The 72,089-nt window shown below is 43.8% G+C and overlaps 3 protein-coding genes across 4 annotated transcripts; 1 reads left to right on the top strand and 2 right to left on the bottom strand.

Moving 5' to 3' along the window:
• Positions 1 to 8,148: 8,148 nt before the first annotated feature.
• LOC311113031 (membrane progestin receptor alpha-B-like) lies at positions 8,149 to 9,213 on the bottom strand (the record flags this gene model as incomplete). Its single annotated transcript, XM_084156155.1, has 1 exon — positions 8,149 to 9,213. One exon carries the CDS (start codon positions 9,211 to 9,213, stop codon positions 8,149 to 8,151), a length of 1,065 nt encoding a protein of 354 aa, XP_084012281.1.
• Positions 9,214 to 20,815: 11,602 nt separating this feature from the next.
• LOC311120313 (stathmin-like) lies at positions 20,816 to 24,019 on the bottom strand. Of its 2 annotated transcripts, none has more exons than XM_084157836.1 (5): positions 23,949 to 24,019; positions 22,278 to 22,321; positions 21,786 to 21,952; positions 21,435 to 21,626; positions 20,816 to 21,225 (listed from the first exon to the last, which is right to left on the bottom strand). In XM_084157836.1, exons 2-5 carry the CDS (start codon positions 22,291 to 22,293, stop codon positions 21,166 to 21,168), a joined length of 435 nt encoding a protein of 144 aa, XP_084013962.1. In that variant the 5' UTR covers positions 22,294 to 22,321; positions 23,949 to 24,019; the 3' UTR covers positions 20,816 to 21,165. The 2 variants fall into 2 exon arrangements, with proteins under 2 accessions (XP_084013962.1, XP_084013961.1); XM_084157835.1 differs by lacking the exon at positions 23,949 to 24,019 and adding an exon at positions 23,240 to 23,535.
• A 29,410-nt stretch (positions 24,020 to 53,429) lies between these two features.
• Positions 53,430 to 66,518, top strand: LOC311109843 (serine incorporator 2-like). Its single transcript, XM_084152849.1, has 10 exons — positions 53,430 to 53,501; positions 54,603 to 54,764; positions 61,089 to 61,276; positions 61,828 to 61,907; positions 62,313 to 62,450; positions 62,843 to 63,012; positions 63,225 to 63,315; positions 63,797 to 63,947; positions 64,375 to 64,584; positions 64,892 to 66,518. The coding sequence occupies exons 1-10, from the start codon at positions 53,463 to 53,465 to the stop codon at positions 65,028 to 65,030; spliced, it is 1,368 nt and encodes a 455-aa protein (XP_084008975.1). The 5' UTR covers positions 53,430 to 53,462; the 3' UTR covers positions 65,031 to 66,518.
• Positions 66,519 to 72,089: the final 5,571 nt, after the last annotated feature.

The raw sequence follows: 72,089 nt of genomic DNA, 5'->3' as shown, positions 1-72,089 counted from the left end.
AGGAGAGAGCAGCATTTTCTTGTGTTTATCTACAAAGCACTCATGCAGAAACTTTCTATGTATCCATCATCATTAATTCAATTTAGACTTACAAATGATCAAACCCGGTCTCAGGCTTGGATATCACTGGAGGCCCCTTCAGTTTCCACAGAGTTTAGTAAAGCTGCTTTTTGGTTTTTTTGCGCCCTTTATGTGGAACAATTTACAGAGCTCTCTGAAATTAGATGTTCTGGTCCCCTTGGTCAGTTCAGAGTAATGTGTCTGTTTTTCTTTAAATGTTTTGTAATTTTGTATATTGTATTTGTTTGCAGGGCTATTAATCAACAAACACAATAGCTGACATAGACTGTGAGTACATTTTTTATTAGGCCTACAGTTGCATAGGGCAGGACTACACGATGCAAACCTGCATAAAACAAGCTCAGCCCTGTGAGTTTGGTTGTCCAATCTTTTTTTTTTGTCATTTAGCAGACGCTCTTATCCAGAGCGACTTACAGTTAGTGAGTGCATACATTATTATTATTTTTTTTCATACCCCCCGTGGGAATCAAACCCACAACCCTGGCGTTGCAAATGCCATGCTCTACCAACTGAGCTACATCCCCTGCCGGCCATTCCCTCCCCTACCCTAGACCAATTGCGCGCCGCCCCATGGGTCTCCCGATCGCGGCCGGCTACGACAGAGCCTGGATTCGAACCAGGATCTCTAATGGCACAGCTAGCACTGCGATGCAGTGCCTTAGACCACTGCGCCACTCGGGAGGCAATCATGTTGCTTTCTCTGTGTCTGTGTATAGGAAACCTCCCTAGTCTTTCTTTTAATATGAACAAGCATAAGGTTGCTGCAGTTTGACATGGTTTTCATCCTCCCCAAGACCAGGAGTTTTTCCAGGAGTTTTTTAAAACCATGTGACCTGATAAGAAAAACTCTAGTCCCATCATAGCCCATATTAAACCTTTTTACAACAGATAATCACGTTATACTGTATAAGGTCAGGAGTTTTATCTGGTTAGGTTATCAGATCAGAAAAGCTACGGGCCCCAGAAATTATTTTTTTGTCACGCCGCACTGGTACCTGTGGTGCCACCTCTGGGGTTAGCAGTGTGGTTAAGGTTAAAATCAGATTGTATGACTTTGTGGCTGTGCCAGCTAGTGACCACTCTGCAGAGCTGCCTCCAGTACAAGATTCCTGATGAAAAACGGTAACCTGCAACACTGGGTAGAACTGGATACAGTGGTTAGAATTGGGTTCAGTGCAGGATAGTGAGACTCAGAGTTGGTTCGTGTTAGGAATAGAGCTTACACTGGTAGTTTGGATACTAGGGGTCACAATCATTGTATTGTAGTGAGACCATAACAATTCAAATTCAGGTAACTGTCAAATAAAGGTACACCAACATAGTGTCTTAATAGGGCGTTGGGCCAGCACGAGCCACCAGAACAGCGTCAATGCTCCTAGCCATAAATTCTACAAGTATCTGGAACTATATTGGAGGCATGCGACACCATTCTTCCATGAGAAATTCCATTATTGGGTGTTTTGTTGATGGTGGTGGAAAACGCTGTCTCAGGCGCCGCTCCAGAATCTCCCATAAGGGTTCAATTGGGTTGAGATCTGGTGACTGAGACGCACACACACTTTTTCAAAGTCACTGAGATCTCTTCTTCTAGCCATGGTAGGCAAAATAATGGGCAACTGGGCATTTTTATACATGATCCTAAGTATGATGGGATGTTAATTGCTTAATTAACTCAACCATGGCTGTGTGGAAGCACCTGCTTTCAATATACTTTGTATCCCTCATTTACTTAAGTGTTTCCTTTATTTTGGCAGTTACCTGTAAGTCAGTCATGATTTAACCTTTCCGTCACCTGTTAGATATAGCCTAAGCTTTGTAGGTGACATTATCAGTGACTTTGGCTGAGCCCAAACCCATCAGTGCTCTCAGGTCTGTTCAATGCCACCTCAAACCTCCAACCTGATCAGCACATATAAAATTACATTAATTTTAGGAGGCATCTCACAACAGAACACTAGGGCAACATTATCATGTTAATCTAAAATGAACAGTTTAACCTCTTCATCACGAGGTTCCCCATATCCGGGGTACTCCTCCCGCAATCTCAAACAATGACGTAGTATGGTTTTTAAACATGTGTGAATACATGAATGTTATACACTACTGAAACGAGAAGCGTCTCAAGTGTGAATCTAGCTAAACTGTTGTTGCCCAAATGAAATAATATTCAGACTCCAAGCAAATATATAAGCAATTAGCAAAACCAGTACTGTATTTTGAAACCGTGCATGCCCGTATATTCGTAGACAGATAACTTATTTTTCTCAACCTACATACACCATTCGAAAGCTGCTACCTCACAGATTCCAACAGTTTTAGCAGTGTTCCTCTATGACCAACACTCACTAAACTATTAATCAAAGTCACTAACAAACTTCCATTTTTTTATCACAACAACAAACTGCGTCTTACCTTTGTTGTTTTTGTTACCAAAAGTAGTGTCTGATCGAATAAAACCACTTGAAAAGATACTCTAGTGTCTTTCCCTCATTCCGAGTCGATTTCAATGAGTTTCCATCATTTTACACGGCCAAGAATGTGTTTGAAGATGAAGTCAGTAGTTTGTTTCAATCACAGCAATGTGCTAATTTAATTCTAGGCCTGCCACTCCAAGAGTCGAAGAGGAAGAAGAAGATAGGTGGCATAATAGAGAAGAGAATGATGAACGACCAGACCCAATCTGGTTTATGCCCACCAGAGTCCCAGGCCCCACAATCGACACCGCTGCGTCATGGTCTCCCCTTTCCTTTATCCGACGCATTGATTGGATAATACAGTGTTCACCACAAGACGATGAAATGGTAGAAGACTTTTCTTTTTCATTTTGTTGATATTGCTGTTGTAAATAGTTTCCTACTTCACAAAGAACTCCATAAGAACAACCCCACTAAGCCGTACACACAGAAGAAGTTCAGGGAAAAGCTACCACAGAAATGGTGAGCTTTGCTAAACAGTCTGAACCACAACCTCCACCACGACCACCATCAACATCCTGCATGCCAGAATACTATGGTGATGATGGCAGCAAAGACAGGAAGAACTGTAGGAGATGGCTGGATTTTGGCATCCCCAAAGTGAAAACACCTTTGTACTGCAGGAAGTGCCAAGTCCCTTTGTGCATTACATCAAAGCGTAACTGTTTCAAGGATTGGCACGACAGCAAGATTTAGGGTGAAAAGGGTATACATTTTGTGTGACAACCCACCCAAGGACACCATATCATTGTTTATAGTTTTGGGATGTGTGGACTTTTTGTTTTTAAATTTGGTGTTTATAGTTTCTAATAGATCTGCTCAGTTTGGAGTCAAACCTTCCCATTGTATGGTTTATTTTGATGGGAACACGTATAGAGGTCTGGGAGAACATTGGAAACAACATCAAAACAGTTGTATTTTGATGGAATGTACACATATAGTGATATGTTAGTGAAATTAAATGACTTTTGCTGTCTGGTACATGATAAAAGTCAAATGGCACTGATGGTGGCCAAATCTACCCACATTTTTTACATTTACGTCATTTTGCCGACGCTCTTATCCAGAGCGACTTACAGTTAGTGAGTGCATACATTCTTTTTCATACTAGCCACCCGTGGGAATCCAACCCACAACCCTGGCGTTGCAAACACCATGCTCTACCAACTGAGCTACATCCCTGCTGGCCATTCCCTCCCCTACCCTGGACGAATTGTGCATCACCCCAAACATACTTCAACTAAAACCCCTACAACTTTGGTTTACTTTACTTTATTGGCATCAAACTTCACATAAGAACTCATCAGATATTGGGCTATGGTCCCATAGTGTTTAGGGGCTGCAGCTGCATAAGTCCAATAAATCATTCCCTATAAAACCTGAAGTTACTTTCAGGCGGAATCAAAACCTCCCTATTTATGCTGTGTTCTAGCTTCATGTACTCTGACACAGTAATACCCACATTCATTATTTCACTTCAAGATACATCTCACGTGTTACCTTTCTTTTGCTACCACGATTATGTTTATAGCCCTTGTCGTTTTGGAGATATACTCTATTCAATTTGGGCATGCATTTTCGAGGCAGGCGCTTTAGCCAGGTGCCTAGTGATGAAGAGGTTAAATGGCATTTCATTCAAAATGAGTATTGGAATTATTGTCTCCAGGTCCTGATTTGAATACCTGTTTAATAAATGCATTGTTTACTTTAGCTCTGAATAAATCGTTGCCACTGTCTCATGGACATCATCAAAATAGGTTTTAAAATAAATCCTGCTGTATTGTGAGTAATTCTTCCACCTTTCACTGCTGTGACAGACTTAAAATGTCACCCTAAGGGACTTGAGAGGACGTTAAAGGACTAGAATGTTCTTGAGGAGGGTCTCAAATATAAGAAAGCAGTGCAAAGACAGGCACATTCACATCTGAATCACACACAAACATCTATACACGCAAAGAGACATGCTTCAAGGCACGTACATACCCAACCATACATATACAAATATACAAACAGTAAGTCACCATACTCCAGACAGCCCTTTTGTGAGTAAAGTCAAGTCCATGAAAAGACTGAACAATAAACACAAAGGCATTGACATCATGGGGTGTGAAAAGGGAAAAGCTGAAGTTCCAGCCCTTTGAATACAAAAGGAACATTATCACAACGTCAAAGAGACATCATAGTAATCTTGGGCACATAATTCCATCCATCTCTTACGCCAACTATCCTAAGAGTGCCAGCTTTGTTCTTTGACATGACCAATCTGCATGTTAGTAAAATGGCCAATTGATGCATCTTAGAGGGGAAAAGTTCTGTTTGGTTTGCAAATTGTGTGCTCTATGCCTCTAGCCCAGTCTAACTGCCAGTCTATTATATCTGACAGCCTGTATAGGCATCTCAATCACTTAGCAAACATAGCTTTGGAGAAAATGGCAGATAAAACACAGAGAATGAGCAGGGGAGACATAATTTGGCAGTGTTGACTGCAGCTCGCTGGAATATCATGGGATAACCAAGGAAAAATAAATACAAGAATACTGGTCTTTGTTAGGCACTAACATTTGACTTGGGAGTCAAATCGCTTTGAAACTCACATTGTATTTTTAAGAAATAAAAGCTGGTGAGAAATTATTATAATTATTTATTTGATTATTGACTTAAGGGCAACGTGGGTATACTTCCCATTCTTTCCTGCATACCTCTATTGAGATGGTTTGTGTCATGCTTGGTGTTGGTCAGTCAGTACAGTATGTAGTCAAACAGTCATTCAGACTATTCAGTAGATAGCCAGGCAATGACTTGTGATTTCACAGTGGAGAGTGGAACATTAAGAGGGGAAAAAAAACTTCATTTTACCCTCTCTGTGAAGTGCAAAGACCTTATTTGGAGTGTTACAGGTACTGCCTGTGCTGTGAAAGACAGAGAGTACCAGGATTTTTCTGTCTTCCTGGAAGGTCAACATCGCAAGACAAAGTCTATGTTGCCAGTTTAAAATGTCATTTGGCAAGCCACAAAAAAAACAAAAAAAAACAGCAGGTCATTGTTTTTACATACTGGTATCTTTTTACAAAATGAACAATCTGATTGCTTTAATCTCTTGTCTTTGTAGCTTTCCAGTGTAAATCAGATTAAAGTCTTCCTCCCTTATCCTCCTACAGTTGAAGTTGGAGGTTTACATACACTTAGGTTGGAGTCATTAAAACTTGTTTTTCAACCACTCCACACATTTCTTGTTAACAAACTATCGTTTTGGCATTACATTTTAGTCATTTAGCAGACGCTCTTATCCAGAGCGACTTACAGTTAGTGAGTGCATACATGATATATATTTTTTTTTCATACAATTTTTCATACCCCGGTGGGAATCGAACCCACAACCCTGGCGTTGCAAACGCCATGCTCTACCAACTGAGCTACATCCCTGCCGGCCATTCCCTACCCTAGACGACGCTGGGCCAATTGTGCGCCGCCCCATGGGTCTCCCGGTCACGGCCGGCTACGACAGAGCCTGGATTCGAACCAGGATCTCTAGTGGCACAGCTAGCACTGCGATGCAGTGCCTTAGACAACTGCGCCACTCGGGAGATATATGGCATGTCGGTTAGGACATCTACTTTGTGCATGACACAAGTCATTTTTCCAACAATTGTTTACAGACAGATTATTTCACTTATAATTCACTGTATCACAATTCCAGTGGGTCAGAAGTTTACATACACTAAGTTGACTGTGCCTTTAAACAGCTTGGAAAATTCCAGAAAATGATGTCATGGGTTTAGAAGCTTCTGATAGGCTAATTGACATCATTTGAGTCAAGTGGAGGTGTACCTGTGGATGTATTTCAAGGCCTACCTTCAAACTCAGTGCCTCTTTGCTTGATATCATGGGAAGATCAAAATAAATCAGCCAAGACCTCAGAAAAAGAATTGTAGACCTCCACAAGTCTGGTTCATCCTTGGGAGCAATTTCCAAATGCCTGAAGGTACCACGTTCATCTGTACAAACAATAGTACGCAAGTATAAACCCCATGGGACCACGTAGCCGTCATATCTGTGATGACTGTGATAGAAGGAGTCAGGCACAGGAGGGTAATCACCGAATACAGAGTTTAATCCGTCTTTACACCAAAATGCGCTAGATAGCGACAAACGAAACAGGCACAGGGGAAACTATCTTCCCTGGCAATACACTGTAATGGTAGCTCCAACATTAATAGGCACAGGGGAAAATATCTACCCCCGCAACAAATAGGTACGAGTAGCTCCACCGAGCTACACTACTCTCACATAATAACAATCACCCACAAGGACAAGGGGGCAGAGGGAACACTTATACATGGACTAACGAGGGGATAAGAACCAGGTGTGTGTAATGACAAGACAAATGGAATGATGAATATCGGAGCGGCAGTGGTTAGTAAGCCAGTGACGACGAGTGCCGAAGCCTGCCCGAACAAGGTGGGGAGGCAGCCACGGCGGAAGTCGTGACAATACCGCTCAGGAAGGAGACGCGTTCTGTCTTCTAGAGATGAATGTACTTTGGTGCGAAAAGGGCAAATCAATCCCAGAACAACAGCAAAGGACCTTGTGAAGATGCTGGAGGAAACAGGTACAAAAGTATCTATATCCACAGTAAAACGAGTCCTATATCGACATAACCTGAAAGGCCACTCAGCAAGGAAGAAGCCACTGCTCCAAAACCGCCATAAAAAAAGCCAGACTACGGTTTGCAACTGCACATGGGGACAAAGATCGTACTTTTTGGAGAAATGTCCTCTGGTCTGATGAAACAAAAATAGAACTGTTTGGCCTAAATGACCATCGTTATGTTTGGAGGGAAAAGGGGGTCGCTTGCAAGCTGAAGAACACCATCCCAACCGTGAAGCACGGGGGTGGCAGTATCATGGTGTGGAGGTGCTGCTGCAGGAAGGATTGGTGCACTTCACAAAATAGATGGCATCATGAGGAAGTAAAATTATGTGGATATAATGAAGCAACATCTCAAGACATCAGTCAGGAAGTTAAAGCTTGGTCGCAAATGTGTCTTCCAAATGGACAATGACCCCAAGCATACTTCCAAACTTGAGGCAAAATGGCTTAAGGACAACAAAGTCAAGGTATTGGAGTGGCCATCACAAAGCCCTGACCTCAATCCTATAGAACATTTGTGGGCAGAACTGAAAAAGCGTGTGCGAGCAAGGAGGCCTACAAACCTGACTCAGTTACACCAACTCTGTCAGGAGGAATGGGCCACAATTCACCCAACTTATTGTGGGAAGCTTGTGGAAGGCTACCCAAAACATTTGACCCAAGTTAAACAATTTAAAGGCAATGCTACTAGATACTAATTGAGTGTATGTAAACTTCTGACCCACTGGGAATGTGATGAAAGAAATAAAAGCTGAAATAAATCATTCTCTCTACTATTATTCTGACATATCACATTCTTAAAATAAAGTGGTTATCCTAGCTGACCTAAGACAGGGAATTTTTACTATGATTAAATGTCAGGAATTGTGAACAACTGAGTTGAAATGTATTTGGCTAAGGTGTATGTAGACTTCAACTGTATATCCGTCTGTCCTGATGTCTCCTAATCCTCTTTCTCGCGCATTTGCGCCTGCACACGTTTCCGCACGTAGAAGGCAGTGAGCGCGCTGCAGCATGCCGTGAAGACAAAGAGCGCCACTGCGTCATGGGCCAGGTTGCCGTGGAGACGCTCGTAGAGGGGCCTCCGCTCAATGTAGTCTATGCGTGTCGCCTCGATCTGCACCAGGGTGCACAGCACCAGGAACACGTGGAAGATCTGGTGACCCTGGCCAATGAAGTCACATCGCCCAGGCAGCCAGCGCTCTGGGTGGGGGCAGGCAAAGAAGTAGGCGCTCACCAGGAAAAAGAGTACCTGGTAGCGGTGGTAAGCCACGGCCTGGTTGGAGCAGCCCCTCTCCTGCTGGTGGCAGCTGTAGATGCGGTGCAGCACGGGGCTGATGTCCAGGCAGTAGGCTAGGCCTGAGGGCACCACCTGGAACAGCTTGTGGGCAAACTTGGGCAGCCTTGGACTAGCATACTTGCCGTAGCAGCAGCCGAAGCACGAGAACCAGGCCAGGAACGCTGCGGCGGGCAGGAAGATCCCTCGCACTCGGGCATGCCAGCCCTCCTCGATGGCGTAGTAGAAGTGGGCCAGGGCGCTGCCATATTGGTAGATGGCCACGCCCACATAGTCCAGGAAGTAGAAGGTGTAGTGGGAGAGCTCGGACTTGGCGTTGAGCAGGTGGGCCAGGGCACTGCACGACAGGTAAGTGAAGGCTGAGAGGAGGACTATAAACAGGGGCTGGGCGTGGGGGTCACGGAGGAAATCCACTGTCTCGGACAGCTCCTGGCACTTGACCAGGATGATGAAGGCGGCCAGCAGGTGGGTCCACACATTGAGTGCCTCGTTGTGCCTTTGGAAGAGGGTGAGGAAGTAGTAGCGCCAGCTGTGGTCCGGCTGCCTGTAGCCTCCGATGATGTGAGGCTCACGGAACACCCAGGGCACATCGTCGGCCTTCACGGTGCAGGGCAGAGTAGGGAAGGCCGACTCGAGCAGCTGAGGGATCTGACGCAACTGTTGAGCATTGATGAACAGGCGACCAATCTGCTCCATCACTACGGTCGCCATGGCAAACTAGAGACTGGAGATGAGGGCAGAGAATGAGTTCACAGTCAGTCAATAATATCTATCTGGCCATGAGCTGTCATTACTGATTGCCAGCAAGAAGATTTAGACCCTAATCCATATGCATTAGGTCTATTTGTGTTGCATGATATTACAATGCTTTGATTTTTTGGCTTTGGCTTAGTAATGGGGGTGGGTGGAGGGGGGTAGTTTAGCTTGTTAAATGATTTCATTTAACATCTCTTTATAATGCCTACATTTGAAATAAAGCAGTGTACTTTTTTCAAATATATGCAACTTAAAAGTTTTATATCGCAGAATATTTTGGACATCAAAGCAATGTTAAGGATATTCTATTTGAGTCAGAAAATGATACTCATTTGATAGGTAAGATATAGCCTACAAACCTTGCAGAGAGCCTATCCAACTGACAATCTCTTAGAATTTATTTAAAAAAAATATTGGAACCAAGACCTAAAAAGAACTGATATCGGCACAAGATGGAGGAAATGTTGGAACATATAACTAACAAAATTACAGCAAACAAAAATGTATGCTTAATCAAGTATAAACTAATGTATAGAATGTATTATACAAGAGACAAAATACACAAATTCTACAGCACAATGTCAGAGTCGTGTCTTAAGTGTAAAACAAACAATGACTCAATAATTCATGCCTTCTGGGAGTGCTATAAAGTGCAAAAGTTATGGGCGGGGTTAGAAAGTTGGCTATCAGAAGTTTTACAACGTAAGTTAACTTTTTATCCATCTGCATATTTGAAGACATGGCATATGAGGGTGCAGTGAGATACCCAATGGGTTGGATCATTATTTTCTCGTCAATAATTTTGAGGGGGAAATCATACTTAAACTGGAAATCAAATTATCCTCCATCAGTGGATGAATCAAATGCATTATTATTTAAATATTGAAAAAATGTGGCCTACAGATATAAATAAAATAGAACAATTTGAACCCTTATGGCATAAAGTATTACAAGCCCTTGAAATATCAAAATGATGAAAAATAAGAAAGAATGTTATGAGAACAAACAAGATGGGTATGGACACTGTGGGAACATGTAAGTTTGAGCAAATATGTAATTAATGTTTGTTGAAATGTATGTATGTCTGAGTAATTTTATTATTTTTATTTTTTATTTTATTTTATGTCGAAGGTCGGGCATTAAGTCCCAGTGTCACGTTCGTTGTGTAAAGGATCGGACCAAGGTGCAGCGTGGTATGCGTACATACTCGTTTATTTTAATAAACGCCGACAAAATAACAAAATCCAACAGAACGTGACGTTCACGAGGCTAAACATCAAACAAGCCAACCAGAAACAAGATCCCACAACTAAGGTAGGCAACATGGCTGCCTAAGTATGATCCCCAATCAGAGACAACGACCGACAGCTGCCTCTGATTGGGAACCACACCCGGCCAACATAGAAATACACTGCTCAAAAAAATAAAGGGAACACTTAAACAACACAATGTAACTCCAAGTCAATCATACTTCTGTGAAATCAAACTGTCCACTTAGGAAGCAACACTGATTGACAATACATTTCACATGCTGTTGTGCAAATGGAATACACAACAGGTGGAAATTATAGGCAATTAGCAAGACACCCCCAAGAAAGGACTGGTTTTGCAGGTGGTGACCACAGACCACTTCTCAGTTCCTATGCTTCCTGGCTGATGTTTTGGTCACTTTTGAATGCTGGCGGTGCTTTCACTCTAGTGGTAGCATGAGACGGAGTCTACAACCCACACAAGTGGCTCAGGTAGTGCAGCTCATCCAGGATGGCACATCAATGCGAGCTGTGGCAAGAAGGTTTGCTGTGTCTGTCAGCGTAGTGTCCAGAGCATGGAGGCGCTACCAGGAGACAGGCCAGTACATCAGGAGACGTGGAGGAAGCCGTAGGAGGGCAACAACCCAGCAGCAGGACCGCTACCTCCGCCTTTGTGCAAGGAGGAGCACTGCCAGAGCCCTGCAAAATGACCTCCAGCAGGCCACAAATGTGCATGTGTCTGCTCAAATGGTCAGAAACAGACTCCATGAGGGTGGTATGAGGGCCCGACGTCCACAGGTGGGGGTTGTGCTTGCAGCCCAACACCGTGCAGGACGTTTGGCATTTGCCAGAGAACACCAAGATTGGCAAATTCGCCACTGGCGCCCTGTGCTCTTCACAGATGAAAGCAGGTTCACACTGAGCACATGTGACAGACGTGACAGAGTCTGGAGACGCCGTGGAGAACGTTCTGCTGCCTGCAACATCCTCCAGCATGACCGGTTTGGCGGTGGATCAGTCATGGTGTGGGGTGGCATTTCTTTGGGGGGCCGCACAGCCCTCCATGTGCTCGCCAGAGGTAGCCTGACTGCCATTAGGTACCGAGATGAGATCCTCAGACCCCTTGTGAGACCATATGCTGGTGCGGTTGGCCCTGGGTTCCTCCTAATGCAAGACAATGCTAGACCTCATGTGGCTGGAGTGTGTCAGCAGTTCCTGCAAGAGGAAGGCATTGATGCTATGGACTGGCCCACCCGTTCCCCAGACCTGAATCCAATTGAGCACATCTGGGACATCATGTCTCGCTCCATCCACCAACGCCACGTTGCACCACAGACTGTCCAGGAGTTGCCGGATGCTTTAGTCCAGGTCTGGGAGGAGATCCCTCAGGAGACCATCCGCCACCTCATCAGGAGCATGCCCAGGCATTGTAGGGAGGTCATACAGGCACGTGGAGGCCACACACACTACTGAGCCTCATTTTGACTTGTTTTAAGGACATTACATCAAAGTTGGATCAGCCTGTAGAGTGGTTTTCCACTTTAATTTTGAGGGTGACTCCAAATCCAGACCTCCATGGGTTGATACATTTGATTTCCATTGATAATTTTTGTGTGATTTTGTTGTCAGCACATTCAACTATGTAAAGAAAAAAGTATTTAATAAGATTATTTCATTCATTCAGATCTAGGATGTGTTATTTTAGTGTTCCCTTTATTTTTTTGAGCAGTGTATATAAACTAGATTTCACACCCTGACCAACTCAACTAGAGATCTCAATGTCAGGGCGTGACACCCAGCCAATGTAGTGTTTAGTTTAGTGGATCTATGTCTGTGAAATGTTAAGTTGTCTATTGTCTTTTGTCTATGTCTATTGTCTAAAATCCAAAATCTTACAAAAAATATAAGAAATAAAGCGGTGTACTGTAGGCTACTTATGTATATTTTCTGTGTCAGCAGTGCAAAGATGTAAACGCTGTAACCTAGGCCTACACACGGGGTGCATCTCAATAGTGTAGGTAAATTAAACAGCTTCCTCAAACTCTCTCTAGCTACTTCATTTGCATTTATCTAAAAACGCAGGGCAAGCGAAAGAATGCCTCCACTACTGAGAATTTTCTTCCACTTGTCCACTCCTTCCATGACCATGTTAGCGTGGATGAAGGTAAGGAGACAAGAAGAAGAGGTCACGTAATTGATTGAGATTCACCTACGGTGCTAAGCAAAAATGGTATCATGGAGCGTTGATGAATGGGAAGAGAATTGCAAACATATTCCCCATCCAGCCGGTCTCCACCCTCAGATTTTTACATTGGTTGCATGCTTAGCTGTCTTTAAAATATTCATAGGTGAAGAATAGCTCGAGTATAAACGAATCCAGAAGCTTTGAGATTGTGGAACGGTATTCTATTGTAAATTATTTAGTCAAGGCATCCAACAGTGAGGCCTATTTTAGCCTACTAGCTAACAATTAATAATTGCATGGAAACGGCTGATCAATATGTTATCCTAATTATCGACATAGCCTAATATGAACACAAATTGGGTATTTCTGTAAAAATATATTTAAATTAAGCCGAGACATGATCAGGGAGGGGTAAACCGCATGCAGAATAGGCTTCAACTTCTCATTCCGACAGCTGCTCTATTACATTTTATACAAGATGTACTTAAACAGAGCCTTCTATTCAAATGCACATGATCAAAATGGTCTATCGGCATTCACATTGACATTTTATGCGACCATATTCTGGCGTGGCCAGCAGTGCTGAAAACCATGCATAACCATCAGAAATAAACCTACCTGAAGAAGGCAAACGTAGTATCAGTGCAAAACCTAGAATAGTGAATCCTTTGGATTATTCATTAATACATCAAATAGAAGTAACATTGTTTGATCAATAAAATTACTAAAGGATGATTATTCTTGTGCGGGTGGAGCGCCTGTCGGTTTTTTAATATATATATATTTAACAAGACGCTATCTGTAGTCAAAGATCCACGAGCCTTTGACAAACAGATATTCTAACCAATCAGCGGTCAGATATGGTGTACCGGTCCTGTTAATAGAGCCTTTGACAAACAGATATTCTAACCAATCAGCGGTTAGATATGGTGTACCGTTCCTGTTACTAGATTCTCACCAATAGCGTAGGTCTTATTTGACTGCACACTGTCAGGGAATGAAATGCATGTGTGTGCTATGAAAATGAAGAAACACCCACTCCCCATAAATTATCAGCTAAATTATGTACTTGTTTTACTGATTTGAAAGTCTATTGGAGAGGTGTGCGTGTGTGTGTGTGTGTGTGTGTGTGTGTGTGTGTGTGTGTGTGTGTGTGGACGTGTTTACCTATTCTTGTGGGGACCAGAAGTCCCCACAAGAATAGTAAACGCAAAAAATAAATACCAACTGGGGACATTTTGTTGGTCCCCACAAGGTCAAATGCTATTTCTAGGGGGTTTAGGGTTAAGGTTAGAATTAGTGTTAGGGTTAGAATTAGGTTTAGGGTTAGGGTTAGGAGATAGGGTTAGTTTTAGGGTTAGGGTTAGGAGCTGGCAGGGACGGCTTGTTCAATAGGGCGATATGGGCGACGCACTGCCAAACGGGAAAAGGAAGGGATTTTTTTTTTAATCAATTATATCACGGCAACAGCAGTTATCAGTGTTCACGTCTGATCTGCCAGCCACTAAATGTCAAATCAGGCTAAAGTCGTGCTTCAAATGGCCCCGCCCGTTTTTGGGGCGATTTCAGTCAAGTTGAAAATCGCCCAGAAGTCTCTCATAGCCTGTCATGTAAAATCTATTTTTTTCACATTTCAAAGCTTTCAATACATTCTCTATGGGTGTCTGTGGGCTTGCACTTACGCGCTTTCGTCATACGTGACGTAACGTTGAACGTAACTAAGACAATGGCGGCTAGAAGCGTCTCTGTTGCGACCTGCAGTGCGGCGTTATTTTATGTTTTTAATTTGTAGACTTAGTTTACAAACATTCTGCCAACCATGGATTTCCAGTGGTTGGTTTTGGACTGATCTTGTTGATCGTGTACATACCCGCTACGAACGGACTAAATAATGAAAACGCTGCTGGCAGCTGAATCCCAATACAGCTGGGAGACTTGGCTGGATGAGTCCCGGACAGAGAAGTGGAGCCGGCCACCTTCACCCTGGTCAGAGCGGACCGCGATCCTGGTAAGAGAGCGACTCTGTACCCACGACATTGAACTGCTTTCTGTGTCATTGCGACCTTACTATCAATTCAATTCAATTTAAGGGCTTTATTGGCATGGGAAACGTGTGTTAACATTGCCAAAGCAAGGGAAGTAGATAGTAAACAAAAGTGAAATAAACAATAAATATTAACAGTAAACATTACACTCAGAAGTTTCAAAAGAATAAAGACATTTCAAATGTCATATTATGTATATATACAGTGTTGTTACAATGTGCAAATAGTTAAAGTACAAATGGGAAAATAAATAAACATAAATATGGGTTGTATTTACAATGGTGTTTGTTCTTCACTGGTTGCCCTTTTCTTGTGGCAACAGGTCACAAATCTTGCAGCTGTGATGGCACACTGTGGTTTTTCACCCAGTAGATAAGGGAGTTTATCAAAATTGGGTTTGTTTTCGAATTCTTTGTGGATCGCTGTAATCTGAGGGAAATATGTGTCTCTAATATGGTCATACATTTGGCAGGAGGTTAGGAAGTGCAGCTCAGTTTCCACCTCATTTTGTGGGCAGTGTGCACATAGCCTGTCTTCTCTTGAGAGCCAGGTCTGCCTACGGCGGCCTTTCTCAATAGCAAGGCTATGGTCACTGAGTCTGTACATAGTCAAAGCTTTCATTAAGTTTGGGTCAGTCACAGTGGTCAGGTATTCTGCCACTGTGTACTCTCTGTTTAGGGCCAAATAGCATTCTAGTTTGCTCTGTTTTTTTGTTTGTTCTTTCCAATGTGTCAAGTAATTCTCTTTTTGTTTTCTCATGATTTGGTTGGGTCTAATTGTGTTGTTGTTGTTGTTGTTGTCCTGGGGCTGTGTGGGGTCTGTTTGTGTTTGTGAACAGAGGCCCAGGACAAGCTTACTTAGGGGACTCTTCTCCAAGTTCATCTCTCTGTAGGTGATGGCTTTGTTATGGAAGGTTTGGGAATCGCTTCCTTTTAAGTGGTTACTATCTGCCCCGTGAGTTCCCCCAATTGTTTGTTACCGTTGTGTACTGTTGATAATCACAAGTTTACTGGAGAACTGAGACCAAGTAGAGACTTTGGACAGGGTGGATATGGTATAATAAAGGCAGTTTATTCAGAGGTAAAGATATCTGGAATCGCGTGCACGGACTCGTGCACGTGTGTAGGTCACCTAAATCATCAGAAAAATTGCCCCTCCTGAGAATTTTTTCAGGAGCCGCCACTGGGAGCTGGGTTAGGTTTAGGGTTAGGGTTAAGCTTAGGGTTAAGGTTAGAGTAAGGGTACGGGTTAGGTTTACGGTTAGGGGTTAGGGAAAATAGGATTTTGAATGGGACTGAATTGTATGTCCCCACAAGGTTAGCTGCGCAATACTGTGTGTGTGTGTGTGTGTGTGTGTGTGTGTGTGTGTGTGTGTGTGTGTGTGTGTGTGTGTGTGTGTGTGTGTGTGTGTGTGTGTGTGTGTGTGTGTGTGTGTGTGCGTGTCCGTGCGTGCGAGTGCATGTCTGCATGTGCAAGTGCATAGGCCTATATTTAATGGTACATTTATTTTTCTGTTTCCTTTTAGCAAAGTACGATCACTACATGATCAGCGGCTTGGTTCCCCTCCTAAAACAATAATAGGCTTTGGCATTGACACTTTGTTATTGGTATTTATTACAGTGTACTTTATGGCAGTGTCATTTCATCCTCATCCATTAATGATGTGACTTTACATTTGGGTGTCTACCAGAGTGCTAAACCAATAGATATAGGCCCACAGTAACTTTGCAATAGAAACCTCCAACTTAGAAGTTAGCCCACATGTGAAATGACCTAACTCAGCACAAGTTTGGCTATTGATGAGACACCTATTGTTCGTCCACCACCAATATGGTTCACAGTAAACTGAAACTCATTTGTATTTCAAGTCAAGCAATTTTTGTATTACTCCTTAGTCCAGTCACTGTATAAAGGATCACATTCTCCCTCCTCCCACGCAGGGGGTAGCATTGTCAATGTGTCTTTGTATGAAACACTGTGGATGCGTCTGTGAAAGTCTTGCATTGTATATACTCAGTCAGACCCAGTCCAGACTTTCAAAACAATTCCAGCGGTGTCTCAGCTGTCTCCCTTTCTGTGAAGGCTGACAATACCACCTGCTGAGACCTCTTTATGTGGATGGTATTGTACAATACATAAACATTCTTGTACAATTATATAAAGTGCACATAGATGTGCACAGCCTTCTGTCACACAGTGGATATTTTCTCAGACTTAACAGGTGTCTCTAAAACAATATAGGCAAGGGCCGAACCAGAAATTTAACACATTCTTGTTTGCAATTTGAACATGTTCCATGCCTGGTATGTGACTTGGTAACCTATTTCCAATACATTTCCAAATGTATTTAGGAACAAGAAATGCACTCCAAACTAGCTTTTCAGGTGTTTGTTTAAGCAAAGATAGGGTAGAATGCATATTTAGTGTGTTAAAAATAATTTTGTATAACAATTGTGTAATTATTGTATTTCCGCACATTTGTATCATGTACATTTCCCGTAGGAGGGGGCCCTTGTTGATGAATGGTACAGTACCTCATCATCGTTGCTTTTTATATTACTCTAGAAATGTATGGCTTATTTTAGAACTTGCTCAAAGTGTAGTTTCATATTTGTCGAAGCTGACCACAGAGACTTCTCTAAATAAAATGTATTCAGCCTCCTGAGGTTGAAAAGGCGCTGTTCTTCACCACGCTGGCATTGTGGAGGGACCATTTCAGGTACTCAGTGATGTGAACTTGAGCTTCTGACCCTCTCCACTGCGGCCACGTCGATGTGGATGGTAATCAGGCCTACCACTGTTGTCGTCAACAAACTTGATGATTGAGTTGGAGACGTGCAGGGCCATGCAGTCATGGGTGAACAGGGAGTACAGGAGGGGCTGAGCATGCAGAGCATGCATCCCTGTGGGGCCCCTGTGTTGAGGATCAGCGTGGCAGAGGTGTTGTTGCCTACCTTCACCACCTGGGGTCAGCCCGTCAGGAAGTCTAGGACCCAGTTGCACAGGGCGGGGTTCAGACCCAGGGCCCTGAGCTTAGTGATGAGCTTTGAGGGCACTATGGCGATTGTGTCGTCCATGGATCTGTTGGGGTGGTATACGAATTGTAGTGGGTCTAGGGTGTCGGGTAAGGTGGAGGTGATATGATCCTTAACTACCCTATCAAAGCACTTCATGATGTGCTACGGGGCGATAGTCATTTTGTTAAGTTACCTTCACTTTCTTGGGTACAGGAACAATGGTGGACATTTTGAAGCAAGTGGGGACTGGGATATAGAGAGATTGAATATGTCCGTAAACACTCCAGCCAGCTGGTCTTGACATGCTCTGAGGACGCAGCTTGGGATGCCGTCTGGGCCAGAAGCCTTGCAAGTGTTATCACGCTTAAATTACTTATGTCGGTTACGGAGAACAAGAGCACACAGTCCTCGTGTGCGGCGGGGGGCCCGCATCGGCGGCTCAATGTTGTTGTTTTCTAAGCGGGCGCAGGTGTTTAGCTTGTCCAGGAGTGAGGCGCCGGTGTCCGCGACATGGCTGGCTTTCCCGTTATAATTTGTGATTGTCTAGAGTCCCTGCCATATACGTCTCGTGTCTGAGCCGTTGAATTGCAACTCCACTTTGTCTCTATACTGTCATTTAGCCTTTTTTATTGCCTTACGGAGGTCATGGCTGGTCTGTTTGTACACGTCCATGTTCCCAGTCACCTTGCCATGGTTAAATGCAGTAGTTCTATACGCGGTTTTGGTTTGGATAAGTTCTAATCGTCACAGTTGGAACAGCATCCTCTATGCACTTCCTGATTAACCCAGTCACTGAGTCAGTGTATCCGTCGACACTATTCTCTGAGGCAACTTGGAACAATTCCCAGCCCGTGTGATCAAAACAATCTTGATGCATAGATTCCAATTGGTCAGACCAACATTGAACAGTCCTTACCACGGGTGCTTCCTGTTTAAGTTTCTGTCTATAGGTTGGGAGGAGCCGAATAGAGGCGTGATCTGATTTGCCGAAGGGAGGAATTTTGAATTGCTAGGAATCCAGGTCAGGCTGAGAAAGGTCTTGAAGCTCCGGTGGTCCACAGCTCCGTGGTGCATTGTGGGGAATGGAGCAGTACTGTACTGTGGTACGAGTGAGCTAATGACTTTATAATCCCATCACAGACTGCTCTACACACACAGCTGACAAATAAGGTTCTGTGTGTGGCACTGCCAGGCATACTGTGCAGAAATGTACCCAGGCACTGAAACGTGATACTTACGTGTGTGTGTGTATGTCTGTCTGCACACATTCGTCCAGCAGTGACACTGTTGATGGCACAAGTCTGCTTCGATTAATCAAGCAAAGAAAGTAAAATACCACTCTGCAGATTCACCCATCACTGGGATTTTGTCCATCTGTAGCCATACCAGCAGTAGGCTACATACCAGCACTGGGTCTTTAACTGTCAATATTAATTCAACCAAATTTTAGGCCTTAACAGCAAACCTCCCAGTATAGTACGGCTCTAATAGAATATGGCATTTGTAGGTACGGTGTGGCTGTACACTTGATCAGTGAAACAATTCAACAAAACACATGTTAATTTAATTGTTTATAATGATAAAACAATATTACTCATATGCCCAAAAGACACTGTCTATACACTGACAAAATGTGTGACAAGATTAATCTTAATTTCATCTTCCACCTGCTGTTGCTCTACATTACAGCTTTACGCTATTACCACTAGGTGTCAGTAGAGTCAAAGGAATGACTTGCCTTTTTTTTTATCCTAGCAATTAATTATATTTACCAGTACCACTATCAAGGCCTTATATCACAAATATGGATTGAATAACAGGAACATCTAGATGAAAATTATAATAACGAGTAAACGAATGTGGCAATAATCTCTATCCAATCTTTAGGTAAAAGATGAAGATAACAATTTAAATACTGAGGGTGATACAATACACTATTCATCCACTATGCTGCATCTACTATGTTGTGGGATCCATTTGAAAATGACTATCAAATTTGCATGATGAAATGTGAATGACCAAAATGGCAATACTAGCATTACAGAAGGTGTGTAGATAACAGTCTGCAACCCAAAAGCCACAAATAAATGAAGACCATTAATAATCCTTAAGGAGTCTATTGATGCACTCGTGCGTTAATCTAAGTAACATAATAAAAAAATACCCATCAAAATCCGTCAGTTTAAGCTAGATATATCAAATTGTTTTTGCATGGGCTGCGTCTCAATCCACGCTGTGGTGTTCGTCAGACCATGAGACATCCCGAAAATCGGTTTTCTCACGAAAACATATGAAGCGTCTACAAACTATTATGACCACTCTATGGAAATGTGAGACTCTCAAACAAAACTCAGTTTTGCTCTACACCCCCCTCAAGTGTCATGGGACTCGTCTGAAGGTAGTCCCCTGTAGCTGTTGGTAGAGCATGGCACTTGCAACGCCAGGATTGTGGGTTCGTTTCCCACAGGGGGCCAGTATGAAAAATGTATGCACTCACTAACTGTAAGTCGCTCTGGATAAGAGCGTCTGCTAAATGACTAAAATGTAAAATGTAAATGACTGAAACAGGAACCAACTTTGCCATGATTCATGTATACAGTGGATATGTACAAATTAATGTGATATAATTTATTTGAATGTGATATGTTACTGATGGATTGTACAATGTAGGCCTACACACATATGATGTGTCTGCTAAATGACTAAAATGTAAAATGTAAGGTAACCCATACAAACGAATAGAAGTATGGTCATTTTATGCCAACAAAAATAAGAGGTTAAATGTGTTTTAAAAAAAGATATATTTCCTGAGCTTTCTTATATATCCTAGATATAGGACAGACACTTCAAAACCTTATTGCTTATTTGTTTTGCCATATATGAATGTGTTATTCAATGTGTTTCTATGGGCAATAGTAGTAAAGGCCAAATTAAATATTTTATCAAATAATTAAATGTTTTTTCAAAATCAAATAGCTAAATGATCCATGGTATGACCATCATTAAAACAATTTAATATGTTAGCTTAGTACCCTCCCCCCCCAACGGCTAAGACTTTTAGAGGTTTTAAAGAACAATTGCAACTTTATTAAGCTCAAGATATCCGCAGCTTTACAAGGTACAAGGATTTACTTGCATTATGCAATTCACAATGTTAAGGACCTATGCGTAACAGTGGCATGCTTCCTTATAGGTAAAAACACTGCTTATTTCAAAGGTCATAAGCTGCAATACACTACTGGAGGTGGGGGAATAAATTATTACACATCCACAACAAAAGCAACAACGGATAGCCTAAATAATCCTTACAAGGTGAACAAAACTATAACAACGAAAAACATAATACTGGCAACGAACAGAAACAAATATATCTTTGCACAAGTAAAAACAAAAGTATTACAAAAGAAAAATCAGTTCTCCCCCTCTGGTTTTGTTTCCTTGGCCTTTCGTACCTCCTCAAGCTTCTTATCCTAGAATTAATAAAAAACATGAAAATCACATTAGTTAAACTGATTAGTTAAGTATAACTTAACAGAATGCATGGAATTTCAACCAACAGATATCCATCCCATTTCCAGAACCTGGGCCTTTCCATTTGAAATTCTCTCTTAAATTCAGGATTGCAGAAAATTACATCAAGATGACTGAGAAAAATGGCAGACTGAGCAGTGAGGCCTACCTTCTCCTTGAATTTCTCATTGAGCGCTGCCATTCGTGCCGTGCGGTTCTCTTTGTTGGCTTCCATCTTCTGATTGAGTTTCTCCTCTGCAGTCTTGCTGAAGTTGTTGTTCTCCTCCATGGCTTTCTTCAGCACTTCCTTCTCGTGCTCTCTCTTCTCAGCTAAGTGCTTCAGCACTTCTGCCTCATGACTCTGATCAAATGAGAAAGTCAAAGTCACACAGGAAGTTAGTGGTAGGATAGTGGGACCAATCCTGAGCTAGAAAATAATAAAATATAAATGAACTAAACCTGTAAGGTGGATGCGGCTCTATTTCCTTATACTTATTTGTGTATATCTGACTGTAGGTACCTTGCGCCTCTCCTCTGCAGCCTCCAGTTTCTTCTGGATCTCCTCCAGGGACATCTCCTTCTTCTCCTTCGGGGGAGGTAGGGGGATTTCACCCTTGGCATCGGGGGCCAAGATTACCTCAAATGCTTGACCTGAAGCACGCTTGTCCAACTCCTTGACCAGGATCTCTGTGAAAATAGGGAATCCATCAATGCTGATACAAGTAGGTATCAAACTGGTAACAGCATAGAGTTATAGCACCTAAACAATACAATAGTGAAGCTGATTTGCATCTGCAGTCTGCAAATGTGCAATACTATTATACAGTGAGCTCCACAAGTATTGGGACAGTGTAGAAGTGTTTAGAAACATTATATTCTTATTTACAATAAAAGTGACTCCAAAATGACAATACATTATTTACTATTAATTTCTATTGGGCACAAAACTGCCCCGATATTTTTTGGAGCTCACTGTAATAGTGTAATAAAGGCCTGTCATGTTAACACTTGCCTCCAGAGGACGCCATTTCAGCAGAGTACTGAGGGTTGCTATGCCTGGGAGGAAAAATACAGACAAAGCCATTGGTTTAATGACAGAAAGACAATATGTCAAAGATGCATGCATTCACTAATCAGTGAATGAACAGAAATACTGATTGATACAAGCAATGACAACTATTGATTCTGAAGGTGGAGAGCCATGCTATGTGCCTAATAAGAATTCAATTGGGTGTATTGATGTCTATAAGATGACCGTTGGAGATGGATCACTTGTATTAATGTTCGACATGTAGCATGAATATTAGTGAAACAGACATGCATCAAATGACTGAGAATAGATTTCACAGTAGCCTTACTGCACCTATTCAAAACAAGAGCTGGCAAATATTTAAAATAGGTGATTTCAATGGAGACAAAAAGGGCGTGGACATGAATTCGTTCCCATCCTTGTTTATCAGGAACAAATACCAGAGCATAAATTAAGCTTACTAAAATAGAATGTCTTCTACCTTGCCATTGGCATGGCAATATCATGTGAGCAGAGAACGTTCTTTCCCTGGCATTGGATTTGATTATTGCACAAAGACAATAAAGGGAGCACCATTGTGAATACAGGTCAGAGAACAACATTAACTTTACTAGCTAACTAGGTGTGGTCTGAATTGACAGTCAGATTGGAGCATTCAAATTCAATCATTGCAACTGAGTTAAAGCCAATTCCTAGCCAAAGGCCGAGGCGTGCCTACGCTAAGACCAGCTGCAAAACAAGACACCACTCGCAACAAAGACTGAATACAAACGACCAACAGTAATCGCAACCTACTCATGTCAATGACAGAATGACAGATTTCAATTTCATAAAAACAAATACACAATTATGAATCATTACATTATGAAATATTATACAATATCACGCATTAACTTGACATAGCTAAACAAATACCACCGACACTGATATCCATCTCAACCCACCTGCAAATGCACGAATAGCAAACTGGTGCTGAGGAAACAATGGACTCGGCTTCACTGTCAGCTCCGCAGGGGCACACAGACACTGGCAGACAACCTGAATAAATTAACTAGCAACTGTAGCTAGCTATCTTACAAGTTGGCGGGCTGAAACCCCTCTTCACATGTAAAGCACAGCAATTTGTCCTTAGTGGTGTCGAAAGGCAATGTTTAATCGTCGATTGACGACAAAGGAATTGAGCAAAAGAGCAGAGCGAGGCAGACAGTGTAATCACACCCACCTCGGCTCCATCATTACCAGACAGTCATGCGCTGGGTACCAAAACCCGCCCAAATTTTTACGTTGAAGATAAATACAGTAACGTATTGTATAATACATATATTTTTGTGTAGCGTGGAACTTAGAAAAAAGTCATCACCTTATCACCAAAAATAAAACCGAGCAGTGGGCTAAAGTTAGCTTAGGGCTAGTTAGCTAGCTATATTAGCTGGCTAACTGGCTGAAAAGCTATTAACGAGGTACCAAGCAGCTAGCTCAATTACATTTACATCATTTAGCAGACACTCTTATCCAGAGCGACTTACAAATTGACAATACATTTGTAATGACAACTATGTTACTTACCCCAAAAATGACAAACGTCACTGAAAGTGTAATGACTGCCATCAATATATCTCCAATGATTACAGTTAAAAACATTTTTAAACCTACCTTCAAGTGCTTGGAAAGTGGTGTGGTCCTTTGATTCGAATCGCGCCTTCTTCACTGCCTGCCTCAGCACTGTTCGCGCAACAACAAAAAGGACCTAAGCACTAAAGTCAACATCTCGTTCTCTACTCCCATTGGTCCTAATCGTCCAATCAATAATGTCGATTTAGGGTGCATTCGTAAATTAATTTTGGCTATCTACTCCGATTTCAGAGCACTCTCGTTTGAGTGTGCGAGAGCACAGAATAACTGATGAATTTATGAACGCGCAACACCTGTTAAATATGACAGGTGTCAGTAAAGGTTGGCCAAAAATTGAATTAATTGTTGCAAGCAGCACAGTTACAGTCACTAACGCTCTAGATCAGGACTGCCCAACCCTGTTCCTGGAGAGCTACCATTCCGTAGGTTTTTGCTCCAACCCTAGTCTAGCACACCTGATTCTAATAATTAGCAGGTTGATAAGACGAATCAGGTCAGTAACACCTGGGGAGCGAAAACCTACAGGAGGGTAGCGCTGCAGGAACAGGGTTGGGCAACCCTGCGCTAGATAGAATGAAAACAGCCTAACTAGCTCTGCTAGGGCGAGTCAAATGGTCAGTGTGGTGTTCTCTCATTTGAATCTGGAAGTAGCTAGCAAGCTAGTCAACTTTAGCCAGTTAGCTCGGGCGCTTGACTGCGGTTGTGAGGTCAGAACGCTCAGATCAACCCTACTTCTCGGCCAGAGCGTCCAGTATGCGCTCTGAGAGCGAAACGCTCTGAAATTACAAATGGGCCCTAATGTATCAATGTTCTCAGCTGGAATGAAAACAAAAGCACGAGACAGGGTTCCCAAGAAGGACACAGTAGCCTCCCGTCATCAACATAATTAGTTACGCTAGCTAGCTATAATGACAGAGTTTCTAAACCTATCCCTCAGTATTCTTAACAGGCGCAACATCGCGAGACCTCCGGGAACGCTTGCGAGACAGACCAGGTAGACACAAGGGGCCAGGGTTCCGGTCTAGAAGCACAGTTTCGACTGTTCCTACAGTTTTGCTTCGGTACTGCAGTATAACTGACGCCTGGCCATAAAATACAATTTCCATACATGGCCACATAGACATAAAAGTTATTATTATTCTTCTGTTGGTTTAAAGTGGACTACAACCCAAACAGAAGTATTGCCGCCACCAACTGGACAGGTTGAAACCAAAATAAGGTAAAAAGAAAATCCATTCCTAATAGGGAAACTAACTTAATCCACCCAAATCAAATTATACATTAACAAAACTCCCACTTCTTCCTTCTTTCAATCCTCCATATCTCCCTTCTCAGGCTCTAGGGCCTGAGAGGGTGGTACGGCTTGTGACAATATTCCATGTAACTCCTTTGCCAGTAAATCTTTCAGCCCCAAGAACCACTCCGCCGCTTCCACAATGATTGATATCTTCCTGGACCCTCTCTCCACCTTGGCAGTGCCATTTATCACCATAGCTATAAAGGCCACAAAGTCCACCTTCTTAACCTTTAAAATGTCAGGATCCTGCTGGTGAAAGGCAACCCCTGCAGCCTGCAGTGAAGGCCTATCCACCACCATGGACTCTTCAAGTGCACCATTCAAACCCTCAACCTTTTTAACAGCTGCTGCATATGATATGCTCTGGATAGCCCTGACTTTGGCCACCTCATTCTCTTTCACCCTTGTGGGGCATTCGAAAGACGTGGCTTCATGGTTCCCACCACAATTGCACCATCTCATATTTTCATCACTTTTATAACACATAATATTATATTTTCCACAACTTGGACATCTCGGCTTCTCCCTTCTGCAAACACTTGAAACATGACCAAAAGCTTTACAATGATTAGTCTTGGGATAAATGCTCTGACTCTGTAGTTAATATACCCTAACTGCACTTGAGTAGGGAGAGACTTCATATCAAAAAACAAAAGAACAGAAACTCTTCACTTTTCTGCATTCACCATACGATTCATCCGATGTGCATCAATCACTCCAGGAATATTTTTAATCTCTTCAACATCTATTTCCCACGAGACTCCAGATATAATCCCCTTGAGGGGTGCCCTGTTCCTAAGAGACACACACAACCCTTTAAACGTATCAAATCGGGTGAGACGCAACACACGTTTCTTCTGATCCTCAGAAGCACAAAAAATCAAAATCAGCCCGCCTCTCGTGATCTTCACAGCCTTCACTCTACTCAGCACTTTCTCCACCAGTTTGAGGAATCCATCTCAAATGGATTCCTCAAGATTGGTCATTCTATCAGCTGCTCCTCATTTACAAACCGTACTCCTACTAGATACGAAGTGACATTCTCATCACTGTGCTCTACTTTGCTCCGTTTTCCATTCTTTTGGACAATATTCCAATTCTCCTTGATTCTACCACCATTAGATTCAGAATCCACTTCATCATCCGCTTCCACCATCTTTTTCCTGTCTGACCTTGCACTCGCTGCAATCAGAAAATCCCAGAGCTAGGTACTTTAAAGTACTATTTAAGTCATTTTTTGGGGTATCTGTACTTTACTTTACTATTTATATGTTTGACAACTTTTACTTTTACTCCACTACATTCCTAAAGGAATGAATGTACTTTCTACTCCATACATTTTCCCTGACACCCAAAAGTACTTGTTACATTTTGAATGCTTAGCAGGACAGGAAAATTGTCCAATTCACGCACTTAAAGAGGAAATATCTGGTCATCCCATCTGATCTGGCAGACTCACTAAACACACATTTTTTGTTTGTAAATTATGTCTGAGTGTTGGAGTGTGCCCCTGGCAATCCGTGAATTTAAAAAACATAACATTGTGCCGTCTGGTTGACTTAATATAAGGAATTTGAAATGATTTATACTTTTACTTTTGATACTTAAGTATATTTAAAACCAAATACTTTTAGACTTTTACTCAAGTAGTATTTTACTGGGTGACTTTCACTTTTACTTGAGTCATTTTCTATTAAGGTATCTTTCCTTTTACTCAAGTATGACAATTGGGTACTATTTCCACCACTGCATAGAAGTCAGATTAGAAAATTCCTAATAAGACACTTAAGTCATCACCTTTGTGCACAAAACATCCACTTAATTATTCAAATAAGTGTTGCTGAGGCCGATTGTTTTTCCCATCACTCACAGCCGAAGATATTAACATTTTACATTCATCCAATGTCTGCCATGTTTTTGGATGACGTGATGATGTCGTTGCTGCTTGATCTGCTCCTTGTGCACACTGAGTGGTCCGTATAAAACGGATGCAACCCAGATATAGGCGGTCCATGAATAGGCGTATGCGAACGTGAGTACACCTTGAAAACAACGGGCGGACATATTGGACGCAGTCTCCAGTTATTATTATACCTCAGTGGAAAGAGTAGGCCCAGGTTTGGGGTTTGAGAAGTCAATGAAAGAAGAGAAAAATAATTTATTGGTTGTTAATTTTCTCTGAATCTAAAGGCACAACATATACTAGAGCCAATGGTTTTTGGCAAGTTGTTCAAAATCATTGGTCCCCGCCTTTCAAAGTGTGTTGCATTGGGGTTAAACATTTTCCAACTTGTGCCTACATGTGGACTGCATGAGCTTTACAAAAATCATGTGATCATTTAGTTTTGACTGCAGTTGACTGCAAGTTTCTGCAGTTGCTCTTTACCAACTTCATGCTAGGAGGCTCTATTGCTAACCAATCATTAGGTTGTTTTTGTATGACCCACACGAATGTGACCAAAGAAATCCTGTGTAGCTCAGTTGGTAGAGCATGGCGCTTGCAACGCCAGGGTTGTGGGTTCGATATCCACGGGGGGGGCCAGTAAGAAAATGTTTGCACTCACTAACTGTAAGTCGCTCTGGATAAGAGTGTCTGCTAAATGACTAAAATGTAAAATGTAAATGACTGAAACAGGAACCAACTTTGCCATGATTCATGTATACAGTGGATATGTACAAATTCATGTGATATCATTTTTTTGAATGTGATATGTTACTGATTGATTGTACAATGTAGGCCTACACACATATGATTTCAGTTTGTAAGTGTGTGATATGGGGGTTGGAGTCATGTTTATTTCAACATTATAAAGAAAAACTTGGTAACACTTTATTTTAAGGGGTACTTATTACAGTGTAATTACACTGTAACAAGTATTATAGTTAATTGTAATAACTCATAGTTACACTGTAATAACAACATGCAACTGGTGGTAATTACAGTCTGTAATGCTTGTTACCATGCTTTAGTTTCTTCTCAGCTGCATCCAATTCAGTAGTAACTATCACACGGTTGTAATTTTTTGTGGACAGATGCACTGGGTGTCCGAGATTACAAAGGTTGGAGCATCAAAAGGCTTTAATTACCTACCCGTGAATGAGCACTCTTCAAAATCGCCACTCAATGTTGTTGCTAGCACTTACCCCCAAAATGTGTACCATCTGGGTTAACTTGGTTGAGTTTACAAAAACAGATCAGATATAGGTCAACCTGACTGACTGGGGTCTACCATACATGTGTCATCGCAGATTATAATAATAACAAAAAATGTATATATATATATATATAATGAATGTGTACGTTACCCATTATGACAACCTGAACCTCATTGCCATCCAAGTGAGAGGATAAACCCACAAGTACACCACAGAGTATATGTAATATCTGCATAAGTACAATGTAATTACTAGGTGTTACACAGGATTTAGATAGTTAAAATGAAGTGTATTTCTATGTTATTACTTATTATTCATTACCAAGTGAAAATACCTACAAACAAAATATGAGCTTCTACTTCAGTAAACTTTATTGCAACATGTAAAAATACCTTACATTTTTTACAAAATAATAAGGATTTTTATTGTTAATAAATTGATTAATTTGATTAAACAAGGATATAGGCCTACTCAATAACATACATCTGTAGCCTACAGTATGGTGAGTAGCCTAGATCATTGTTTCCCAACTCCAGTCCTGGAGTAATTCCAACAGTACACATGTATGTTGTAGCCCTGGACAAACACACCTGATTTAACTCATAGAGGGCTTGATGATTAGTTGACAAGAATAATCGGGTGTGTTTGTCTGGGGCTTCAATAAAAATGTGTACTGTTTGGGGAACTCAAGGAGTTGGGAAACCATGGCCTACATAGCTCATTTAGAAAAACGTGATTGTCTTTTTCTTCCCTTTTTAACATTACAAATTGGAACTCGACAACTGTCTCTGTCTTCATCTGATTCTTTCTTGTAAGAATTCCCCATCCTGGAGTCTGAGACCTTGTAGGAATCTGTGGTAGAGAAGAAGAACATGACAATTTACCATAGACACTCTTATTACCCACTTTTTTCTATAGTTTAGGCATATAGCTAGGCCTACCTAGCTAGTTATTGTGTTATCCCACTAGCAATAATAGTGTTTGCTAACACTAATAAGTTAGCTAGTGTTTAGCTACATTGAAAAGGAACTAATGTTACTCATTGTGTGTTCACACAAGTAGCTAGCTAGCTAATGTTAACATGCTGGGTGTGTCTCACATAATACCCTTGTGGTACGGATACCCTAGCTAGCTAACTACCTATGCAAAACAAATTGCATGGAAAACTTCTTCTTCTTCTTCTTCTTCTTCTTCTTCTTCTTCTTCTTCTTCTTCTTCTTCTTCTTCTTCTATGGTATTATGGCAGTCCGCATACATACGTTAGAGGCTCATGCCGCCACCTACTATGTGGGCTGTGTGTCAGCCTACTGTTCTTGAGTGTGAATTCATTACAGTTTGTGACACAAAAAGGGAAGGGGAAAAGGATGGGGAAAAGGGAAGAAAAAATTGCCCTACCAACTAACCCTACACCTATTAAAACCTCACCACTATTCCACTATTTTGGCTCTATCTGATCCTACATCAGGCCGGCAGCCTAGGAGGATGGGACACTATCGTTCAACACACCTTGTCACTCTTCTGCAGTAAAATCTCTTACAACCAAGTACTTCTCTGCAGTTGCCACCACAACATCTGTTTTCTGTGATTTACGTTCAATTCCTGTGGTACAGTTGATAACCATGGCTATGAACACTAGGAAACCAACCTTACTGAACCACGTTATTCCTATCACTCTCTATTGGCCTCAGCATGCTCACATGGATCCTCTTAGGACCCATCTTCCTCTACTACTCTTTTCACTGCCTCAGCATACAGTACGACACCTTCTGTACTACCCTAATCCTGGCAACCTCAACCTGCCTTTCTCTCACCGGACACTTCTAATCTCCCGCACAATGGGTACCTCTACAGTTAATACACACAACGTTTTCCACCAATACTACACATTCCTTTGTCTAATGCCCTCCTGCACACTTCTCACATTAAGGAATCTCCCTCCTACAAACTACTGCAACATGACCACAAGATTGGCACCTAAAACACCTTAATGGGTTCAGGACAAAAGCTCTCACGGGATAACTGACACATCCTAACTTGGGGAAAGACTGCATCAAAACTCAGCAGGACAGACCGTGTCCACCACACTCTTACACCAGGTCTGCATTGCACCAAACGGCGGGCGTCAAAGACAATTTCTATTCATCCTCCTCAACACTTAACGCCACCCCAGTTATCACTCCTTTCAAAAGCCCCCTGCTCTGGAGAGCAAAGCAAGTCACAGTTCGGGGCCCTAGACGCGTGGTGTGGAGCACCCGCTCCCTCTGGACGGAAGAAACTAAAAAAGTCATAATGAGTCCACTTCCAGTTACTTTCACCGACTCAACAGTCTCCAACCTCTTCTCCATCCAATCTGACACCACATATGGATCAGCCAGAAGGCAAGGATCCATTCTCTCCAAGAATCTCACTCCAACTGGGCCAGAATCATCTTTGTCATCATCGGGCACCATCGTCTTCGCATCCATCCACCTTCCATATTCCTCCACTCTGGCAGTCCTCTCTCGTTGTAGCTAGCTAGCGATTCCATTCTGTCCGACATTGTTCCCGCTTCCATCTTCTACAACAACAGTGGGACCAGAGCTACGACTTTCTTTGACTCTGCGTGGTGATCCTCCAACCTAACTTTTGAAAAAATAGTTACTTTCTCTCTCCTGTGTTTAAGTTTTTTTTACCTACAACACTTTGTTTCTTTCACAGCAATCTTTCATGTCTGGATTTTGCACACTGACCTTCTTCTCGACCCGTTCTTTGTGCATTGTCACATGACGTCAGTGTCAACAAGTGGGCACGTTCGAGGTCATCCTTATTTCGAGCATGTTGCGCAGATGGGCAGATCTTGACATGATGCCTTAATAAATAATTGTGAAAGTATTCACCCCCCTTGGCATTTTTCATATTTTGTTGCCTTACAACCTGGAATTAAAATGGATTTTTTAGGGGTTTGTATCATTTGATTTACACAACATGCCTACCACTTTGAAGATGCAAAATATTTTTTCTTGTGAAACAAACAAGAAATAAGACAGAAAAACACAAAACTTGAGCGTGCATAGCTATTCACCCCCCCAAAGTCAATACTTTGTAGAGCCACCTTTTGTAGCAATTACAGCTGCAAGTCTATTGGGGTATGTCTCTATAAGCTTGGCACATCTCGCCACTGGGATATTTGCCCATTCTTCAAGGCAAAACTGCTCCAGCTCCTTCAAGTTAGATGGGTCCGCTGGTGTACAGCAATCTTTAAGTCATACCACAGATTCTCAATTGGATTGAGGTCTGGGCTTTGATTAAGCCATTCCAAAACATTTAAATGTTTCTTAAACCACTTGAGTGTTGCTTTAGCAGTATGCTTAGGGTCATTGTCCTGCTGGAAGGTGAACCTCCGACCCAGTCTCAAATCTCTGGAAGACTGAAACAGGTTTCCCTCAATAATTTCCCTGTATTTAGCACCATCCATCATTCCTTCAATTGGGAATCATTCCATCATTCCCAGTTTCCCAGTCCCTTCCAATGAAAAACATCCCCACAGCATGATGCTGCCACCACCATGCTTCACTGTGGGGATGGTGTTCTCGGGGTGATGAGAGGTGTTGGGTTTGCGCCAGACATATCGTTTTCCTTGATGGCCAAAAAGCTCCATTTTAGTCTCATCTGACCAGAGTACTTTCTTCCATTTGTTTGGGGAGTCCCCCACATGCTTTTTGGCGAACACCAAACGTGTTGCTTATTTTCTTCTTTAAGCAATGGCTTTTTTCTGGCCACTCTTCGTAAAGCCCAGCTCTGTGGAGTGTACGGCTTAAAGTGGTCCTATGGACAGATACTCCAATCTCCGCTGTGGAGCTTTGCAGTTCCTTCAGGGTTATCTTTGGTCTCTTTGTTGCCTCTCTGATTAATGCCCTCCTTGCCTGGTCCGTGAGTTTTGATGGGCGGCCCTCTCTTGGCAGGTTTGTTGTGGTGCCATATTCTTTCCATTTTATAAATAATGGATTTAATGGTGCTCCGTGGGATGTTCAAAGTTTCTGATTGTTTTTTATAACCCAACCCTGATCTGTACTTCTCCACAACTTTGTCCCTGACCTGTTTGGAGAGCTCCTTCATCTTCATGGTGTCGCTTGCTTGGTGGTGCCCCTTGCTTAGTGGTGTTGCAGACTCTGGGGCCTTTCAGAAAAAGGTGTATATATACTTTTAGATAGATTATGTGACACTTGGATTGCACACAGGTGGACTTTATTTAACTAATTATGTGACTTCTGAAGGTAATTGGTTGCACCAGATATTATTTAGGGGCTTCATAGCAAAGGTGGTGAATACATATGCACGCACCACTTTTCCATTATTTATTGATTATAATTTTTCGAAACAAGTTCTTTTTTTCATTTCACTTCACCAATTTGGACTATTTTGTGTATGTCCATTACATTAAATAAAAATAACAATCTATTTAAATTACAGGTTGTAATGCAACAAAATAGGAAAAACGCCAAGGTAATTTACTGGTTCTAACAGCAGACCTATAAGCTTGCTGCCAGCTCTTAGCAAACTGTTGGAAAAAATTGTGTTTGACCAAATGCAATGCCATTTCTCTGTAAACAAATTAACAACAGACTTTCAGCATGCTTATAGAGAAAGGCACTCAACATGTACTGCACTGACACAAATGACTGATGATTGGTTGAAAGAAATTAATAATAAGAAGATTGTGGGAGCTGTACTGTTAGATTTCAGTGCAGCCTTTGATATTATTGACCATAACCTGTTGTTGAAAAAACATGTGTTATGGCTTTTCAACCTCTGCCATATCGTGGATTCAGAGCTATCTATCTAATAGAACTCAAAGGGTTTTCTTTAATGGAAGCTTCTCTAATGTCAAACATGTAAAGTGTGGTGTACCGCAGGGCAGCTCTCTAGGCCCTCTAATCTTTTCTATTTTTACCAATGACCTGCCACTGGCATTAAACAAAGCATGTGTGTCCATGTATGGTGATGATTCAACCATTTACACATCAGCAACTACAGCTAATGAAGTCACTGGAACCCTTAACAAAGAGTTGCAGTTTGTTTTGGAATGGGTGGCCAGTAATAAACTGGTCCTGAACATCTCTAAAACTAAGAGCATTGTATTTGGTACAAATCATTCCCTAAGTTCTAGACCTCAGCTGAATCTGGTAATGAATGATGTGGCTGTTGAACAAGTTGAGGAGACTAAATTACTTGCTGTTACCTTAGATTGTAAACTGTCATGGTCAAAACATATAGATTCAATGGTTGTAAAGATGGGGAGAGGTCTGTCCATAATAAAAAGATGCTCAGCTTTTTTGACACCACACTTGAAAAAGAAAGTCCTGCAGGCTCTAGTTTTGTCTTATCTTGATTATTGTCCAGTCATGTGGTCGAGTGCTGCAAGGAAAGACCTAGTTAAGCTGCAGCTGGCCCAGAACAGAGCGGCATATCATGTTCTTCATTGTAATCAGAGGGCTGATATAAATACTATGCATACCAGTCTCTCTTGGTTAAGAGTTGTGGAGAGCCTGACTGCATAATTTTTTACATTTTAGTAATTTAGCAGACGCTCTTATCCAGAGCGACTTACAGTTAGTGAGTGCATACATTTTTTTCATACTGGTCCCCCGTGGGAATCTAACCCACAACCCTGGCGTTGCAAGCGCCATGCTCTACCAACTGAGCTACACAGGACTTCTTCTTTCTATAAGAAACATTAATGTGTTGAAAATCCCAAATTGTTTGCATAGTCAACTTACACACAGCTCTGACACACATAATTACCCCCCAGACATGCCACCAGAGGTCTTTTCACAGTCCCCAAATCCAGAACAAATTCAAGAAAGCGTACAGTATTATATAGAGCCATTATTGCATGGAACTCTGTTCCATAGCATATTGCTCAAGTGAACAGCAAACCTGGTTTAAAAAAACAGATAATGCAACACCTCACGGTACAACGCCTCTCCCCTATTTGACCTAGATAGTTTGTGTGTATGTACTGTAGCTCAGTTGGTAGAGCATGGCGCTTGCAAAGCCAGGGTTGTGGGTTTGTTTCCCACGGGGGGCCAGTATGAAAATGTATGCACTCACTAACTGTAAGTCGCTCTGGATAAGAGCGTCTGCTAAATGACTAAATGTAAATGTAGAGGTATTTAAGAAGGAGGGGATGGTGTGGGTGACTGACTGGTGTCTGTTGTGGATGGGTATTGTGTGTGAAGGTTAGTATGCATGATAGATTAACACAAGGGGGATAGGTGGCTATTGTACCTTGTTTGAGGACAAAGTAGACAAATGTTGGCCAATCACTGACTACTGTGTGTCCTACAGACTAATCCTGCTGTTGATGATGACTTTGACACTAGCTTTAGTAGTACAGATCCTGTAGACCCATTGGATGAAAGCTTTCAGCTAGGAACAAGCTCAAGCTCATCTGACTCGGAAGAGGATAAGACTTTATAGGACTGGCAAGAGACAAAGTGTCACACCCTGATCTGTTTCACCTGTCTTTGTGATTGTCTACACCCCCCACCAGGTGTCGCCCATCTTCCCCATTATCCCCAGTGTATTTATACCTGTATTCTCTGTTTGTCTGTTGCCAGTTCGTTTTGTTTCGTCAAGCCTACCAGCGTGTTTCCCATTGTGCCTGTCTTTCTCAAGTTCCTGTTTTCTAGTTTTCCTGGTTTTGACCATTCTGCCTGCCCTGAGCCTGCCTGCCGTTCTGTACCTTGTCACACCACCCTGGATTATTGACCTCTGCCTGCCCTGACCCTGAGAATGACTGCCGTTCTGTACCTTTTGGACTCTGATCTGGATTACTGACCTCTGCCTGCCCTTGACCTGTCGTTTGCCTGCCCCAAATTTTTGTAATAAACTTTTGTTACTTCAACACTGTCTGCATCTGGGTCTTCTCCTGAAACGTGATACAAAGCGTATAGTCTACAGATATAGAATCTTAATTTGAGCCAGTTTACTAAACAGGAAAATAATCCTGCAGAAACAGGAAATGTGAATTATTATATGGATACATTTTTCGTAAAGGAAAATCAAGTCTGAAATTTCAAATTGGAAATTACAAAATTCTAACTATAGCCTTTTTAAACCTCAAATACACTACACTTTTTAACTTTCCTGCATTGCTGGAAAGTTCTCCTGCAACAGGGTGATACAATTAAGATGAGTCCAAGCCCTGTTCTAAGCCAATTGCAATTTTCCCAAGTCCCTCTTTGTGGCACCTGACCACACGACTGAACAGTAGTCCAGGTGCGACAAAACTAGGGCCTTTAGGACCTGCCTTGTTGATACTGCTGTTAAGAAGGCTGAACAGTGCTTTATTATAGACAGACTTCTCCCCATTTTAGCTACTGCTGAATCAATATGTTTTGACTATGACAGTTTAAAATCCAGGGTTACTCCAAGCAATTTAGTCACCTCAACTTGCTCAATTTCCACATTATTCATTACAAGATTTAGTTGAGCTTTAGGGTTTAGTGAATGATTTGTCCCAAATACAATGCTTTTAGTTTTTGAAATATTTAGGACTAACTTATTCCTTGCCACCCATTCTGAATCGAACTGCAGCTCTTTGTTAAGTGTTGCAGTCATTTCAGTCGCTGTGGTAGCTGACGTGTATAGTATTGAGTCATCCGCATACATAGACACACTGGCTTTACTCAAAGTAAAGATTGAAAAAAATAAGGGGCCTAGACAGCTGCCCTGGGGAAGTCCTGATTCTACCTGGATTATGTTGGAGAGGCTTCCATTAAAGAACACCCTCTGTGTTCTGTTAGACAGGTAACTCTTTATCCACAATATAGCAGGGGGTGTAAAGCTATAACATATACGTTTTTCCAGCAGCAGACTATGATCGATAATGTCAAAAGCTGCACTGAAGTCGAACAAAACAACCCCCACAATCTTTTTATCATGAATTTCTCTCAGCCAATCATGAGTCATTTGTGTAAGTGCTGTGCTTGTTGAATGTCCTTCCTTATAAGCGTGCTGAAAGTCTGTTGTCAATTTGTTTACTGTAAAATAGCATTGTATTTGATCAAACACCATTTTTTCCAAAAGTTTACTAAGGGTTGGTAACAGGCTGATTGGTCGGCTATTTGAGCCAGTAGAGGGGGCTTTACTATTTGTATGTAGCGGAATGACTTTTGGCAAATAGGAATGGCTATATCGTCCACTATTATCCTCTAATTTTCCATCCAAGTTGTCAGACCCCGGTGGCTTGTCATTGTTGATAGACAACAATAATTTGTTCACCTCTTCCACACTCACTTTACGGAATTCAAAAGTACAATATTGTCTTTCATAATTTGGTCAGATATACTTGGATGTGTAGTGTCAACGTTTGTTGCTGGCATGTCATGCCTATGTTTGCTAATCTTGCCAATGAAAAAATAATTAAATGTAGTTGGCAATATCAGTGGGTTTTGTGATGAATGAGCCATCTGATTCAATGAATAATGGAGCTGAGTTTGCCTTGTCATGACGTGCCTTTACGTATTGTGATGACTATTATTTATCAAATAATTATCTACTATGTTTAATTGTTACTAGATTAAATTAATCATGTAACAATTAACTCATTAGGAATTTGGGGCACCACGGGAAAAGTTGTTTAATGAGTTACCGTTTCTCGAATTAACTCTAAAGATATCTAGATATCTCTTATCATTTAACAGTCATTTATTAATCATTTACCTCAGTCTCATTCTGAAAGTCATAGGCTCTTTAAGTCTGCACGAAACCGGGTCTTACTGATCATTCCGTACCACACAAATTGATTTAATTATTTATTTACTAACTAATTAAAAATGATAACACAAGATACAAACACATACACGGTATAGGTAGGGATTATAAACTTTATACAATGAAAACGGGTCCCTAGCGGACTAACACAATATGACACTTGTTACAAAAGATGGCGAGTTAAAGAGAGAGAGAGAGAAAAACACTTGGATACACATGGACCTGCGCTCATAGTAATCCTAATATTTTTGGCCAGAACTGCCGCCCGTTTGGTAAGAAGTAATGCATGTACAGTGAGGGAAAAAAGTATTTGATCCCCTGCTGATTTTGTACGTTTGCCCACTAACAAAGACATGATCAGTCTATAATTTTAATGGTAGGTTTATTTGAACAGTGAGAGACAGAATAACAACAAAAAAATCCAGAAAAACGCATGTCAAAAATGTTATTAATTGATTTGCTTTTTAATTAGGGAAATAAGTATTTGACCCCCCTGCAAAACATGACTTAGTACTTCGTGGCAAAACCCTTGTTGGCAATCACAGAGGTCAGACGTTTCTTGTAGTTGGCCACCAGGTTTGCACACATCTCAGGAGGGATTTTGTCCCACTCCTCTTTGCAGATCTTCTCCAAGTCATTAAGGTTTCGAGCCTGACGTTTGGCAACTCGAACCTTCAGCTCCCTCCACAGATTTTCTATGGGATTAAGGTCTGGAGACTGGCTAGGCCACTCCAGGACCTTAATGTGCTTCTTCTTGAGCCACTCCTTTGTTGCCTTGGCCGTGTGTTTTGGGTCATTGTCATGCTGGAATACCCATCCACAACCCATTTTCAATGCCCTGGCTGAGGGAAGGAGGTTCTCATCCAAGATTTGACGATACATGGCCCCGTCCATCGTCCCTTTTGATGCGGTGAAGTTGTCCTGTCCCCTTAGCAGAAAAACACCCCCAAAGCATAATGTTTCCACCTCCATGTTTGACGGTGGGGATGGTATTCTTGGGGTCATAGGCAGCATTCCTCCTCCTCCAAACACGGCGAGTTGAGTTGATGCCAAAGAGCTCGATTTTGGTCTCATCTGACCACAACACTTTCACCCAGTTCTCCTCTGAATCATTCAGATGTTCATTGGCAAACTTCAGACGGGCCTGTATATGTGCTTTCTTGAGCAGGGGGACCTTGCAGGCGCTGCAGGATTTCAGTCCTTCACGGCGTAGTGTGTTACCAATTGTTTTCTTGGTGACTATGGTCCCAGCTGCCTTGAGATCATTGACAAGATCCTCCCGTGTAGTTCTGGGCTGATTCTTCACCGTTCTCATGATCATTGCAACACCACGAGGTGAGATCTTGCATGGAGCCCCAGGCCGAGGGAGATGAACAGTTATTTTGTGTTTCTTTCATTTGCGAATAATCGCATCAACTGTTGTCACCTTCTCACCAAACTGCTTGGCGATGGTCTTGTAGCCCATTCCAGCCTTGTGTAGGTATACAATCTTGTCCCTGACATCCTTGGAGAGCTCTTTGGTCTTGGCCATGGTGGAGAGTGGAATCTGATTGATTGATTGCTTCTGTGGACAGGTGTCTTTTATACAGGTAACAAGCTGAGATTAGGAGCACTCCCTTTAAGAGTGTGCTCCTAATCTCAGCTCGTTACCTGTATAAAAGACACCTGGGAGCCAGAAATTTTTCTGATTGATAGGGGGTCAAATACTTATTTCCCTCATTAAAATGCAAATCAATTTATACAATTTTTGACATGCGTTTTACTGGATTTTTTGGTTGTTATTCTGTCTCTCACTGTTCAAATAAACCTACCATTAAAATTATAGACTGAACATTTCTTTGTCAGTGGGCAAACGTACAAAATCAGCATGGGATCAAATACTTTTTTCCCTCACTGTATTTACGTGTCTGTCTTCGTCGTCTCTGTTGAACCCAGGCCTTCGTGGGAAGGGTCGATTGGGCCTTCTCTTTTCTGATGGCCTTTTAGATGTAAGGCTCAGATGTAAGGCTCAGGTTGTCCACAAGAGGTCACAATGTCCTTCTTAGTCGTCTGTTTACGTTCACTTGTTCTGGAAGTGGTCTTCTGAGGACAGCTAATCAGCCGTGTCGATGATCCGCTGGGTGATGAGAGCAGTGTAGTAGACGATGGTTTGAAGAGAGTAAAAGGATGGTCCCACTTAAATTCACCTTCTTAGATACAGTCCTTAGAACAGCTACTCAGCCGTAACATTGATTGTTAGTGGAGGCAACTTTGTCGTCTTCACCTCGTGTTGATTTTCAGGGTCGGGACCAATATGGACAAAAGCTGCAGCTTGAGGTCTGTCTAGTCTGATTCGGATAATTCTTATCTCAAGTCTTTTATGCACTCTGGTAAAGAGGGGCGTTTCCGTCATATTGATACGCTCTCTGAGCTCCCTCGGGCGTGGCTAGTTACGAGGCAAAAGTATTATTATCACTGATTTTGTTAGAAAGCTAAAATCACATTCCTGTCTTCAAGAAAACATTGTCTTCCTCCTTGATATTTTCTATACAACGTAAATGTCATGGGCCTCTCACTCCACCGGGTTACCACCTTAATTTTCTTCCACTCTGCTCACCACTCTCTCTACTCAGCCTAACTAGCTCCACCTGTCCCTGCTCTGCTCTGCTCTAATTACTCTGCCAGCTGCGCTGCATTACCCACTACCTCTCCCAGTATTTAAGGCCCTGTCTTTCAGCTCTCCGGTGTCAGATCGTCTGCAAAGCTCACACCCGGAACCTGTTTGCTCGCGCTTCTGGCTCACCCTGGTTTTGTGACCCCGGACCTGCCTGTTTTTTGGATACTCTTCTGCCTCAGGAGATCCAGACCTGCTTCTGCCATTACGACTCCTGACTACTCTTCAATCCCGGTAACTCTGACCAGCCTTCTGCCTTGCTACTACGTATTTTGGATTTCCCTTGAACTGTACTGCTGCCTGGTTTCATTCCGCCCTGTTGTGTCTGTGTCTCCCCCCCCCAGGACTTCTGGACCACCCACCACCGGCTTTAGAGGACGCATCGCTGCCACTGGGGGGGGCACAGACCCAGCGCTTTGGACGGGATCCCTGTTACCCCTGGAGCCTTCATTCACTCCCTACTTCCCTTTTCCCTTAAGTTTAATAAACTTTCTGGTGTGACGCAATTGTGGTCCTCTGGTCGTCTGTCTGAACCGTGACAGTACGATCTGACCATTATGGACTCAGCGCACACTTTCCCCGACATGGAAACCGATGAGCATGAGCAGCAGTTCCAGCAGCAGCAACAACAACTCGCCATGATCATTCAACTCCTCACCAACCTTACCCCAGCCAGTCTGCCCACCAGCCCAGCCCCCGAGTTACCTGCCCCGGTCATTGCAGCCGCTGCTCCGGAACCCAAGATTGGAAACCCCGAGCGGTTCAACGGCGATTCAACCCAGGTCCGGCCATTCCTGACTAGCTGCCGACTTCAGTTCTCCTTGCAGCCAAGGACCTTCGCTACGGAGGGGGCTAAAGTTGGGTATGCCATCACTCACCTGACGGGCCGAGCTCGACTCTGGGGAACAGCAGAGTTCGAACGTCAAACCCCCGCATGTGCAACCTTCGACCTGTTTGCTGAGGAGATGCTGAAGGTGTTTGACCTGGATTCACCCACCGCAGAGGCGTCTCGTGAACTGTTCAGTATTCGACAAGGCAGACGTACAGTCGCAGACCATTCCATCGACTTCCGAACCCTGGCTAGACGAAGTTCTTGGAACACACCATCGTTGGTGGACGCGTTCTTCCATAGTTTGGCTGACTATATCAAGGACGAGTTGGTCTCCCATGAACTGCCTTCCACTCTTGATGAAGCCATCGCACTGACTGTCAGGATCGACAGAAGGATACAGACCCGTCGTCGTGAGAGGGGGCGCCAAGGTCCACCTACTACCGGCATTCGGAGAGATCCGACTGGGCTCCTGTCATCTACTGCCACTCACCCAGGTCAGCTTGATCAGTCTGAGCCTATGGAGATTGGGCGAGCCTCCCTCACTCCTGCAGAGCGCCAGCGCCGCTTCACCTCAAACCTCTGCCTCTATTGTGGAGGTGAGGGACATCGTGTGGTAACCTGCCCTTTAAAGGGCCGAAGCTCACCGGGCATAGGGGGAGTCCGGTTGAGTTCAATGACCATCCAGTCCTCCGACCGCAAACCCCTGCTGCAAGTTCACCTCTGCTTTTGAGTTGCTCCAGGGAGCCACTGTTTTTACCAAGTTGGATCTCAGAAACGCTTACCACCTAGTGCGGATCCGGGAGGGAGATGAATGGAAAACCGCATTCAATACACCAACAGGCCACTACGAGTATCTGGTTATGCCTTTTGGCCTCACCAATGCTCCTGCTGTGTTCCAGGCTCTAGTGAATGATGTACTGCGGGACATGTTAAACAAGTTTGTCTTCGTTTACCTGGATGACATCTTGATCTACTCCAGAAACCTGTCTGAACACACCCGCCATGTCCAGCAAGTCCTTCATCGTCTTCTGGAGAATTCCCTCTACGCCAAGGCAGAGAAATGTGAGTTTCACGTCAAGACAGTGGCCTTCCTGGGGTACATAGTGGCAGAGGGAAGTATCCAAATGGATCCTGCCAAAGTATCAGCAGTCACTTCATGGCCTGTTCCGGAGAACAGAAAGAAGCTGCAACAGTTTCTGGGGTTTGCTAACTTCTATAGGAAGTTTATCCGGAACTACAGTACCGTTGCTGCCCCTCTCACTGCTCTAACCAGCACCAAGCAACCCTTCACCTGGACCCCAGCAGCCGACAAAGCCTTCAGTACCCTCAAGGTGAGGTTCACCTCCGCTCCCATCCTCCAGATGCCTGATGTGGACCGGCAATTCATTGTGGAGGTGGACGCCTCGGATGTGGGAGTTGGTGCTGTGATTTCTCAGTGGGCTGCGGAGGATAGGAAGCTCCATCCCTGTGCCTTTTTCTCACGTCGGTTGTCCCCCTCTGAGTGCAATTACGACATAGGGAACCGTGAGCTGCTGGCTGTGAAGCTTGCCTTGGAGGAGTGGCGTCACTGGCTGGAGGGGTCCACCATTCCATTTCTCGTTTGGACCGATCATAAGAACTTGGAGTACATCCGCACGGCCAAACGGTTGAACCCCAGGCAGTCCCGCTGGGCCCTGTTCTTCACCAGGTTTAATTTCACTCTGTCATACCGGCCTGGATCACGCAACACCAAGCCAGACGCCCTCTCCCGTCAATTCCAGAAGGATGACACCCCCTCCAAGGACCCTGTGTCGATTCTGCCAAGTCCCTGCATCGTTGCAGCTCTGACCTGGGCTGTTGAGGAACAGGTGCTGGAGGCTCTCCGTAACCAGCCAGGTCCCAGCACTTGCCCAGCTGACCGCCTTTTTGTCCCCGAAGACCTGAGGTCCCAGGTCGTTCAGTGGGGACATGACTCCCGCCTAGCTTGTCACCCTGGCTCCACCCGCACTTACAACCTGCTCGCCCAGAGGTTCTGGTGGCCCTCTCTGAGGAAGGATGTACGGGAATTCGTCCAAGCCTGCCCCATCTGCAACCAACACAAGTCGTCCTGCCAGCCCCCAGCCGGATTGCTGCAGCCCCTGCCTGTGCCCAGACGTCCCTGGTCTCACATCGCCCTTGACTTTGTCACGGGGCTGCCCCCTTCAAGTGGCATGACCGTCATTCTCACCATCGTTGACCGTTTCAGCAAGATGGCACACTTCATTCCCCTCCCCAAGCTCCCCACCGCCAAGGAGACCGCCCAGGTGGTCCTGGAACACGTCTTCCGGATCCACGGACTGCCAAAGGATGTAGTTTCTGACCGTGGTCCACAATTCTCCTCCGCTTTTTGGAAGGAGTTCTGTCACCTGCTGGGAGCCACAGTCAGTCTGACTTCCGGATTCCATCCCCAATCCAATGGGCAGTCAGAGCGGGCTAATCAGGAGCTCGAGAAGGCACTGCGATGCATGACTTCACGCAACCCCCACTCCTGGTCGCAGCAATTGACATGGGTGGAGTACGCACACAATTCTCTGACCTGCTCTGCCATCGGTATGTCCCCTTTCCAATGTGTTTATGGATACCAGCCTCCTCTATTTGCCAGCCAGGAAGAGGAGGTTACTTGCCCATCTGCACTTGCTTTTGCCCGTCGATGTCGCCGCACCTGGTCACAAGCCCGAGCCACACTCCTCAGATCCGTTGCCAGCTACACTACCGGGGCCAACCGTCGGAGAATTCCTGCTCCCACCTACCATGTTGGTCAAAGGGTGTGGTTGTCATCGAAGAACCTGTCACTCAGGGTGGAGTCGCAGAAGCTGGCACCTCGGTTCATTGGCCCATTCCCTATCATAAGAGTGATTAGCCCAACTGCTGTCCGGCTCCAACTGCCTAATTCCCTGAGGGTGCACCCCACTTTCCATGTGTCTAAGATTAAGCCCATCCATGAGAGTCCGCTGGTCCCTGCTGCGCCTGGTCCTCCTCCTCCACGGCTCGTCGATGGTGGTCTGGTTTACACCGTCCGCCGCCTGCTTCGGTCCAGACGGAGGGGTAGGGGTCTCCAGTACCTCATTGACTGGGAGGGCTATGGACCTGAGGAGAGGACCTGGGTGCCAGCTAGTCGGATTGTGGATAGGACTCTCATCACCGCTTTCCACCAACGGCATCCTGATCAACCTGCAATCCGTAGGGGCCGCCCCAGAGGGGTCCCTAACCGTCCGGCCCGCTCGGCTTCCTGTCCTGTGCCTGATCCTGTCTCGGGACCTGTCCCATCTCCCGACCACGGCCCTCCGGCTTCCTCCGAGGATGAGGACGTTCACTCGGACCGTTCGGAGGAGTTCTAGCCCTCCTCCGGCTCCCCTCCTCCCGCCCGGCGTGGTGTTGCTCTTGGGACTTCTGGGGCCGTCCCTTGGGGGGGGGGTTCTGTCATGGGCCTCTCACTCCACCGGGTTACCACCTTAATTTTCTTCCACTCTGCTCACCACTCTCTCTACTCAGCCTAACTAGCTCCACCTGTCCCTGCTCTGCTCTGCTCTAATTACTCTGCCAGCTGCGCTGCATTACCCACTACCTCTCCCAGTATTTAAGGCCCTGTCTTTCAGCTCTCCGGTGTCAGATCGTCTGCAAAGCTCACACCCGGAACCTGTTTGCTCGCGCTTCTGGCTCACCCTGGTTTTGTGACCCCGGACCTGCCTGTTTTTTGGATACTCTTCTGCCTCAGGAGATCCAGACCTGCTTCTGCCATTACGACTCCTGACTACTCTTCAATCCCGGTAACTCTGACCAGCCTTCTGCCTTGCTACTACGTATTTTGGATTTCCCTTGAACTGTACTGCTGCCTGGTTTCATTCCGCCCTGTTGTGTCTGTGTCTCCCCCCCCCAGGACTTCTGGACCACCCACCACCGGCTTTAGAGGACGCATCGCTGCCACTGGGGGGGGCACAGACCCAGCGCTTTGGACGGGATCCCTGTTACCCCTGGAGCCTTCATTCACTCCCTACTTCCCTTTTCCCTTAAGTTTAATAAACTTTCTGGTGTGACGCAATTGTGGTCCTCTGGTCGTCTGTCTGAACCGTGACAGTAAAGGTTGTAAACCTGATATACACAGTGTAAAAGCTCTTCAAGTTACAATGTTTTCGTTATAACGCCTTTATACAATTTTTTATGAAATCATGAACTTTCCATATTCTATTTCTCATCATTCCCAATGTTTGGATGTTGAAATATATTGTCCCAATGTTCATTGTTGGATGTGGAAGTTTTTGGGTGGCAAAAGTCTCTGAAACAAAGGACATTCCTTTCACCATACTAGAGGGCCAGAGATAGCTTCTCCTATCTCTAATTTATGGCAGTATTAAGGTGTCAAGACCGGCACAGCCGGGTCTGGTTGTTGTCGGCCATTTACCAACCTGATATGAGTCCTTTGATCCTCACCCAGGGAGAGTCATGACAGCCTTTTTGCCGAAAATTTCATTTAAGGTGCTCCAAAGCTTTTTACTATCATTCTTTATGTCATTTATCTTTGCTTCGTAGTGTAGTTTCTTCTTCCTTTTATTCAATTTAGTCACATGATTTCTCAATTTGCAGTACGTTTGCCAATCGGTTGTGCAGCCAGACTTATTTGCAATTCCTTATTTGCCAGTCTGATAGTCCTCTTTGTCATTTATTGGGAAGTAAAGGATAACTCCCATTGCTTTGCAATTATTCTGTTGCATAGATAGGAAAGTTGCACTATTTCGCCACCTGTTGTTGAGTAAAGTACGTGGCCAGATTATCCCATATATAGTGCCTAGTGAAAGTCTACACACCCCCATGCACAGTTGTCAAATTTTGCTTTTTAAAAATTACATCTAAAAAGAGATTAAATTATTATTATTTTCCTACTGATCTACACAACCTGCTCCACATTTTCAAAGTGAAAGAAAAAGTATAGAACATTTAAATAAATAAGAAATACAAAAAACGAAGACGTCTTAATTGCGTATGTCTTCAAACCCCAGAGTTTATTCTTGGTGAAAGCACCTTTGGCAGCAATTACAGATGTAAATCATTTAGAGGATTCTACCAACTCAACTGCACAACTCTTTGGGCAACATACACTGAGTGTACAAAGTATTAGGAACACCTGCTCTTTCCATGACATAGACTGATCAGGTTAATCCAGGTGACAGCTATGATCCCTTATTGATTTCACTTGTTAAATCCAGTTCAATCAGTGTAGATTAAGGGGTAGAGACAGGTTAAAGAAGGATTTTTAAGCCTTGAGACAATTGAGACATGGATTGTGTATGTGTGCTACGCTTCTGGATTTTTCACGCTGAACAGTTTTCCATGTGTATCAAAAATGGTCCACCACCCAAAGGACATCAAGCCAACTTGACACAACTGTGGGAAGTATTGGAGTCAACATGGGCCAGCATCCCTGTGGAACGCTTTTGACACCTTGTAAAGTCCATGCTCAACGAATTGAGGCTGTTCTGAGTGCAAAAGGGGGTGCAACTCAAAATGCCCACAGAAAATAGAATACCTAGGCGTCAAGCTCTTACCGGGCTACACTATCGGATGGCCGCTCAGAACGTGTCTCCGAGTGCTGGGGTTGATGGCATCCACCATCTCAGTAGTACCACTAGGACTACCGAGAATGAGAGACTCCCAGCGTTGGGTAACTTCCGATAGCCTGTGTCCACGTTGGCACCTCAATCGACAGATGAAGGTGACTACGGAATGTCTCTAGGCTCTCCGTCACTGGAAGAGCCCCTCGATCTTTGTTTCTTCTTCTATGGTATAATGGCGTTCACAAAAATGTAATGTGCATTCCGCCACCTACTGCGCGGGTGGATTATAAGGATTCCAAAAAGGAAAAATATTTGGGTAAAAATAAATAAAATATCATACAAACTACCAAAAAAGAAATTAACAAATCAAAATCAACCTGCTTTTCTGTATAAACCTCATTCTAGTCAGGTCCCAACACAGGCGCAGAAGCCTCCTGTGAGGGCGGGACATTTCCTTGCGACAAAATTCCTTGTAGTGCTTATGCCGTGAAGTCTTGGAGCCCCAAAAACGTATTGGCTGCAGATATAATGATATCCAGCTTCTTGGACTTCTTACACACTTGTGCTGTACAATTAATCCCTGTGGCTATAAATGCCACAAAATCCACCTTCTTCACAATGAGTGTATCCAGATCACCGGATTGACATTTAAAACACCGCCAAATCTTCAACACTGTTGCCTCTTGCCCCTTCGACTCTCTTCACTGCCTCCACATAGGAGATCCGCTGTGCAGCCCTGATCCTTGACACCTCAACATCATTCACCCTAACAGGGCACTAAAGGAAGTATGATCCCCACCATAGTTGCAACATTTTCCATTCACAGATTCTTCAATATCATACTTCTCCCGTCTGCAAACATCTGACATGTGACCATATCCTTTACAATTTCCACACTGTAGTGGTTTGGACACAAATGCTCTCACCGCATACCTCACATATCCAAGCTTCACATAGTCTCCTCAAACAACAATAATATCGACAGGCTTTTCTCCTTCCTTCCATTTACCATACGGGTCAGGCGACGTGCACTGAACACTCTTGGGATTTTCTGACTAAGGTATTCATCATCTATATCCAACGAGACTCAAGCTATAACCCATTTGATAGGCGCCCTGCTCCGAAGATCAATACATGTTACTTCTGATGTGGACAATTTTGCCAGATCCAGTGCACGCTTCTTCTGTTCTTCATCAACACAATTAACCAAAACAAGGCCTCTTCTAGTCACCTTGATATAATCCACATTTCCCACTGCTTTCTTCATAGTCCTTGATATTACAAATGGATTTCCCAAATGAATCTCCTTGTCCAAAAAAACACAGCCCAATAAGAAATGCATTTTTGGACTGATCCTTGTCTTCTACTACAACTTTTGCTCGTTTTGTTCCATTCTTTGATTTCACTATTTTCCATTCATTATCACACACTTCACTTGCCGCACTTTCGGATTCAAGCACAGTCGCCATTTCCTCCTCCTCCTACAGCCTTCTTCAATGTGTAGGTACAGTGGACAGGGTCAGTCAAACACCAGCCTCGATCTTCGTTTCAGTCACTCCCCTAGTGTCATCGAGCAAGGTGCTGACAACAGACGCGTCACTAACAGGGTGGGGTGCAGTTCACAAGGGAAGAGCAATAAATGGACTGTGGTCACCACAGCTCCGCCACGCTCATATAAATGACCTCAACTGCTGACATTGTTTCATTCACTGATACACTTTCTGCCTCTCCTTCAAAATTGTCACATCCTGGTCAGGACAAACAATACATCTGTGGTGGCATACATCAACCCAGGGCTGGCTCTGGCCTTTTGTGGGCCTTAAGCGAGATTTGGTTAGGGGGCCCCCCACCTCGTGGCAAAACAATTTAGTGGACGTCCTCTTGACGGTGGAGAGAAATGTAAGTTTCCTGCAATTCTACACATTTTGCCACGGTGCAAAGAGAAAACATTGCGATTTTATAACACATTTCCTGCAATTCTACACATTTTGTAATTACTTATACCATGTTAATATGATATCTGAGTGAGAATGACTAATAACATCAATGGGGGCCCCCTGGAGGTCAGGGCCCCTGGCTAGACCAATCAGAAAATTGTTAGCTGGCATGGCTAATTGAGTGACTGTCAGTGACTGACAGAACAACAGAAAAACTGCTGATGCACAACCAAATATTGCACCTTGTGTATTCTACTATTCTTACTCTCAACAGTAAGTTGAGACCCCGACTAAGTAAAAAAGGTTTGATTTGTACATTTATTTAATTTTTTAGTCGCTTATGCCTGGAACTGGCCCTGCATCAACCGCCAGGGTGGCACTCGCTCTCTGCTCTCACACAGACTATCTGCCGCGACTCATGTGCCGTGCATACTGAATGTGGGCGTGGACTTGTTGTCCAGAGGGAATCCTCATTACGGAGATGGGAGACTCCCTCCCCAAGTGGTTTCACAGATTTGGGAGAGATACGGTTTAGCCACCGTAGATCTCTTTGCATCGCACAAAGACACGCACCACTAGGGTTGGAGACGCTAGCACACCCTTGGCCAAGAGTGTTGCTTTACGCCTTTCCTCCTCTATGCTTGATCCTCCCACTCTGAACAGTGAGGGAACAAGGCTATCCAGAGTGCAAGAGCCCCTTCTACGCACTCACTGTATGGCAACAAGTGGTGCGTTTTTGAGAAGTGGTGTGACCAGAAGCAGATCATTCCTTACCAATGCTCTGTATCCAAGGGTTTATGCTTCTTGTAGGAACTTTTGGATAGAGGGAAGGAATTCTCCACTGTTAAGGTCTATTTAGCCGCTATCTCGGCCTGTCATATAGGCTTTGACAATACCACAGTAGGGAAACACCCACGGGGGGCCAGTATTCAAAAAAATGAAAAATGTATGTGCTCACTAACTGTAAGTCGCTCTGGATAAGAGCGTCTGCTAAATGACTAAAATGTAAATGTTATGTCAATTTATGAAGGGAGTGCGTCATTTACACCTAGTCTCCTAGCTTTTAGCTCCATCTTAGGACTTGTCTATTGTGCTTCAGGCTATTTCCCACTGTCGTTTCTCTTTGCTTATTTGAGCTGTTCTTGCCATAATATGAACTTGGTCTTTTACCAAATAGGGCTATCTTCTGTGTACCCTCCCTACCATGTCACAACACAACTGATTGGCTCAAACGCATTAAGGAAGAAAGAAATTCCACAAATTAACTTTTAACAAGGCACACCTGTTAATTGAAATGCATTCCAGGTGACTACTTCATGAACCTGGTTGAGAGAATGCCAGGAGTGTGCAAAGCTATCATCAAAGCAAAGGGTGGCTATTTGAAGAATCTCAAATATAAATTATATTTTGATTTTATTAAACACTTTTTTGGTTATTTCATAGTTTTGATGTCTTCACTATTATTCTACAATGTAGAAAATAGTAAAAATAAAGAAACACCCTTAAATGAGTAGGTGTTCTAAAACTTTTGACCGGTAGTGTATATATACAGTACCAGGTAGGGGGGGTATACAGAAGATTGCCCTATTTGGTAAAAGACCAAGTCCATATTATGGCAAGAACAGCTCAAATAAGCAAAGAGAAATGACAGTCCATCATTACTTTAAGACATGAAGGTCAGTCAATACGGAAAATGTAAAGAACTTTGAAAGTTTCTTCAAGTGCAGTCGCAAAAACCATCAAGCGCTATGATGAAACTGGCTTTCATGAGGACCGCCACTGGAATGGAAGACCCAGAGTTACCTCTGCTGCAGAGGATAAGTTCATTAAAGTTACCAGCCTCAGAAATTGCAGCCCAAATAAATGTTCAAGTTCAAGTAACAGACACATCTCAACATCAACTGTTCGGAGGAGACTGTGTGAATCAGGCCATGGTCGAATTGCTGCAAAGAAACCATTACTAAAGGACACCAATAATAAGAAGAGACCTGCTTGGGCCAAGAAATACGAGCAATGGACAGTAGACCGGTGGAAATCTGTCCTTTGGTCTGGAGTCCAAATTTGAGATTTTTGGTTGCAACCACTGTGTCTTTGTGAGACTCGGTGTGGGTGAACGGATGATCTCCGCATGTGTAGGTCCCACCGTAAAGTATGGAGGAGGAGGTGTTATGGTGTGGGGGTGCTTTGCTGGTGACACTGTCTGACATTTATTTAGAATTCAAGGCACACTTAACCAGCATGGCTACCACAGCATTCTGCAGCGACACGCCATCCCATCTGGTTTGGGCTTAGTGGGACTATCATTTGTTTTTCATCAGGACAATTACCCAACACACCTCCAGGCTGTGTAAGGGCTATTTTACCAAGAAGTCGAGTGATGTAGTGCTGCATCAGATGACCTGGCTTCCACAATCCCCCAACCTCAACCCAATTGAGATGGTTTGGGATGAGTCGGACCGCAGCCCAAGAAAAGCAGCCAACAAGTGCTCAGCACATGTGGGAACTCCTTCAAGAACTGTTGGAAAAGCATCCCAGGTGAAGCTGGTTGAGTTTCTCAATACTTTGTTATATACCCTTTGTTGGCAATGACACAGGTCAAACGTTTTCTGTAAGTCTTCACAAGGTTTTCACACACTGTTGCTGGTATTTTGGCCCATTCCTCCATGCAGATCTCCTCTAGAGCAGTGATGTTTTGGGGCTGTCGCTGGGCAACACGGACTTTCAACTCCCTCCAAAGATTTTCTATGGGGTTGAGATCTGGAGACTGGCTAGGCCACTCCAGGACCTTGAAATGCATCTTACGAAGCCACTCCTTCGTTGCCCGGGCGGTGTGTTTGGGATCATTGTCATGCTGAAAGACCCAGCCACGTTTCATCTTCAATGCCCTTGCTGATGGAAGGAGGTTTTCACTAAAAATCTCACGATACATGGCCCCATTCATTCTTTCCTTTACACGGATCAGTCGTCCTGGTCCCTTTGCAGAAAAACAGCCCCAAAGCATGATGTTTCCACCCCCATGCTTCACAGTAGGTATGAACACGACGAGTTGAGTTTTTACCAAAAAGTTATATTTTGGTTTAATCTGACCATATGACATTCTCCCAATCCTCTTCTGGATCATCCAAATGCACTCTAGCAAACTTCAGACGGGCCTGGACATGTACTGGCTTAAGCAGGGGGACACGTCTGGCACTGCAGGATTTGAGTCCCTGGCGGCGTAGTGTGTTACTGATAGTAGGCTTTGTTACTTTAGTCCCAGCTCTCTGCAGGTCATTCACTAGGTCCCCCCGTGTGGTTCTGGGATTTTTGCTCACCGTTCTTGTGATCATTTTGACCCCACGGGGTGAGATCTTGCGTGGAGCCCCAGATCGAGGGAGATTATCAGTGGTCTTGTATGTCTTCCATTTCCTAATAATTGCTCCCACAGTTGATTTCTTCAAACCAAGCTGCTTACCAATTGCAGATTCAGTCTTCCCAGCCTGGTGCAGGTCTACAATTTTGTTTCTGGTGTCCTTTGACAGCTCTTTGGTGTTGGCCATAGTGGAGTTTGGAGTGTGACTGTTTGAGGTTGTGGACAGGTGTCTTTTGTACTGATATCAAGTTCAAACAGGTGCCATTAATACAGGTAACGAGTGGAGGACAGAGGAGCCTCTTAAAGAAGAAGTTACAGGTCTGTGAGAGCCAGAAATCTTACTTGTTTGTAGGTGACCAAATACTTATTTTCCACCATAATTTGCAAATAAATTCATAATCACTGCTCTAGAGGAGATCTGCATGGGGGAATGGGCCAAAATACCAGCAACAGTGTGTGAAAACCTTGTGAAGACTTACAGAAAACGTTTGACCAACAAAGGGTATATAACAAAGTATTGAGAAACTTTTGTTATTGACCAAATACTTATTTTCCACCATAATTTGCAAATAAATTCATTAAAAATCCTACAATGTGATTTTCTGGATTTCTTTTTCTCATTTTGTCTGTCATAGTTGACGTGTACCTATGATGAAAATTACAGTTCTCTCTCATCTTTTTAAGTGGGAGAACTTGCACAATTGGTGGCTGACTAAATACTTTTTTTCCCCACTGTACACATGGATTTTGTGTTATAGATATGTGGTAGTAGAGGCCTAAGGGCACACACTTAATATGTTGAGGAGTTGAGAAGAGTGGAAGAAGGGAGTAACGTTGAAGAAACCATGGTAGTTCGATTAGAGACACCGGTAAATGTTACTTGCAAACAGGATCCTGACTACCCCATTCATAGACGCTAATTACTATAGCACCTATTGTCATAGGATCTTCTGACTGGGGGAGTTTTGTTAAGAGCCCCAACATTTGCTCTAAACATTAACACGCATCGCTTGCGGTACTGTTTTGGAAACATAAGATGGTCCTCTGTACCTCAGCTGGTAGAGCACGGCGCTTGTAACGCCAAGGTAGTGCGTTTGAGCCCCGGGACCACCCATACACAAACAAAAAAAAATTATGCACGCATGACTTTAAGTCGCTTTGGATAAAAGCATCTACTAAATGGCATATTATTATATTATAAGGAATGTATATTTTATATCAGTGAGAAACAATTTTCAAAAAACTAAAGGTAAATTACTACACACCTTTATTGGTTTAAGGTTAGTGTTCCCACACTGCCATTATCTCCATGTTGCAGCGCTTGTTTATGGAAGACAGACAGAAGACATAGGCCACCACCTGTGCTAATTAGCTATCTAGCATGCTCTGAAAACCTGTGTGTAAATTAATTGGGGAGGAACTGTAGTTCGTCAACTGCGGTCACATGGCACACACAGTGTATGAATATGTGCAAAACTGCTACAGTAAGTGTAGATTTTTTTTATTTAAGCTTATTTCTCGCTGACATGAAAGACATGGCCCATACGGGAAAAATGCAGGCAAAGTGCAGTAGAACTACAGTTATTCTGCAGTACACTGCAGTTATTCTGCAATTACTGCGTCCAAAATGCCACAGTCGACTGCAGTTACTGCACTTTCAAAATTATAATATTTTTTTGTAAGGGGGGGCATATCAGTGTATGTTTCGAAAACCGTTTAGAAAGCAATTATTTACGTTTCTAAACGTTAAAACACAGCGTCGGAATTGTAGTTCACATGGAGCCAAATGTGGCGAATGTAATTGCTGAAAACCCTACATACTGATGTATTACATCTTTGTATTGAATTATGATTGTTTTTTTCCCCCTTTCCAGCAATCGATTTTCTTTCGTTCACTACCCGTACAGTAGGTGGTGGCATGCACCTTTAACGTTTGTTTGTGGACCGCCATAATACCAGAGAAGAAGAAGACATCGGTTACAAAATGGGGGCTTGCATGGCCTTGTGCTCTCTTGCTAGCTGTGTAAGTAGCACAACCAAATCCTTTCATGCTGCTGTTTCTGTGTTAGAGACTTCGCGGTTAGCTAGCAATTGGTCAATGGTGTTAGCAAGCTAGAACGTTTTATCGCTAGCAGAATCAGAATCTGGGTTTACAGGAGACGTCCGATAGCTAGCTCGACATGTTTGCTTGCTGGCATAAATACGACGACAACTAGTCGTTAACTTCAGTTACCATTACCCAGTAATGTTTTGTTCGCCTTCAGTAGCCTAACTAACGTTAAATGCCAATTTATGTTTGATCCGAAAATGTTGTCGGAGGCTCCATGTGGAGGTTGTGACATAATCTCGGAGCCTCCGGAGGCCAAATTGTCACTGTACCGTATCGCGTTGCTCCTCCCAAATGTTTTAATAATGTGAAGGGCTCTGTATAGCTCCACATTGACATGATTGGTTGACAGTAGGTGGGGGCGAGAGGTCCTGTATGAACACACTCACTTCCTTGACAACTTCCTTCACAACAGTTATACTCAACAGCTCAGCGCTGCTCCTTGAAGTGCAAGAAGTATGAATGCCCTGACTTCTGCAGAGGCCATAAAATATCACAGTAAATGCTGCACAGCCAATGCAGACGTCAGATGGACCATGCAGCGCATTTAACATGTATTATTGTGAACCTAACGTTACCTAGCTAACCAGAAGTATCACCTGCCAACAAAGTGTTTATTTAGTCAGACCATTTGCGTTGTTGGAGATAAGTAGTGTCAGACAACGATGAACAGGGCCCAGATTCACAAAACCTTCTTAAAAAGACATTTCTTCTTAACTTACATTATTTTCTTAACTAACCTCCCCTGTTATTGGGAGTTGAGAGGTTAGCATGTCTTGGGGTATGATCTTTGCGCCACTAACTTTCTCACTTGTCATTATTCACGATTCATTCAGGATTATCTGTAATCATGGTAGCATCCACATTACTGTAGAAGTAAGACATCAGTATACAATCTGTACATAAAACAAGTGACTAACAACGTTGTACAGATGTATTCGTTCTGGAACTCCACCAGGCTACTGTTCTATGTGTGTTCTCTGATTCTCACTCCTTTCTCGCTTCTTTCTCCACTAGGCCTCCTGTCTGTGTGGCTCCGCTCCGTGTCTGCTATGTGGCTGCTGTCCCTCCTCCAGAAACTCCACCGTCACCCGGCTGGTGTTCTCCTTCTTTCTACTCCTAGGGACCCTGGTGTCTGTCATCATGATCCTCCCTGGCATGGAGGCACAGCTCCAAAAAGTAAGACACTCCTGTCAGTGTGTCTGTGTGTTAGTGGTGCTGTTAATTCAGCTGTTTGTTCACCCGCACCTGCCCGCAATTACTAATAACCCATCCGCAACCGCCCAACTATATGTGATAAACTGAAAATCTGAGGCCCGTACCCGACCCTAACCCGCAAATATCGAAAATGCACTTAGGCTACAGTCCGAGACGGCGGAACGATATTTTGACGGGGTGCAGGATTTTTTGGGCCTAATTTAGATATGTTTCTGCTTATAATTTCCAACATTTTGGTAGGCTATTTGTAAGTCAACTTGTCTAATTAGACCAGAATAATGTAATAAATTATAGAATGGACGCTTCAATCTAGTTGACATCGGTAAAGTTTTCTCTGTCATCTCTGCTTCTTTCACGGAGCAAAGACATTTAGGGACCGGGGCGAAAATGCAATAACATCAACAAAAGGGACAGATTTTCTGTGCAAATTTCCAAATTACATCAGTTTGATCAGTTGTAAGGAATCGAAAGCTGTGAAAACAACCCAGAATGTTTCTGATAAGATTTCAGTTTGGCTTGTATATGTCACAAGTGTAGAGAGGAGTAGGCAGGAGGCAGTCGCAGGTTTAGAACTACTGAATTTATTACTGCACCATAGCTTAAAGCGGGACGAAACCCACAGTACAAAATATAAAGTACTCAGGAATTAGTAGGAGAGATACCTCTCAGAAAAACAAGCAACATATACAATGACCGACAAAGACAAATAACAGAGGAAGTATATATACATTGATAGAATCGGCAGCAGCTAGAAGGCCGGCAACGCCTGAGCTGGACAGGAGGGGCATCTAAAGCGTTGGCTGGTGTGACAGCCCCCCCAAGGCAGAAACGCAGCCCACTCCCCCGGCTGGTCCTGACAGTAACTACGAAGGTACCTACCCAGTTCCTGATTTACCCTTTCCACCTGCCCATTTGATTGGGGATGGTACCTGGAGGTGAGGCTGACAGTGATCCTCAGTCGTTCCATGATGGCCTTCCAGACATGGGAGGTGAATTGAGGACCACGGTCAGACACGACGTCCTACGGGATCCCGTAGTGCCGGAAGACGTGAGAGAAGAGAGCCTCCGCGGTCTGCATGGCCGTAGGGAGACCAGGCAGAGGAATCAAACGACAGGCTTTGTAAAACTGGTCCACAGCGACAAGGACGGTGGTGTGCCCCTCCGAGGGGGGAAGGTCTGTGACAAAGTCCACAGAGAGATGGGACCAGGGTCGTTGTGGAACCGACAGCGGGTGTTGTTTGCCATAGGGGAGGTGTCTCGGTGTCGTGCTCTCTGTGCGCAGGTGGAGCAGGAAGAGACGTAAACCCGGACACCCCGGGCCAAGGTGGGCCACCAGTACTTTGCGGAGAGACAGTCGATACTACGGGCTATACCCGGGTGCCCCGACACTGGTGCTGTGTGTGCCCAGGCGAGGAGACGGTCCCGCACATCAGAGGGCATGTAGATACGCCCCTCTGGACTGTGACAGGTGAGGGCTCCTGTTGCAGGGCTCGACGGATGTCCGCATCCACATTCCACACGACAGGGGCCTCAATGAGGGACGGGAATAATGGGTGTCACCTAGACCACCTTTAGGTCCTGGTATTCCTCCGGGATAGGGACGTGGATGGCCTGGTCCGGACTTTCCACGAAGGTGGCACAGATTCACACATAGACACCTCCTCTGACACTCCTGCGACCAACCCAACAACCTCCTCTCTGTCCACGATATACTGGGGTTATGCAACTGTAGCCAGGGGAAACCTAAAACTACGGGGTGTGCTGGAGAGTCTAAGATGAGGAAAGTGATGCATTCATGGTGGTTGTGATTAACTGTGAGGAAAATGGGAATCGTGGTCTGGCGCACCAGTCCTGTTTCTAGGGGATGGTTGTCTAGGGCATGGACTGGGGTAGGGGGTTCTGAAGGGACTGGAGGAATGCGTAATGATAAGGCCACTGACCGGTCTAGGAAATTGCCTGCAGCACCTGAGTCCACTAGGGCAGGACTCAGTGGGGGACCAGGATAGTCAGGGAAGGTGACAGGGAGGAGGACGGGCTGGGTGGACAGAGAGGAGCAAGGCATGTCCACGCCTACCTGGAAAGGTGCAGGAGCGCTTCTCGGTTCTCCTTCTGGGACAGGTGTTCCATGGGTGGTCCGACTCCCCACAATAGGAGCAGAGACCCTGTTGACAGGGGGAGGTGCGTCGTGCCCACCTCCATGGGCTCAGTCTCGCTGGAGGTTCCTGGGAGAGAACCGAACCCCCGGGATGGGCGATGACGGGCACGCAGGAGATTATCCAGGCGGATGGCCATGGCGATGAGCTGGTCCAGCGTGAGGTCCTCATCGCGACAGGCCAGCTCGGTCTGGACGTCAGCCTGTAGCCCGCTGTGGAAAACCGTCAACAGGGCCTGGTCGTTCTAGCCAGTGGATGCAGCAACCGTCCGGAAATCCAGAGCATACTACGACACTGTCCTGGACCCCTGGCGTAGACGGAGGAGACGCTCACCTCCCTCTCGGCCCTCTGTTGGGTGGTTGAAGACGGCACGGAAGAGTTGGGTGAAGGGCTCATAGGACTGCACTTCTGGACCGTCCCTCTACCAGACGGCGTGCGCCCACTCCAGAGCCCGGTCTGTCAGCCCCGAGATCACCAAGGCCACCTTGTCCCTCTCGGAGGCCGTCCCGGCATGACGGGCAAGGTGGAGGTCACACTGCAGGAGAAACCCCCTACAGTGAGCTGGGGTGCAGTCAAACCGCTCCGGGAGTGGCAGGTGGACGTTGCTGATCGGACCGGGTGATGTAGATGGGGGTGGGGTGGCTGGAACGACTGCCGGGAGCTGGGAAGGTGGTGGTGTAGCCTGAAGTTGGCGTACGACCCTAAGCACCTCATCCATGGTAGTCCTGAGGCGCTAAAGGCACAAGTCGTGGTGGCGGCGCTTTACTCCTACAGTGGAGAGGTCGGGATGTCCTGCTGCTTCTTGTTTTCTTGGGTCGGTCATTCTGTCACAAGTGTAGAGAGGAGTAGAAAGGAGGCAGTCGCAGGTTTAGAACTACTGAATTTATTAAAGCACCATAGTTTAAAGCGGGATGAAACCCACAGTGCAAAATATAAAGTACTCAGGAATTAGTAGGAGAGATACCGCTCAGGAAAACAAGCAACATATACAATGACATTGTAGAATAATAGTGAAGACATCAAAACTATAAAATACACATATGGAATCATGTAGTAACCAAAAAAGTGTTAAACAAATCAAAATGATCAGACCTCAGGATAAGATCCAGATGCAGACAATTCGAAATAACAAAAGTTTATTTACAAAACAGGGGGCTGGCAAACGACAGGTCAAGGGCAGGCAGAGGTCAGTAATCCAGGGCAGAGTCTGTAAGGTACAGAACGGCGCTCAGGGTCAGGGCAGGCAGAGGTCAGTAATCCAGGGCAGTGTCAAGAGGTACAGACCGACAGGCAGGCTCAGGGTCAGGCAGGCAGAATGGTCAAAACCGGGAGAACTAGAAGCCGCCAGGCACGAGGTAGGAAGAAAGGTCTCGGGGTCCGAGGGTGTAGAAGCGGGGCTATAGCGGTGTGAAAGCGTGTCCGGGCGGTAGGAGATGGTGAAGTTGAACTGGGTGAACAACAGGACCCATCGAGCTTGCCTGGAGTTGAGACGCTTGGCGGTGCGGAGATATTCCAGGTTCCACACAATGAATGGAAGTTCCGCCCCCTCTAACCAGTGTCTCCACTCCTCCAATGCCATCTTCACCGCAAGTAGTTCCCGATTCCCCACATCATAGTTCCTCTCCGTGGCGTTAAGACGATGGGAGAAGAAGGCGTAGGGATACATCTTAAGGTCCAGGGCAGAACACTGGGACAGGACGGCCCCCACTCTGACATCCGAAGCGTCTACCTCCACCACGAACTGATGGGACGGGTCCGGATGGATCAATATGGGAACTGTGGTGAAGCGGTGCTTAAGGTCCAGGAACGCCCAATCAGCAGCAGGGGACCACGTGAACGGGACCTTGGGAGAGATGAGTGCTGACTGTGGGGAAGCCAAGGTGCTGTATCCCCGGATAAAATGGCGATAGAAATGGGCAAATCCTAAGAAGCGTTGCAGCTGCACTCTGGACGTGGGTTGGGGCCAATCCACCACCGCTCTCACCTTTCCTGGATCCATCTGCACATTCCCAGCAGCGATGATGTATCCAAGGAAGGAGATGGTGGAGTGATGGAATTCGCATTTTTCGGCTTTGACAAAAAGCTGGTTCTCCAGGAGAGGCTGAAGTAACAGTCGGACATGGAGAACGTCTTCCTGAGCCGAATGGGAAAAGACGAGGATGTCGTCGAGGTAGACGAACACAAACCGGTTCAACATGTCGCGGAGAACGTCATTAACCAGGGCCTGGAACACAGCAGGAGCATTGGTCTGACCGAATTGCATCACCAGGTATTCGTAATGTCCGCTAGCAGTGTTGAAGGCTGTCTTACACTCGTCACCCTCCCATATCCGTATCAGGTGGTAGGCGTTCCGCAGGTCCAATTTAGAGAAGATAGTGGCCCCCCGGAGCGAACCGAGGCGATGAGTGGTAGAGGGTAGCGGTTCTTAACCGTGATGTCATTGAGGCCCCGGTAGTCGATGCATGGGCGCTGGGTTTTGTCCTTCTCCACAAAGAAGAACCCTTTGCCGGCGGGGGAGGCAGAAGGAAAAACTAACAGGTCTGTGAGAGCCGGAATTCTTACTGGTTGGTAGGTGATCAAATACTTATGTCATGCAATAAAATGCAAATTAATTACTTAAAAATCATACAATGTGATTTTCTGGATTTTAGATTCCGTCTCTCACAGTTGAAGTGTACCTATGATAAAAATTACAGACCTCTATATGCTTTGTAAGTAGGAAAACCTGCAAAATCGGCAGTGTATCAAATACTTGTTCTCCCCACTTTAGGTAGCTCAAGGGCTCTGGCTATTAGCCAGGTAGCTAGCTATAACTAGCTGGCTAGAAGGATGAAGTTAGAAGCTAGTGTTCAGCCTGACAGCAGGAGCAGTTGACTGAAATTAAGCTAGCTATAATCAAAAGATGGGCTACTATAATTTCTCATAACAAAATACATTTTATTTACAGAGAGTAGTGAGACAGACAGTGGTGAGTCAGGCTGCAATGAAGGAGGCAAATGAGATACAAAGAAAGAGGAAGCATTGAAGCAAGCAGGGAGAGAGGTTAGTAGTACAGTGGTTCCCAAACTTGGGGTCCGGGACCCATGTGGGGTACCTTAAAATGTAAATCGGGTCCCCTGAGAGAATCTTTAATCTTAATAAACACATTAATAACATTTTAGAGTCAACTAAGGACCTTTTACACTGTCAGAATTCACTTTCATATCATTGTGTTGGGACAGCCTGTGATACCAAACATTTTGTGAAACATAAAGACAATTTAAATATGAAAACAATTTAATATTATCATGTACACTGAACAAAAATATAAATGAAAAATGCAACATTTTCAAAGATTTTACTGAGTTACAGTTCATATAAGGAAATCAGTCAACATCATCAGTACTGACTTACCACTTGTGTGTAGTAAATAAGTAGTGAAACACGTATTACTGAGTAGAACTTGTAAGGTAGTGATGAATAGTAAGGTAGTTTGTTTTCTTCATGAGGTTGTGGCGATATACTGCGATCTTGTGGCAACTAGAAACAATTACATAATAGGAACTATTACAAATTGATCGTCCTTGAAAATAAATATTAGTGCTTGAAAAAGTACTTGAAAGTCCTTGAATTTGACTTGTACGAACCCTGAAATTAAAATAAACAATGTACCACATTGCTTCTTACTAGTAATACATTTGTTTTAGAAACATTACAAAGCATGCTCATCGGTTTTCATGTTGATGTAATTTTAGTGCACATTTGTAATTTGGGCTGGTAAAAAAAATCTTGAGTGGCTAGTAGATTTTTTAAATCTACCTGCCACAGTGGCTGGTGGACCAAAAAGTTAATTTTATGACCTGACCGCCACCCACCCGCCCTTCATCCACACAACATTTCATGACCCTACACCCGCCCGCCCCGCGTATATAACCGTGGGGACTGCGGGTTATGAGTCAACCCGTGTATCACTAGTGTGTGTGGTGTAAGTATTTGTCGGACAATGTCAACGTGTGACGTAAGAGCGTAACACCTGAATGCATTTCCTAGGAGTAAAACAAAAAATAGTTCTAGCACTTTCTGTGACGATGTCTTTTTAGAAACGCTACTCAAAATGAAATTGAAATGCCATTTTTTTCCTTTCCCCCTCTAGATCCCAGGCTTCTGTCAGGGTGGGAGTACCATACCAGGCATGGAGAACCAGTTTAACTGTGATGTCATTGTGGGCTACAAGTCCGTGTACCGCATGTGCTTCGCCATGACCTGCTTCTTCTTCCTCTTCTCAGCCATCATGGTCCGCGTCCAGAACAGCAAAGACCCGCGTGCAGCCATTCAGAATGGGTGAGCTCCAATTAAGATTAAGATCACTTTATTAATCAATTGTACACAAGGTCCAACCAAAATGTGACCTCTGCTTTTTCCCAGCCCCCCCCCCGAAAGACACACATACATATACAGGTTGGAGTGGGGGGCTGCAACACTGGGCGCCTGTGGAGCAGGTGTTGTGGGGGCTTAAGCGCCTTGCTTAAGGGCACAACGGCAGGCAATTTGAGGATTTGATACCAGCGGTTGCTGGCTCACCTTTAACCGCTAGGCTACCTGCCGCCCCACCACTTCACCGTTTGCATTTCCAGCCGGCGAAACGGTTTGAAGTGACACAATGACAATCAGAAACCGGTCTATGTCATTTCAACCCATTTTGGGTTAGTACTGTAATACTGTAATAATAGTACTGTAATAAGTTGTGTACAAATCATGTATAAGACCTTTTTGTAACTTTCAGGCTCAAGTTCACTGGCTTCTCTTAGAGAAGACTCATGAAAATACTCTGTTTTTGTGACGTACTATGCTTTTGTGTCACAGTCTATGTGAAACCTGTGTTTTCTTCCCAGTTTCTGGTTCTTTAAGTTTCTGATCCTGGTTGGCATCACTGTGGGAGCCTTCTTCATCCCGGATGGAACCTTCCATACTGGTACTTTGATGATCACAGTTAAACTTTAAATGACTGTCAAGTGACTTCTGACAGTACTGGCTTAATCATTGGCAAATGACTAGCAAACAGGAACATTGTTATGTTCAGGGTACAGTGCATCGGTGAAAAACATTTTCCCTCTGAAAGATCCTCAACCTTGAGCGATTGAGTTATTACATGTAAAGTATGCTGTTTATGCTCTTGTGAACAAAAGGAATCAGACAAATGAACAAAATTGCATTTCAGGGCTCACCAAACCTGATATTTATCTTATAGCCACGGTGTATGAAAAATGTATGCACTCACTTGATGTCAATCACCATGTCTGTCCATCCCATGCTATGGGATCCAGGAAGTGGGTTGTATTTATTTGTTTATTGATCCGTCTCTTACCTCCCCCGACAGTGTGGTTTTACTTTGGCGTGGTTGGCTCCTTCATCTTCATCGTCATCCAGCTCATCCTTCTCATCGACTTTGCCCACTCTTGGAACAAGATATGGGTGGGGAATGCCGAAGAGGGCAACTCAAAGTGCTGGTTTGCAGGTACAGTTACAGTACTTTCTCCAGAGGACATAGTACCGTAATGCTGCTCAAGAAGTTATACTACCATGACTGTGTTTATTCTTCTAGAGCAGCAGGGTTCTTCCTGCTCCTGGAGGCCCACAGGGTGTGCATGCATTTGTTCCAGCCATATACTAATACCTGATTTAACTAGCCAATCAACTAATCATCAACCCTTGATACGTTGAATGTGGTGTTAGTAGTAATGGACTGGAACAAAAGCCTGCACCCCTTGTGGCTGTCCAGGAACAGGATTGAAGAACACTGTCCTAGAGAGAACATAGAACCAGTATATGCATCTGAAGAGTATGGGGTTTTTCGTCATACATGACTGTTTTTACCGACCCTCTCCATGTTGCCCCTCTCTCCCTCAGGCCTGTTGTCATTCACCTTCCTCCACTACGCACTGGCCTTCACCTCAGTGGTGCTGTTCTACATCTACTACACCCAGCCTGACGACTGCACCGAGCACAAGGTCTTCATCAGCCTCAACCTCATCTTCAGCGTCATCATCTCCATCGTCTCCATCCTGCCCAAAGTACAGGTATTGTGGCTGTTTCATTGCCCTCCTTCTCAAATGAAAGAACAGTTTTAGCAAATATATCAGTAATAATTGATGCAATGTTTGGTAAGGGAATGCTTTTATTAGTCTGTTTTTGTTGATAACGGTGTTGACAATTGTATGCATTGCATGGTGATGAATTAGTTCCACTGCGTACATGTGTTTACCAGTGCCTATGTTTTTGTGTGTCACAGGAAGCCCAGCCCCAGTCTGGTCTGCTCCAGGCCTCTCTCATCTCCCTCTACACCATGTATGTCACCTGGTCCGCCATGACCAACAACCCAAGTGAGTCTCAGCCTCTTTCCCATTCCAGTTTCAACAGAGTGTCTGCCATTGTTGTCATTGTATACAGTCATTTTGACTTTCTCCCTCCAGTTTATCTTTGCTTTCCAAACCACTGCAGCACTATGAGTGTTACCTACTGGTGAGTTTGGCAGACTTTGGTAGTTCACTCACCTTTCCCAAACCTGTTACATTTACTAGGGCCTGGAGTTGTTTTCTGGTTAAGTCACATGGTCAGGAAAAACTCCTGGTCCTACTTATGTTCCATGCTTGTACTTGTGCTTGTAGTGGGTCAGTAGAAAAGCTCAGACAGGTGTTGGAGTGTCTCTATAAGTGTAATTAAGAGACACATCTGTTGTGATGGTAGGTTTAGAGCCCTGGCTGTTGCCTTCCTCAAGACTGCAGGTCGCTTTATGTGTTTTCTTTTTCTTCCGCATAGCTATCCTACATTCTATGGCTGATTTGCTGTGTGTGTCTCTCTCAGATCGTAAGTGTAACCCCAGCCTGCTGAGTCTGGTGTCAAATGTCAGCTCCAGTGAGCCCACACCCACCAATGCCCCAGGACAGGTGCAGTGGTGGGACGCCCAGAGCATCGTGGGTTTGGTCATCTTCCTCTTCTGCACTCTCTATGCCAGGTAGCTAGCTACTCCAATTTGGATCCATATCATGGCTGCTTATTGAATTGTCTGTTATGCTATGATCTTGAGAGATCTCCCATGCTGATCCCTGGTCTCTCTCTATTTGTCGATCTCTTTTTCTCTCCACACCTCTCTCTCCCCTTCTCTCTTCTTTCTCCCTTTCTCTGTCTGTCTCATTCACTTTTTCCATTCTCTTTCCCGCATTCCCACACCTTTTTAGCTTTGCTTTTCCTTAGGGTGCTTTTTAGTCATTCAGTTTTTATTGTTATTCTTTTGTTTTTTTATCCTCTTATGTTTGTTGTGTAGTAAATATTTCCGTTTTTGTTTTTATTAAGTTTTTTCGTGTGAAGCACATTGTGTTGCATTCCATGTCTGAAATGTGCTGTATAAATAAAGCTTGATTTGACTTGACTCCCTCCCTCAGTATCCGTTCGTCCAGCAACACCCAGGTGAACAAGCTGATGCAGACCGAGGAGGGCGGGGGTTACGGAGGAGAGGGCGAGGTAGGGGAGGACGGTGTGCGGCGGGCCGTGGATAATGAGGAGGAGGGGGTCACCTACAGCTACTCTTTCTTCCACTTCCACCTCTGCTTGGCCTCCCTCTACATCATGATGACACTCACCAACTGGTACCAGTAAGTACAGCAACAGCTGACCTGCAGAGCCACAGCTCTTTAGAAATGTTAGAACATTTTACAATATTTCTAGGAGTCCTATTGGGTAGGTTGTGTATGTATTCCTTGTCAGTTTGAAAGCCATGGGATCAGGAGGGATATTTATTTGGGTGAATCTCAATAGCCTTTGTGTGAAAGCAAATCCCTGATAGGCAGCATTAATCCAGCGTATTACTCAGTCAGTCTAAATTAAGGGGATGAGACGAGGATAGAAAGCCACTATAAAGATACACTCTTTAAACTGACACCTTCTCCCTTCCTTCCTCAGGCCTGACACCACCACCCAGGCCATGCAGAGCAGTATGCCAGCTGTGTGGGTGAAGATCAGCTCCAGTTGGCTGGGCCTGGGCCTCTACCTCTGGACTCTGCTCGCCCCTCTCATGTTTCCCGACCGAGACTTCAGCTGAACAGCCCCCCATGGGCTTGTAAGATGTTGGGTTGAACTTTTGTTTTGTTTTTTACGACTCAGCATTTTTGAGTTTGTCTCTGTTGGTGTGTTTAATCTTGTTTTGTTCCGTTTTGTTTTACATGTTAGGTATTTTATCTACCATGGCTGCGTGGGGTATGGTAATGTTTTATTGATTTAGCCACGAAATGAAATTATTTTATTTGCCAATAATATGCAAAACTGCGCTTAACTCTGTACCTTAACACAATCTTCTGAGATGAGCATCAGTTTGTCCCAGAATGCACATTAGTGAACTATAGCAAATACTTATTACCTCACTTTTACAATAATATATTAGTCGGGATCCCCTGTTGTTAAAGTAGGCCTGGTTCCAGTTGATTGTATTTGTATTTATTATTGATCCCCATTAGCTGCTGCCAAGGCAGGTTGGGGATTCCCCCTCATTGGCTGAGCTCCCGCAGTGCTGGAGCTTTAAGAGTGACCCTCTCCAGAGCCCCAGAGAGACGGTGTGTGAGGGAGATAAACTAGGGGGACACACCCTAACCCCCCTCGAGGGTTCTCTGAGTCTGAGCCCTCTTACTGAAATAATTTAATTTGTCCACATCCTGATTAAAGCTCACTGGACTGTGAAGTATCAACCTACCCCTGCTCTAACTACATATTTATGAACCCTGGAGCTCAGTTGTAATACCCCCTACCCACCCCACCCTGAGGCTTAGCTCTCTATCCCAACTATGCTTGATTCACGGAAGGCCGACTTAAACCGTACTGTGCTGGCTCAGATATTTTCACATGATCCTTTCCAGCACGGTTCCAGAAACTATGGTGGATGCATATTCAGGTCAGCCCAGTACAGCTCAGGCTTGGCTTGGCTCAGTTTGGCTCAGGAGTGTGAAAATGGTACTACACAGTACTCTCAACACCGATTAAGCATAGTCCTGGACTAAGAAGCTATTTCAATAGAGATTTTCCATTGACCATGCTTTTTAGTCCCGGACTAGGCTTAATCTGTCTGGAAAACCGTCCCTTGAAGTCTACAGGGGGTTTAGGTGAGGAAGTGGGATTCTGAACCTCTCACTTCTGCTCTGAGAAATGCCATATGTTGCCACAATGTTACTGAGTCAGTTTATTAATCAGTCATTAGTGTACAGCTCTATAACAATGCATTTCAAGAACGATATGTTGGTGTTTGATATTTAAAATGGTTATAATTTAATGGTTATTATCTGGATACTGCTCTCAAATTTGATAATTATGAGTTGTTGGGTAATTATTGCACATTTCATAATTTAATGTCCGATTATTTACCTCTTAATGGATATGAAGTTTCCCAATGTGACTGAAATGAGATCAGTGTGTTTTAAACATGGTGAAAAGATTGGTGTACTTAAGAGATGTGAAATGTTGCTTTTGAGGTGAAATGTTGAAATTGATGGTCTATTGAAGAATCTTGACTGAACTATAGTAAAACAGTGCAAACATTTGAGTATTGTGAATTCAATTGTTTAATAATAAAATTGAAGACATTAATTCAGTTCTGATATACAGTGCCAGTCAAAAGTTTGGACACACCTACTCATTGCAGGGTTTTTCTTTATTTTTACTATTTTCTACATTGTACAATAATAGTGAAGACATCAAAACTATGACATAACACATATGGAATCATGTAGTAACCAAAAAAGGGTTAAACAAATATATTTGAGATTCTTCAAAGTAGCCACCCTTTACCTTGATGACAGCTTTGCACACCTTCACCAGGTAGCCACCTGGAATGCATTTCAATTAATAGGTGTGCCTTGTTAAAAGTTAATTTGTGGAATTTGAGCCAATCAGTTGTGTTGTGACAAGGTAGGGGTGGTATACAGAAGATAGCCCTATTTGGTAAAATACCAAGTCCATATTATGGCAAGAACAGCTCAAATAAGCAAAGAGAAACAACAGTCCATCATTACTTTAAGACATGAAAGTCAGTCAATCCAGAAAATGTCAAGAACTCTGAAAGTTTCTTCAAGTGCAGTCGCAAAATCCATCAAGCGCTATGATGAAACTGGCTCTCATAAGGACCGCCACAGGAAAGGAAGACCTAGAGTTACCTCTGCTGCAGAGGATAAATCCATTAGAGTTACCAGCCTCAGAAATTGCAGCCCAATTAAATACTTCACAGAGTTCAAGTAACAGACACATCTCAACATCAACTGCTCAGAAGAGACTGCGTGAATCAGGCCTTCGTGGTCGAATTGTTGCAAAGAAACCACTACTAAAGGACACCAATAATAATAAGAGACTTGCTTGGGCCAAGAAACACGTGCAATGGACATTAGACTGGTGGAAATCTGTCCTTTGGTCTGATGAGTCAAAATGTGAGATTTTTGGTTACAACCGCTGTGTCTTTGTGAGACGCAGAGTAGGTGAACGCATGTGTGGTTCCCACCGTGAAGCATGGAGGAGGAGGTGTGATGGTGTGGGGGTGCTTTGCTGGTGACACTGTCAGTGATTTATTTAGAATGCAAGGCACACTTAACCAGCATGGCTACCACAGCATTGTGCAGCGATACGCCATCCCATCTGGTTTGGGCTTAGTGGGACTATCATTTGTTTTTCAACAGGACAATGACCCAACACAACTCCAGGCTGTGTAAGGGCTATTTGACCAAGAAGGAGAGTGATGGACTGCTGCATCAGATGACCTGGCCTCCACAATCCCCCAACCTCAACCCAATTGAGATGGTTGGACCACAGAGTGAAGGAAAAGCAGCCAACAAGTGCTCAGCATATCTGGGAACTCCTTCAAGACTGTTGGAAAAGCATTCCAGGTGGTGCTGGTTGAGAGAATGCCAAGAGTGTGCAAAGCTGTCATCAAGGCAAAGGGTGGCTACTTTGAAGAATCTCAAATATAAAATATATTTTGATTTGTTTAACACTTTTGAGGTTACTACATGATTCCATACGTGTTATTTCATAGTTTTGATGTCTTCACTATTATTCTACAATGTAGAAAATAGTAAAAATAAAGAAAAACCCTTGAATGAGTAGGTGTGTCCAAACCTTTGACTGGTACTGTACATTAAAGTGTACAAAACATTAGGAACACGTTCCTAATAATGAGTTGCACCCCCTTTTGCCCTCAGAACAGCCTCAATTCGTCAGGGCATGGACTCTACAAGGTGTCGAAAGCGTTCCACAGGGATGCTGCCCCATGTTGACTCCAATGCTTCCCACAGTGTTGTGTCAAGTTGGCTGGATGTCCACTGGATGTCCACTGGCTGCCAGTTGAGGCTCGCATCTACTACAAGTCCATTGTGCTTGCCTACGGAGCTGTGAGGGGAATGGCACCTCCTTACCTTCAGGCTCTGATCAGACCCTACACCCAAACGAGGGCACTACGTTCATCCACCTCTGGCCTGCTAGCTCCCCTACCTCTACGGAAGCACAGTTCCCGCTCAGCCCAGTCAAAGCTATTTGCTGCTCTGGCACCCCAATGGTGGAACAAGCTCCCCCATGACGCCAGGACAGCGGAGTCACTGACCACCTTCCGGAGACACTTGAAACCCTACCTCTTTAAGGAATACCTGGAATAGTATAAAGTAATCCTTCTGGATTCACCTGGTTAGTCATGGAAACTCAGTGTATTTATAAGCTTTTCGCTACACCTGCTATAACATCTGCTAAACACGTGTATGTGACAAATACAATTTGATTTGATTTGAGTATACATTGCATGTGAACGTAATGTATTATGGTTCATTGCCCATACAGATGAATTAACCCAAGCATGATTTCAAGTGATGATCTTTCAGTATTGAGAATAACAACATTGAGTGCCTATTTGTATTAATGCATTTCAAAAATAAATACTGGTAGATAAAATTCAAACCTGCACTAAAATGGCTTCCACATTTTGTGTTAAATGAAGGAGTGTCTCAGCTAATTTCATAGTTTGGTTATATAGGTACTGTATCTGGAAATTCTTTTTTTCAATAAAATCCTCAACATAATCCCATGAAGGTATTAAGATTTATTTATTTATAGTATATTATCTATAATTCTTTCTTCACAATTGCAGTAAGATTAGTTATAATGTTGTCCACTAGGTGGAACTGAAGCTCCTTCAATCATATTGTTTTCTTTACTGTTATCTTAGATACTACACAGTAGACTGTAGTACACTACAGAAATGGCATAAGGATATTTTCTAATCAACGGACTGAGGTTGCTCAGAGCTTTACCCTGTGCTCTGAGAAACTTGAGAAGAGCGAATGTGATGTGACCAATAGGCCTGTCCTCTGTGGATGTTGTTGATTGTACAGTACGCTGTTGATCCTTATTGACACCAAAGGTCTCTTTTATCTTGTGAAGTTCACCAGAGGGAGAAAGCCCAATTATCTAGGTGCTGGGTCTATGATAGCATTTCCATCAGATTGCTACTGTAAGAGGACCCCACTGTCCTCACAGCACAGTCAGAGATTAGACTGAGGAGGCACTGGGGATGGATGGGGACAGAAGAGGGCCAAATGGGGCCACTGCATCATGTTTTTATGTTTTTCACTGTAGCCTATCCATGGGTCTATTTATCGTGTACAAAATCAAAGCTGCACTTGTTTGATATTCATTGATCATGTTATTTAACACTGAACCTGAAGTCACTGAAGGTTTCTGGTTTCTGAGGAACATAGGACTAAGTTACACTTCCATAGATATAATATTTAGTTTTTAGGTACCAGTTGTGTAAAAGTAGTCACAATTGATGATCCCTTTCCCTTGATGTAAAGACTTATTTTGGCATTACTCAAATTAAACCACCTTTGAATTGATAGTTTCAGTTAAACCTATGCCCTAAATATGACAATTGTCTGACCGGTGATGCTTCACACAGTGTTAACTATTGTGGTATGGCCTCTGTCCTGTCCACAGCTCAGCTCGTACTGGCTCCTCAAGCTGTGACTTTGCTAATTACCTTCCTGTGGCTGTAGTCTGGAAGTGTTGATTATGTCCATGACAGAATGGCAAGCACATTACTTGAGTGCTTGGTTAACCCTAATTCTAGTCTCAAAGGGTGTTTGCTTTTCAGGCGTATGGGGTGACACGAGGCAAGTTTCCATAGACCCCTTTCTGTGTTTACAAACAAGGTTGACGCGCGCAAGTTGTTGGCAGAACAAGGGGGAGTTCTTATAGAATGCCAGCAAAAAAAGACTGTTTACGTGTTGCTTATAAGTGCATTTCACACTACTTTTGGATTATAATTAGATTTTAAAGCTTGTATGAATGTCCTGCTTAATATAATGTTTGCGTCATCATCGCAAATCAACTCATTATACTTAAAAAACACTTCCACTTCAACCAGTGAAATGGCTCTTTGGCTAGCTTTTGCTACAGCCTACGTCAACGAGCGTTAGCATTCTAGCTAACAGCTGCTGCATCCAAAATAGTTATTTTGCAAAGATCACAACCAAATATATTCTTAGCGACTGTAAAAGCAAGAATAAAAAAATCATTGTAAGCGTATGAGAACCCCAAAAAGTTATTTTGTTTAGAAGTAATAACTTAAATCGAGGCTATGTTGAATGGGCGCAGATGACGATAGCGTTCTTACTGCCGCCGAGAGTCGCGCGTTGTGTACTGGAAAAGGGTCTATTGACCCAGGTTTATTAGACAAAAGCAATGTCGCAACAACAACAAAAATATTTTCGACATGCGTAATGGAAACGGCAGATGTAGAAATGTTCTAAAGATTGAATACATTTTATCAGTTCGGCAGGGGTGGATTTTTATTTTGTCTAACTTTCTTTATTGCGACAAATTATAATGGAAACAGTTTTTTTTCAAATAAATTATGATTGCCGAATAATTTTGAAGGTAGGCCTACACAGGGCACGTGATGTTATCCCGTAACTATAAAGCTCCACTCCACATTTGATTCTAAATGCCTACTGCTTGCAAAATCAATTTATTCAAGTATAAACAATGTTTCTTTGCAGGAAAATGTTTGTCTTGACTTTCAAGAATGCCTGAATTGCTTCACATTGCAATTTGAAGTTTCACCATCAAATAGTTTCTAGATCTATGTGAGTATGTTACTGTGGCGATAAGTAGGCACATGAGAAGTATTAGAATATGACAAATATGAGTAATATATTGCATTCTATCCATGCAGGATTTTGCGGGCTACCTGAGACATGAAACAGATAGGTGGGAGGGCATACAGGCGGTCACCAATGTATTAATGCGCAATTTGCCTAATAGGATAATGGAAACACTTCAACTACGTATTTTCTATTCCACATTCTAGATTTTTTGCGAAAACGTTTTTTTTTTAAGGTATGTCAAGCTGTTTTTATCGACACAAGACAGTTCATTCACCAGGCAGGCCAAAATTCCATCCCACCAAAACAGGCTGACATTTCAGGTGATGTTTTCAAACAGCTCTTACACTGAAATGCCATTATCATAGTTTTCACAATTTGACAGTATTATTCTAACCTTACTGCACTGGGCCTTTTAAGTTGACATTCCCTTCTCATAGCCTTTTCATTGCCAACAAAGCATTATGAATATTCCCATAAAACACAGTAGTGTGTTGTATGTTTATGTTTTAGATTGTAAGATTTTAAGTGGGTCTATCTACTGTAGATCTAACCCATTTGGCTCACTAGATGATGGATATAGAGATTAGTCTGGTCTGTGCTGGTCTTGGTGCTCTATGTTCCAGCCAGGGAATGAGACGGGGCTCGATGCAGCTGCCTGCCTCCTCTGTGTTATTTCCTTCTCGCCTCGCTGGCAGACAGGGCATGTTGACTTTGGCTGCTCCTATCACAGACTCCAGTTGGCACAGCCTGTGACTCCCTAGGACATTCTGCCTCTCGTCACTGCCCCTCTCCCTGGCTGGCTTCCCTCAGCTTTCAACTGGTCTCAAGGTTTATGCATTGTGTCACAGACTGACATTGGGAAAAGAGTTCCCAAACATGTAAAGAGTGGGGCCAAACAAATCAAGGCTAGACGACTACAGACAGACACACAAAGTAGAAAAGTTTTGCTTGGATAAAGCTGAACTGTAGAT

This window comes from Coregonus lavaretus (assembly GCF_964263955.1).
Source record: "Coregonus lavaretus genome assembly, chromosome: 3".
NCBI lineage: Eukaryota > Metazoa > Chordata > Actinopteri > Salmoniformes > Salmonidae > Coregonus > Coregonus lavaretus.
The sequence above is the reverse complement of the archived record's forward strand: the minus strand, read 5'-3'. Positions and strand labels throughout refer to the sequence as shown.

Bases quoted from the DNA above. Each gene is read 5' to 3' on its own strand.
- LOC311120313 (XM_084157836.1), bottom strand. The intron at 21,627-21,785 runs GTACCTACAGTC...TCATTTGATCAG, and splicing joins CTGCAGAGGAGAGGCGCAAG to AGTCATGAGGCAGAAGTGCT. The intron at 21,226-21,434 runs GTAGGCCTCACT...TATTAATTCTAG, and splicing joins ATGAGAAATTCAAGGAGAAG to GATAAGAAGCTTGAGGAGGT.
- LOC311109843 (XM_084152849.1), top strand. From the start codon at position 53,463: ATGGGGGCTTGCATGGCCTTGTGCTCTCTTGCTAGCTGT. The intron at 63,948-64,374 runs GTAGCTAGCTAC...TCCCTCCCTCAG, and splicing joins TTCTGCACTCTCTATGCCAG to TATCCGTTCGTCCAGCAACA. The intron at 64,585-64,891 runs GTAAGTACAGCA...TTCCTTCCTCAG, and splicing joins ACACTCACCAACTGGTACCA to GCCTGACACCACCACCCAGG.